General features: G+C 42.2%; 1 protein-coding gene across 1 annotated transcript; it reads left to right on the top strand.

Annotated features, from left to right (window-relative positions):
- The first annotated feature begins 14,566 nt into the window (after window positions 1-14,566).
- On the top strand, window positions 14,567-17,718 carry RPL22L1 (ribosomal protein L22 like 1). Its single transcript, XM_081087938.1, has 4 exons — window positions 14,567-14,592; window positions 16,177-16,266; window positions 16,432-16,553; window positions 17,467-17,718. Exons 1-4 carry the CDS (start codon window positions 14,584-14,586, stop codon window positions 17,609-17,611), a joined length of 366 nt encoding a protein of 121 aa, XP_080944064.1. The 5' UTR covers window positions 14,567-14,583; the 3' UTR covers window positions 17,612-17,718.
- Window positions 17,719-64,669: the final 46,951 nt, after the last annotated feature.

The following is a 64,669-nucleotide window of genomic DNA, read 5'->3' as shown; positions in this document are numbered from 1 at the left end:
GTATTATAATTGTGCATTTTCCATTTCAAAAAGGGTAGAATTTAAATGTTAAGTCTTTGGCTATACTAAAATAATTGTTGAAATTCTTTAAAATGTAGATGAAACTTACCAATTATAATTCTGTTACATTAAAATATATTTGTTAACTTCATTGGTTATATTAAATAAAAATAAAGTTAACAGCTTGCACTATTCTTGTATATATACATTTCTAAAAGAAATTTCATACTAGAAAATTGTGTGAATTAATTGTGTGTATATCACTGTTAAAAGAAAGTCTAACTTTTGTATTTATTGTGTTTTTATATTCTAGGTTCTTACTAGAGAATGGTCCAGATTTATGGCCTGAATGTTAATTTCTAAATTTTAGTTCCAGATTTAGGTACAATGTTTTTATTTTTAAATTTTTAGTAGCTTTTAAAATATGTAGATAGCCACATGGTTCAAAATTCTACAGGTATGAAAGTCTACAAGTATATCATCTTCATCTTCCTGTGCATTCTTCCAGACATGAATGCAAGACAGGTTAATGGTCCCTCCCCTACCCCTGACCTCCCAAGGTCTGAGCTGTTCCTGCCCTGCCAGGGTTGCTATTCTTTTTCTACGGTAATATGAATGGTGTGATGAGACCCTGAAGCAGACCCTTCACTGTTTTTCCAATCCTCACCATGTCTAATCAACACCATGGAGACAGAGTCATCCCTAGATGGCTCAGCGGTTTATTCCTTTTCTACACAGTATCATTCTAAATCTAGACCATCTCTCTCACTCCCTGACATGTGAGCCATGCCGAGAGGACTATGGCAATTGTCACCTTATATCCATGATATCACTGACATCACAACCCTCCAGGTCCAGCAAGCATAAGGCAGAAAAAGGAGCACCAGAGTCTTTGACCCTCCAACCCTACTCTGTATTGCCACTTGCAAATACCAGTAGCTCTGTTTCCCAGAGGTAGGCATGGGATGGGGATGGGGGATGGGAGGAGCAAAAAGGGGCTAATTGTGTTATATATCAGCCCATCTGAGTATTCTCCCCCAGCCCCAACCTATCCAAATAGAGGGTGTCCTGTGGAATTGCCACATTTACTAGTATAACCATACTGTCTGCCTAACACGTGTTCCACTGCTGACTTAAAATATCTATTCCCACAATACATTCAGCAGTTTACAACTACAGGGTATATATTGGTTCAGAAGGATCCACCCATAAGGTTATTATCAATCCACTAGAGGCCGGATGCACGAAATTCGTGCAAGGGCCACCCACCACAGCCGGGAAGCGTCTGCCGCCTCTGCCTTGGCCCCCACCCACTGCAGCTTTGTCCAAAAGGAAGGATGTCCAGAAGGACGTCTGATCTAATTAGCATATTATGCTTTTATTATAGACTAGTGGCCTGGTGCATGAAATTTGTGCACAGGGGCCGGGGGTGTCCCTCAGCCCAGCCTGCACCCTCTCCAATCTGGGATCCCTCTCACAATCCAGGATCACTGGCTCCTAACTGCTCACCTGCCTGCCTGCCTAATTTCCCCCTCCTCACCCCCAACTACCCCCCCTGCCAGCCTGCTCACCCCAACTGCTCTCCCCTCCTGGCCTGTTTGCCCCCAACTGCCCCCCCCCCACCTTCCTGATCACCCCCAACTGTCTCCCTGCCTGCCTGATTGCCCCCAACTGCCCTCCCCTCCTGGCCTGATCGCCCCTAACCACCTCTGCCTTAGCCCCACCGCCATGGCTTTACCTGGAAGGACATCCAGATGGTCTCCCGGTCTAATTAGCATATTACCCTTTTATTAGTATAGATTGTCCAATTTGAGAGTTATTTCTAAGTATAGTCAAATAATTGTTGGCCACCAAGTGGGCACTTCCTAGCATTACATTGATTGTGTCCCAGTGTTTAGAGGGCCAAAAAGGCTTGACAACCTCAGTTGCCATCAGATCCCCCACACAGATTCTAATTGAAAGAATGGAGGTCCATCTACCTAACATTGATAGTGTGTCTGCCCTTTTTTGTTCACAATTATGTGTGTGAGTTTCACTTAAATTATCACTAATTCATTTTAATTGCTGTGGAATCAATGAGATATTTTAGAATACATATCCTATCTAATAATAGACAAACATGGTAATTAACCATACCTCCACTACGCTCCCCATTGGCTAATCAGGGTGATATGCAAATTAACTGCCAACAAAGATGGCGGCCAGCAGCCACGCAGCTGAAGTGAACAGGAGGCTTGCTTGCTCCAGTGATGGAGGAAGCCAAGGTTCCCCACCTGCCATGGCCCAGCTCTAAGCTCCGGATGCAACAATGTTGCAATTATAGAAGCTAAACAAACCCCAGATACCTGCTTTCAGCCAGCCATGGCCTCAGAGCTGGAGCCGGCTCTCAGCTCCAGTGACAGCCATAGAAGGTAAATAAATCCCAGAATTAAAAAAAAAAAAAGAAAAGAAAAGAAAAAAGAGACTGGGAGCTTCAGTCACCCGCCAGCCTGAAAACGGCCCTCAGCCCCTCACCCAAACTGGCCAGGCACCCCAGTGGGGACCCCCACCCTGAAGGGGGTGTGACCAGCTGCAAACAGCCATCAGCCCCTCACCCAGGCTGGCCAGGAACCCAAGTGGGACCCCCACCCTGATCTGGGACACCCTTCAGGGTAAACCAGCCAGCCCCCACCCGTGCACCAGGACTCTATCCTATATAGTAAAAGGGTAATATGCAAACTAACCCTAACAGCAGAAAGACTGGGAATGACTGGTCACTATGACACACACTGACCACCAGGGGGCAGACGCTCAATGCAGGAGCTGCCCTCTGATGGCAGGGCGCTCTCACAGGGGGGAGCTCTGCTCAGCCACAAGCCAGGCTGATGGCTGCCAGTACAGCGGTGGTGGTGGGAGCCTCTTCTGCCTCCTCAGCAGCACTAAGGATGTCGGACTGCAGCTTAGGTCTGCTCCCCGCTGGCAAGTGGACATATCCCGAGGGCTGCCGGGCTGCCAGACGGATGTATGCAGACGGATGTATGATTGCTATCTTAGGCCCAATCGCCTGGGGAGCAGACCTAAGCCAGCAAGTGGTCATCCTTGAGGGGTTCCAGAATGTGAAAGGGCACAGGCTGGGCTGAGGGACCCCCTACCCCCAAGTGCACAAATTTTTGTGCACTGGGCCTCTAATATATATATATATATATATATCAAATGGAAATATCAGAAAAAAATATATTTAGGGCCCTGACCGGTTTGGCTCAGTGGATAGAGTATTGGCCTGCAGACTGAATGGTCCCAGGATCAATTCCGGTCAAGGGACTGTACCTTGGTTGCGGGCACATCCCCGGTGGGGGGTATGCGGGAGGCAGCGGATCCATGTTTCACATCGATGTTTCTAACTCTATCCCTCTCTCTTCCTCTCTAAAAAATCAATAAAATATATTTTTTAAAAAATATATATTTAGGGCATACGCAAAAAAAAACCACAACACAGTTGTTTCTATAAAGAAGAAATATTAGCACTATAATACCAATCCTAAGTGAAATTGAAAACCCAAAAGACTTTTCTACCTGAAAATGTAAAAACCTATTACATAATTCTAGAATGAAAAGAGAACTACAATCAGAAATGAAAGAATTCATGAAAAATAATAATGAAAGTATATAAAAATCTATGTTAAGCAATAGAGAGGGAAATTCATAGTCTTAAATCTATATCGATAAAAATGAAAGAACATAAGTGAATTAAATTACTAGACCAGACAACTAAAAAAATAATAGCAAAATAAACCAAAGAAGAATATAAGGAAAGATACAAAGATAAAAAGCAGGAAGTGAGGTAAATAGAAAAATAGCAAATTTTAAAAATCTGGTTCTTTGAAAAATTAACCACTAGCTAATTTATTTAAGGTAAATAAAAGAAGAAAACAAACGAGAAAATGACAAGAAAGAATGACTAATAATGCAGAGGAAAAAAATATAAAATAAGAAGTTCTGTGCAAACCTAGGTGATAAAATTTCTTAGGAAGATATATGATTATTAGAATCAACCTCTGTGGAAATAGAAATATAAAGCTTAAACAAAACAACATGAATAAAAAAAGTTATCAAAAACTATCCAACAAAAAAGTCCAAAACAAAACCAGGCCCAGATATTTTCATGAGAATTTTACCAAACCTTTGAGACCAGATGGTCTCCCAAAGTTACATAGGGTGGTTTAGAACATAGAAAATGAGAACTAAATTCTTTTTATGTTGTAAGTATAACTTTTTTACCCTAAAACTTGATTTTTAAAAAACAACAAAAAGAAAAATATACATGCAAATATCCTAATATACTATTAGTAATTAGACTCAAATACCACATGAAGAAATAATGCCCATGCCTACATGGAGCTATCAGAGATGCAAGAATAGTTCAATATTAGGAAGTCTATTTAGTGCACTCACATGGAAGATAGATTAATATCTTAAGAAATCTCTCAATAGTATTCTCAACCTGAATGTATATGTGTACAATATTCCAAAAGCTAGCCTTTCACTTAGTGGAAAACACTAAAAATAAGGTCTCACTAAGGTCAACAACTTGGGCAAGAATGTCCACTATCTTGTCCACTATTACATTGTTCTAGAAGTATTAACCAATGCTATTGGACAATAGAAAACAGACATATTGGAATTGTAAAAGTAAAAGAAAAAACAGAACTGTTCTATTTTCAGGTGATCTGATAGTACCTGGAAAGTCCCAGGTAATGTATAATAATAAAAGCATAATATGCTAATTAGACTGGACAGCCGAACGGTAGAATGACTGTCCTGATGACCTTCTGGATGAAGCAGGGGCTGCGAGGGCCGAGGCAGCAGCCAAGGCGCAAGGGCCAAGCCCCTTGCACGAATTTCATGCATCAGGCCTCTAGTCAATGATAAAGCTAACTCAAAAGTATCCATCAAGGTAGCAGGATATAAAATCAACATGCAAAAATAAACAGCTTTTATACAAAAATAATTACCCATTAGAAAATATAATGGAAGGAAAACCTTACTTGCAGTAGCAACAAAAAGATAAGAATATTGGCCAACTGGCCAACTGGCTCAGTTGATTGGAGCATTGTTCAATATTCCAGAAGGCTGCAGGATCGATCCCAGTCAGGATACATACCTAGGTTCCCAGTTTGATCCCAGTTTGACGAGTAGAGGAGGCAACCAATCAATGTTTCTCTTTCTTCCTCTCTCTCTAAAATCAAGAAAAACATATCCTCTGGTGAGGATTAAATAAATGAATGGCCTATATAACAAAGAGGTAATATGCAAATTAACTCTCACGCCCTCACAAGATGGCTGCCTACGACCAGGCCAGCAGGGGGGTTAGTGAGGGACAACCAAATGACTGAACAAGCAGGCTGCGTGGGGTGGCCAGGCTGGCTGGGGGGGGGGGGGGGGGTGCGGGAGGGGGAATTAGTGAGGGATGACCGCATGACTGAACAGCAGACTGAATGGGGTGACGAGGCCAATGGGGGAGCCATGAAGGGCAACCAGGCTGGCGGGGGGGGGGGGGCGGGGGGTGGCAGTTGGGCCAACCAGGCCAGCAGGGGGGGGGGGCAGTTGGGGGCGACTAGGCCGGCAGAGGGGGACAGTTGGGGGTGACCAGGCCGGCAGGGAGGGCAGACAGAGGCAACCAGGCCGGTGGGGGGGGGGGGCGCTATTAGGGGTGACCGGGCCAGTGGAAGGGTACAGTTGGGGGCAATCAGGTCAGCATGGGGGACAGTTGGGGGTGATTAGGCTGGCGGGGGAGGGGGGGACAGTGAGGGGTGACTAGGACAGCAGGGGGGCAGTTGGGGACAACCAGGCCAGCGGGGGGTTGGGGGGGCAGCTAGGGGCAACTAGGCTGGCAGGGGGGCAGTTGGGGGTGACCAGGCCTACAGGGGGGCAGTAAGGGGTGACCAGGCTGGTGAGGGGGGGCAGTTAGAAGTGACCAGGTCGACAGGGAGGGGGGCAGTTAGGGGCAATCAGGCTAGCACGCAGAGGCAGTGAGGGGTGATCAGGCTGGCAGGCAGGTGAGTGATTAGGAGCCAATAGTCCAGGATTGTGAGAGGGATGTCCGACTGCTGGTTTAGGCCCGATCGGGCCCCTAAACCAGCAGTCGGACATCCCCCAAGGGGTCCTGGATTGGAGAGGGTGCAGGCTGGGCTGAGGGGAGCCCCCCCCCCCCCGCCCATGCACAAATTTCATTACCAGGCCTCTAGTATATATAACACAAAGAAGTATCCAAAACCTATATGAAAAAATATAAAACACTACTGAAAGACACACAATTGACCTTATTTTTTTAATCCTCACCTAAGGATATTTTTCTATTGATTCTTAGAGAGGGAAAGACAGGGAGAGATATCAATGTGAGGGAAACACATCAGTTGGTTACCATCAGGGCCCAGGAGGAGCCTGTAACTGAGGTACATGACCTTGACCAGAATCAAACCCAGGACCCCTTCAGTTCGTAGGCTGATGTGCCAAACCAGCTAGGGCACAATTGACTTAAACAAGTGGAAAGACATTATTCTTGGCTGATAGCTTAACATTATTAAGATGATAGTTCTACCTAATTTATTTTATAAATTTAAGGCAGTCCCCATAAAAATACCAGTAAGCTTTTTCTATGGAACTAAGTTGCTAAAAAGTGTATATGGAAATATAAACATTCAAGAATAACTAGGAAAACACTGACAGGAAAGAGCTATGAGTGGGGATTAGCACTGCTCAAAATTAAAACATAGTACAAAGCCTCTATAATGAAAAGAGGTACCATCAAATCAATAGAAGGATCAATGGAATGGAATACAAAGCTCAGAAATAGGCCCAGATACATATATAAATTTAGTGTATGATAAAGGTGGTATTGCAAATCACTGGGCAAAAGTTAAATTATCCTGAGACAATTGGAAAAAGAAATTTGGAAGAATAAAATAAGGTGAATTACATACAACATACACAAGAATAAACCCCAAATAAAACAGAGGTCCAAATAAAAACAAACTAAGTTCTAGAAGAAAACAGTGAATTTCTCTATAACTTAGCTTTAAATATGACTGAAAACCCAGATATATATTGCCCCCCAAAAATGTATACACACACTGTGAATAATTACAAAGGCAGTGTTTATTAAAATATATTTCATTTTCAAAATTGAACTATCAGTTGTTAAAGTGTGCATACATTTGGGGGAAAGGGGGGACAAATGTAAATAAATGGAACAAAATAATAATAGTAAAAAATCTGCGTAGAGGATTTACAGAGGTATATGTAGAAATATGTATATTCACGCAGATTTTTGGATATTCATATGTATGTTTTTGTTCTTTGAAATATTTTTATAATTTTCAGTGTTTGAAATAATTTCTAATATAAAAAAGTTTTTAAAAATTCAAATAAATATGTATAATACTATTTAATTTAATAAATTTGTAATGTGTAATCTAAAGGAGATATATGCACACAGAAATTCACAAGCATGCATGCCCCCAACGTGTTAAATAACAATTTCTAAGCAAGTGGGATTTTAGAAATCTTGATGCAATTGCTTTCTTGCTTCTCTGCATTTCCTTTCATGAGCATTGCTTTTGCATAAGATGACAATTTTCTAAAAGTTCCTTAAAGCGTTGTTCATAATAGTGAAAAAAAAATCCAAATGGAACCAATAGGTGAACCACTAAGCTATAAATAACAAGTAATAAAATTAAGCAATGGAAAAGATACCTGTTCACATTTTAAAGGTTGATCAATTATTCAGAATTCCTGTGGCATTGTATAACAAGAAAATCTTCTGAAACTGCATTTGTTTAAAATAATAAAAAGCTAATAAGTCAGGTTTTTCTAAACACACAGAAAAGATGCATGAAGCAAACATAAATTTTTAAATCATAGTTTTTAATGCTCTCTAATCAAATTAGTAAAGACAGGGCAAGCAGCAGTGACTTCAGGTCCTATTTTTCCCCTCCTGGTGCCCTTGGCTTGCACTTACAAGTAACAAAGAACATCCATAGGTTGGAGGAGTTAAAAGCAATATTCTCCAGCAGTAATAAGTTTCTCCTCAGCACCTGAATGTTTTTTGCACAGACGGCTGTAGCACATCCTTTGTCAAAACTGTGCAGTTTGCTTTCGCAGGATAGTTTGTGCTGCATTGTCATTCAAGTATATTTTCCAAAAGATGAGTGGTGTTATGCCTTGTGACACTTAACATGCTCCACTTTGTAGCACATGCCAAAGACAAAATACCATAAAAAATACTGTGAGATGGTATTTTTACTACATTTACGAAATCTTTCTCTTTTTTTTTAATGATAATTATATAGTGATAACATTGATGAATGGAAAGTTTGGGTACAGGGGTATTTACAAATCCCTGTTTTATAAATCAGCTACTAGTAAATAAGATGGGTTTTAATAAAAAGTAAATATCAGAGATGCAGACATTATCTACTTTCTATGTTACAGTGTGATCCTTTGTGATGTTAACTGAGCCGAGGTCTTCCAAAAGAGAACACTGGAATAAGTAAGGTATGCCTGTAAGAAACCTTGTGATACACATATCCAACACAGCCGCAGGAAGAGCAGATGTAGAAAATACAAATGCAATGTGACAAAGACCACTGTTCACAGCCTTGTTTGCCTAAATGCCAAAGCATTTTTTTCATGGTTCAAAATGCATATTGCTACTTTCATGGAAAAATGTTTTTTAGAATACTAGAGGCCCGGTGCATGAAATGTGTGCAAGGGGCAGGGGTGGGGGTTTCCCTCAGACCGGCCTGCACCCTCTCACAATCCAGGACCCCTTGGGGGATGTCCGACTGCCTGTTTAAACCCGATCCCTCTCACAATCCAGGATTGCTGGCTCCTAACCACTCACCTGCCTGCCTGCCTGATCACCCCTAACCACTCTGCCTGCCTGCCTGATAGTCCCTAACCACTCACCTGCCTGCCTGATTGCCCCTAAACTCTTGCCTGCCTGCCTGATCACCCCTAACTGCCTCTGCCTCAGCCCCCACTGCCATGGCTTCATCCAGAAGGACATCCAGAATGACATCTGGAAGGTCGTTCAGCTGTCTGGTCTAATTAGCATATTATGCTTTTATTATTATCTATATAATAAAAGCCTAAGCGACCGTTATGGTAGAACAACCAGAACGTCCGCATGCTATGATGCTCCCAGACCACCGGGGGCAGATGCTCAATGCAGGAGCTGCCCCCTGGTGGTCAGTATGCTCCCACAGGGGTGCACTGCTCACCCAGAAGCAGGGCTCATGGCTGGTGAGCACAGTGGTGGTGGCGGGAGCCTCTCCAGCCTCTGCGGCAGCGCTAATGAGCCGCGAGCTGAGCAGTAAGGAGCAGCGAGCAGGTGGGCGGTAAGGAGCAAAGGTTCCCAGACTGCGAGAGGGATGTCCACCTGCCCGCTTAGACCCACTCCCACAGGCAGACATCCCCCAAAGGCTCCTGGACTGTGAGAGGGCACAGCCTGAGCTGAGGGACCCCCCCCCACCACCACTACCAGTGCACTATTTCATGCACCGGGCCTCTAGTAGATTATAAACATCCATTGAGAAATCTATAATCTTTCCAGTACTAACTAAATACTAGTGTAGATGGATTTTAAAGTTTCATGCCAACCACAAGATTTATGTTTTTTTCAATTGTACATTGATTTACATATTTTTAATTAGAAAAATAATGAGGACTGTTCTGAAGAGCCAATTTGCCCTACACAGCAAAAATCCATTTGTTTGTGTCTGTTTCTGTCTCTAGTCTATTCTATTGGTCTATATGTTTAACCTGGAAACATATCCAACTGTCTTAATTATGGCATCCTATATAATAAAGAGATAATATGCAAATTGACTGTCACGCCCTTGCACAAGATGGCCGCTCCCATGTGGTCAAAAGATGGCCACCCTCATTTGGTCACAAGATGGCCACCACAAGATGGCTGGCAGGCAGGCAAGTGGTTGGGAGTCAGCAGTCCCAGATTGTGAGAGGGATGTTCGACTGCCAGTGTAGGCTCGTTATCACAGGGATCAGGCATAAACCAGCAGCCAGACATCCCCTGAGGGGTCCCAGATTGGAGAGGGTGCAGGCTGGGCTGAGGGACAACACCCCCCCCCCAGTGCACAAATTTCGTGCACTGCGCCTCTAGTCATTAAAATAAATCTTAATCTCCTCAACTGTAAATAAAATAAATAAATAAATTTTAATCAGTAGAACAAGTTCTCCCACTTTATTATTTTCCTCAAGTATATTCTGGCTATTCTGGTATCTTAATTATAAAAAGTTTCAAATTGGTTTAAAAAAAGAAAAGAAAGGGAAAAAAAGGAAATTAATTAAACTACAATTTATGATCACATTGAATCTATAGTCCAATTTGGAGAAAACTGGCATCTTTATTATGTTGGGTCTTCAAATCCAATGTCAAATCCAATGTCTTTCCATTTATCTGCTCTTTAATTTTTCTCAATTAAATTTTTAGTTCTGCATAAAGGTCTTGTACATCTTTTGTTATTTTTTTCTTAGACATTTGATATAATTATGTTATTGAAAATGATACTGTATCTTCTTTAAATTTTATCTTCTAATGTATTGCTAATATAAATATGCATTTGATTTCTTTACATGAATTTTGCATCTGATAATCTTAATAAGTTCACATATTATTTAGAATAATTTATTTGTAGATTCTTTCACATTTTATACATATACAATTACATATACAACTACAAATAATACATTATCACCCAACAGCATATTGCTAGTAATATATCTATAAATATAAAGAATATATATATATATATATATATATATATATATATATATAAAGTATTCTATACATATAATATATAGTGTATATTTCTTTCATGAAAGAGCTTGCAAGAGATAATATTCTTTTCTCAAAATGTCCTTTTCCGGTTTTAGTATCAAAGTTTGCTGGCCTAATAAAATAAGTTGGTGACTGAAGGATTGTAAAACTGGTTTCTTATTGGCCACATGCATTTGGTTTAAGAAAATGATCCCAGGTAACAGAAGTAAGGAACTGGGAAGTGTGAAACTGGGAAGGAGCAAAAGCAAAAGAGAATGTTCTGGGGACAAATGAGGCTTAATCCTGCTTGGATTTTCCATAAAGTGATGTAGAATGTACTTCTGAAGTGTCCACTCAAGAGAAAGAAGGTAACAGCAACCAATTTGGGGCAGGTATAACTTTTACCTTATGGCTTCTCTGACACGAGGCATGGGATGTTTGTGGAAAGCTCTCCACAAATACATACATGTACAATCTGGAACTAAAGGGAGTCAACACCTCATGGACTGACCAATGGGGGACAGGAAACTGTGGGCAAATGCTCCCTTCTTCTGGATTAAAAGGTAAATTGACAGATTGTGAGTTTGAGCATTAAAAATATTTGCTACAATTGGCATTCTTGCTTTCTCAAATGTTTGGTAGAATTCACTGGTGAAGCTATCTGGGCTTCTTTCTTATAGGAAGGTTTTAATTTAAAACTCAATATATTTAAAAGATATAAGACTATTCAGATTTTCTACTTCTTGTGTCAATTCTAAGTTGTATTTTTCTAGGAATTCATTTCATTTAACTTGTATTTTGGCATACAATTATTATTTTTTGTACAATTGGTGGTTTGTTTAGATTTACTCACAAAAAACAATTTTCCTTGCTATTTCTTTTGCCATATAACCTTTCTTTCTAGGATCATTTTTCTTCCTCCTGAAATACATCTTTCAGAATTCCTTTACTGGGTGTCTGTTGTTAGCAAACTTCCAGTTTTGTTATCTAAAAACTAGAGGCCCGAAGCACGACATTTGTGCAAGAGTAGACCTTCCTTCCCCCGGCTGGGCTGCCGGCACCGGCTTCCCTCTGGCACCCGGGACCCGGGCTTCCCTCACAGCCCTGGTTTCGTCTGGAAGGTTGTCCAGAAGGACGTCCGGAAGAATGTCCAGTCTAATTAGCATATTATGTTTTTATTATTATAGATATCTTAAATGTATCTAATCTCTTGAAAGATAGTTTCAGACTTTATAGCTCTAGGTAGATAGCTATTTTCTTTCAGCACTTTGAAGATAATCCCTCTGCTTCTGGCTTCCACTGTGCTAATGTGAAGTTAGCAGTTAACATAATTCCTATTAGTAAATATTTTGTCTCTTCTCTATGAATGCTTTTGAAATAATTCTGTGTTTGTGTTTTGGAGTTTCACTACAACATGTTTAGGTGTACTTTCTTTTAAATTTTTATGCCTGGGGTTTATTTGGCTTCCTAAATCTAAGAATCCAGCCATTGTTTCTCTAAATTTTGCTTCTCACCCTTTATATCTATCCAATATATAGCCTCTTATTTCAGTTTCATTTTATAGGGTTTTTTATTAGGTTATTTTCATTCATGGATGACTTTTTTTGTCCCTGTGTCATGATTATTTTGTCCCTGTGTCATTTAGTGATTTTAAAAATTGTCAGCTCTATTTCTCCAAGTGTATCTCAGAGAATCCTTTGTGCTTGTCTTCAAAGTTCATTTCTGCAAAGAGCATTTGCATTTGCTTCCTCTGCCTGGCACTACCAATCCAAGCACACTTTAAGCTACATTTCTAGGTTATAGCTTTTTCATGCTATTTGAGCATTGCTCATTCTAGCCCCAAAATCCTATGAGCATGGGAGCTTATTATTTCTGCATCAAAAAAATATTTTATTTTTCTACCAGCTTAACCATACATTAGCAATTATCTTTAAAACCATATTTTAACCAGTTTTTAAAGGTGGCTACACAGGGAGGGGGGTTTCTCTGTGAATTTAATAATCCATATTGTTTTATATTTTATTTTACGGATTTATTTAGGCTCCAGTATCATGTAGATCCAATGACTGAAGTTTATAATATAATAGAAATATACCTATCGTACATTACAATGTCTTATATTTGAATAGCTGGAAAAACAACTTCCTCTCATTCTAAATTGGCTTGACTCTTATCAGACACTGTATTTCATATGTTTTAGAACCCATTGTCAAATATCAGTAGGGCAATGATGGGCATTGAATTAATATTTATTATTGTCTCTGTGTGTAAAGTTTGGGAAAAATTGAGTTATTCACAATATTTAATCTTATCTGCACATTTCTGGTTAATATTTTTAAGCATTTTTCCTAAGTAAGAGAAAATTTTTTTTCTATTATATTCAGATTGCTAGTTATTTTGAAATAAATGTTGTTTTGAGGATTCCTTTTGTACAAATGTGTTAATAGTTCTCTATTCTGTTTTTGTTTTGTTGTGTGTGTGTTTTTTGTCAGAACATGAAAGGCTGCCAAAAACAAGCAAAATAAAATAATAAATGCCTCAATTAATGCTCCCCCCCCCCCCACAAAAAATATTCAATACTATAAGGGTCATTTTCTCTCTGCAGCCTGGGCAGCCTTTGAGAAGGAAATGCTAATTACTCTCCCCCCTCCTCCCTTAATGTTTGAAAAGGAAATGAAATTATTGTGGTTCTTGAGGCAAAGAACCAAAAAATCTTCTTGAAATGGATTATTGAGAATTCAATACCCCTATTTATACACTACACGTCGTATGCTTCATTAAAGCGTAGTTTCCACTATACTAATTGCTGCCAGAAAGGATATTCACCTTTTAGGGTCATTCTCCAAATTAAAAACGAAGGTCTCCCTCCCATCCCTGCCCTGCCCTGTGTGATAGTTTCACTTCCACACATACACAAAAAATGCTACAGAATTCTGAGAAGCATGCCACTTTCACAATCTGACGTCAGCTCACAATTCTTCTAAGTTCAAAAACTATTTTTTTTCCTTTTGTCATCAACACTTTCACCACCCCACCCATCTACACTCGTGTGCATTGTACATGTTAGTAGTTAGGTCTTGGAAAATATTCGTTGAATTTTAACTGGGGGGCATTTTGGATGGAAGTGAGGAATACTACGGCTATTCTAAAATCCATAATAACGTAGAATAAATCACACCCACGTGCTAACAAGTGATATTCACTTACAGGTGTTTTTGTGTGTGTTTTTCTATTGGAAAACCTAGTTTATTTTGTCTTCCGAAATACTGATTTCCCTCAACCGTCATTTAGAAAATAAAACATAGATATAGAAATAATTTTTTTTGCTGGAGGATTATAATTACAGAAGACAGGAGATCTCAAAGGTACGTGAGACAATGCCTTGCTCTGAATGGAAAGAAGATCCAGGCGATTAGTGAAAGATGAGTCCTACATCCCTGGGGTGTGCGTGTGTGTAACTCGGTGCAGAGCCGGTGTCTTACCGAACACCGTGAGTCCTTCCAAACACCGCCGCTGGAGGGCGCTCCCAGGAGACCTGACAGCCTGCGCTCCCTGACACGCCCTCGGTTTCCTGGGTTACTGGTTTCCTGGGTTACTGGTTTCCTGTGTTACTGGTTTCCTGGGTTACTGGCCTCCGCGTTCTCCCCCACCTTCTCTTCCGGCCGGCGCAGAGGTTACGTCCCGGCGCATGACGCAGCACGTTCGGCTATAAATACGTGCCGACGCCCCCCGCTTTCTCTCTGATCGCACGGACTGCCGGCAAGATGGCGCCGGTGAGTGAGCGCGGTCCGGCCGCGGCTGTCTTCCCCCAAGTAGACCAGTTAGGCATCTGGAGAGTTGGGGTTGGCTCCTTGGAGATAAAGGGAAGTGGAGGAGTGGGCCGCGCCAGGAGAACAACCTAAAGGTTAAGGCTAAGGCCTTCCGAGATGGCCGACACGTGGTCTGGAGTAGAGCTGGGCCCGGCCTTGGCCTGGGCGGACCCGGCGAGCGCAGGGGAGGAGGCGGCGCAGGCCGCGTGTGGGCCCTTTCTTTCCTCCCCGCGCCGGGTAACGCCGGTGCCACCCAGTCTGTCAGCGCCTCGGAGGAAGGGGGGTGTCGGGCAGGTCTGACGGCCGGAGCGCGGCGGGAGCCCCGAGGCAGCCCCCGGTCCAGGAGAGAACGTTAGGACTGAGGTGCCGAAGAAGCATGTTCTCACGAAGGAGTTGCGTTAAAGGCACAGATCACGACTGTTGGGCAAATAGAAGAGGCATGTGCTTCAGACGTTAGGGAGCCGGGGAGATGTGAAAGTCGGCCCAGAGAGCGCTTGGAAAGCTAGGCGTGTGTCGCAGATCTGCTAAACAAATACCGGGGGGCGCTGCTGGGCCGGCCGTACACAGACTGGTGCGGTCTGCGGGGCCATGGCCCCCTGGTGGGCCCGCTCCGCCGGACAGAAATGGTTGGCGTCTCCGGAACTAAAGGCAGGTTGGGGGGCTCAAGTTCCTCGACTGCAGCAAGCTCGGTATCCCTTTGGGCGGGTGTGATGTGCAAGTGTGTGTCATCCTCTGATAAATGCTGACTTTTCTCTTTCACTGCATTGTCTGAGTAGTTAGTAGCCATAGCATCACTTCACTGGTGTAACCTTGTTACGTGGTATGGGTCTCAAAGTGTTGGGTCTGAAAAAATTAAGTTATACATGTTTTTAAAATTAAATATATATATATTTGCCCTCCTTGCTTCTCACCTGTAACAGCGTGGGGTTGAATTATGTGGGCATCTGGCGCGGTGGTGCACTGGTCCCCACCGCAGTGGGAATGGCCATAGGTCCCCACAGGAAAGCGGCGCCTGCCCTGGGGAGGAAAGCGCCTGGTGATTTAAAATGGGGCATCCGAGGTCTGGAAAATAATAAGGGCTGGAAGACTCTCCTTGATAATTTGAACAAAGTGTGCTTGGCTAGAGGTTCAGACGCCAGGATGGGTGTTGCTAGCCTTCCATTGTAGTAGGACGTGGATGGGTCCTCTAATCCTTTCCAGTTGTAAAAGTAGGAATCTTACAATGAAGGGAACGAATAGTGCGTAGCTCACCATATACTTTCCACCCTCGAGTTTTGCATTTGGGAGACAACTTGTATGACGGATTTCCATCAGATTTCACCAAAAGTTGGTTTAAATCAAGTTAAGGGGTGTGCCCTCCTTCCGGCAGCACAGGAATAACCCGATTGATGTTCGGCATTTTTTTTTTTTTTTTTTTACATTTTACGCAATTTCATATAATCTTCTGGTACACGGTGTACATCATTGCACTGGTAGATTTTTAAAGTTTGTAAATAAAGTGACTAAGTTGTTTTCGAGAGTCATGCTTATGCTGACATCCTATCACAGAAAGTCAAGAAGCCCAAGAGGACAACCTGGAAGTTTGGTTTGGACCTCACCCATCCAGTAGAAGATGGCATTTTTGATTCTGCAAATTTCGTAAGTATCACTCTGCTCAGTTTGTTTTTTATCAATGTAGAGTTCTTAATAATTACTGAGTGTATAATATTTGATTTTAACCTAAGCTCTATTCCTAGGGTACCTTCCCTAGTGAATATCTAGGGTTTTCTTCCCTAGTTTTGCATTTTTTCTATTTTAAAATAGGAACAGTTTCTACGGGAGAAGGTTAAAGTCAATGGGAAAACTGGAAATCTTGGGAATGTTGTTCACATTGAACGCTTCAAGAATAAAATCACAGTTGTTTCTGAGAAACAATTCTCTAAAAGGTTAGTATTTATTTTCCATAATATTTTAGTGAAGTTATGGTAATTGTGGGATGTTTTATGGAATATGTAATTCCAGTGTGCTCTCTTCATGTGTAAGAATAGATACGTTGTTGGTGCCAGTGAGATATAGCAAAGTGCTTTGAACTTTAATAAGGCCTATATGAATGGATATATATTTAGTGATAGTGGCAGTTACTTAGGCTGGTTGACAGTAAGTGTAATTTACTGTGAAGTTATGTCCAGGGCCCTGTCCAGTGAAACATAGGCCCTGTGGTCCAGTTTGTATATAAACTAATCCCTAGGGTTTTGGAAATGAAAGGATATATCTGTCCTCGGGAATCTTATAGACATGCAGATAAATAGTATAAAATATGATCCTATAATGACAGTATTAAAAGAGAGAGGGAGGGCACAAGAATTAGCAGAAAACCTGAGAACATAGTGTTGCCAGTGGAGTTTGGTATTTCTGGCAGAAGGAGCAGTATTAACAAAGGGCAGAACGGCTGGTGATGAAATTCAGCCAGGCTGGAAGCTTTTAATACCAGCCAGGTGTTAGTTTCAAGGCTGTGGGTAATCTCCACTTGTAAATGGAACCTGTTGACAGGTTGCCTCTAGTTGATGCAACATGGCATTGAGGTTAGAGATGGTGGTGAAGGGAATGTTGATATTTTAGTACATGGTGCATTTGAAGAATGAAATTGTAAATTTAGAAATAATCTGATTGTGACAGTAAAATCGAAGAGGAAGCTGCTCTCCTGCATATTGGCTTCTAACAATGCTCATTTTAAGGAGTTGGGAGAAGGGTTTTATAGAGTATAAACTGATTGTAATTGGGGTCGAGAGGCTACATGTAATAAGCCTTTACATAGTAGGTGTTGTATTTCTTAATGAAATTCACGTTTCTGTTTTAAAGATATTTGAAATACCTTACCAAGAAATACCTCAAGAAGAATAGTCTTCGTGATTGGCTTCGTGTGGTTGCATCTGACAAGGAGACATATGAACTTCGTTACTTCCAGATTAGTCAAGATGAAGATGGGTCTGAATCTGAGGACTAGGTGAAGGCACCTTATATAGGCCTTTGCTTATTAATAAAACATGTGAAGTGTACCAAGAGAAACATCTAGAAATGGATTTTTATCAGTGAATAAAAAATGTAACACACTGTTAAGTTTTTGTCTTGTATTTAAATATGTCCTATTTACATGACAGTTTCGGTAAGCGGTATTTAAATAGCTTATAGCTAGTGGAATTTTTCCCAGGATTTCCGAAATTAATTGATTTTAAAAATGTCCACCGGCCATGGTGTAAATCCATTTATATCCTTTTTTTTTATTAGCTATTCTTACTGTATCCACTTCATGTTGCTTTTTCATTCCTGTGTGGCTGTACCATAGTTTATTCAACCAGTTCCCTACTGATGGTCATTTGAGTTTCCAAATTGCTGCCCCTATAAATAGTGCTTAAGTAACAGCCTCATGCAGATACTTTAATTATATTTGCCATTAAATTTTTGGAGTGGAATGCTAAAAGTGAAACTCCTATCAAAAGAAAGGAGTGTGTCATTTAAATAGATATTGCCATTTCCCTTCATGGGAACTTGATCATTTTACTTTCCCACAGACTCACCAACAGGTTATATTGTCCAGTTTGAGTTTTGGTTTAATTTGAGTTTTTTGGTCTGATCGGTGAGACATGGCTTTCGGGGATAGTCTTTTGCATTTCTCTTGTGAGGTGGGAGTGTAACCTGAAAGTGGTAGTGTCAATACCTCAGGTACCTGGATGGGTTAGCCATCTGTATTTCTTTTTCTGTGGGCTGCTTATATCTATAGGATATTTTTTATGGGATTCTTTTTATTTTTTAAGGCTGTTAAACACTCGCCTATGATTAAGTTGCAGATGCTCTTTCAATTGGTCATTTGTATTTCCCCCAAGTTCATGGTGATTTTGGTTTGGTTTTGCTGCTATATATAGCAGAATTCTTTTATGCAGTTACATTTATTACTCTTACTACTTAAGGATTTTGAGCTGTTAGAAACAGTTTTCCTCCTTGTTACTGAGGAAACATTCATGTTTTCTTCTAGTGTTTGTGTGATTTCCCTTTTTAGATTTAGATCTCTGTTCTATTTGGAGTTTACCATGGTTTGCAATTTAAGAAGTAGATCTAATTTTACCTTTCTTTTCCCCATGTTATACTACTTATACCATTAACCCTGATTCTAACGTACTCAGTGTTTTGATTAACACTGGTTGTCCTACTTACTTGGAAATCCTTGTTTGGGTTTATGCTGAAGAGCTTTAGTGTGCTGCTGTTTTTATAAGCTGGGTGACTTAAAAGCCAGAAGGGCACCTTTAATATGTTGCAGTTTATAAAGCACTTTTTCCTCTCTTGATGCTTCCCCACTTTGCATATGAGGAAACCAGGTCTCAGACAAACTGGCTTGCCCAAGATCACACCATGCCACCACCTCCGTCTTCACCCAGTGCCCCGCCACCTAGGTCTACCACTACTTCACACAAGGCCGTGGCCAAGCCATGATGCAGTCAGTGGAGGAGCATAGTTGAGTGTGTGTCTTGCCTCTGCTGCCTCATAGCTATGTGACCTTGGACCTCTTCACACCTCTGGCCTCACTTGTGTATGTAAAGAAGATTTTGGAAATAGATCAGTATTTGTCAAACTTTAGTAACTTGCCTCCTTTTGATAAACAGGTACCTCATGTTTCCCTGCCCCAGTTCTGATTTTCATCCCCAGGATGTAGCTGATGCCTATATATCCCCTAGCAGCCAAGGTTTTGTCAGGCTTTCTATTCTAAAACAACAAAGTAATACTCAATTTTCCAAATATAAATTTATAATGTTGAATGTTTTTTAAGACATAAGCTCCCCTCTCCCCATGAGAGGAATTCTCTAAAGCTATTTCCTGTTCTGAAGTTCTGACTCAAAGAACCAGGCTAGGAATCAGGGAATCTCAATTATGATTGATTGAATATACTCCCAAGGGAGGGGACCATTAACACCACTGCTCTTTCTGGAGTCCAGATGGTGTGAATTACAGAGTCCACATGCTACAAATGCGTGTCAATGATTTCTGTTGTGTCTGGGCCTGTCCTAAAAGCTTATGAATGAGTTAGATGTGCTCTCCGCACTCAAGGACCGCACAGTTCTAGTGGGGGAGGCAAACTCGGGGACAATTTGAGGTAAGTGTTGTTAGTGCCACGATAGATACTTTGGAGGCACCTCCACCATAAGGAGAGGGAATGAGCATCCAAGAAAGACTGGAAGAGATGGCTGACCACAAGCTGTCTCGATGGAAGAGTGGAATTAATGGGTGAAAGCAGGGACTCGGCTGAGGAGGAAGGGTGATGGTTACAACTCATTGAGGGCCTCTGATTTAGAATCTTCACACACCTCATTTAATCTCTGCAGCCATCCTTCAAGATAGCTATTATTTTCCTTTTACAGACTAGAAAACCAAGGGCTTAGAGTGCTAAACAGAGTACACAGCTAATGAATTCCTAATAAGAATTTAAACCAAGGTCTGACTTCAGTGCTCATTGCCTTTGTGTAAATGTTTGCAAATTTCTGCTAGGCAATCCTTTCTTACAGTGATGCCCATTCAATTGGCTCCAAGCCTTTCTCTTTTCCTGCCAGAGACCCACGAGCTGGTTTAATAGAGGCTGTCTGGCACACATCTTTGCTGTAATTAAGTCCATCATGGGAGCTGGCCCCCTGCTTTTTAGACACAGCATGGAGCAGTCCTTATTTCATCACTCCTATACATTTATGCATGAAACAAGCTTTTACAATAGGACTTTTTCACTCCCTTTTTAGCTAGGTTCCCAAAACAAAACTAAAGGTGCCAAATAGTCCTGCTTTCCAAGGTGAGATGTTTACAATCTGCAGAGCTTGTACAAGAGGTGCCCAGGTTCCAGTTTGTAAGCCTTTGTTAACTATTTCTAGGACAGAGAAGTCGAAGATTCCTGCATGCTTGGCTCATCCTTGAGAAACTAAGGCTACAGGCACTGGCTTGAGGCAGTTGACCTCCAGCAAAACGAGGTGTTTCCACAGATGCAGGAATGCACCAGTGTCTCCTCTGGACCAGATGTAGTCTATGGGAAAGGACCAGGCCTAGGTCAAGTGTTCACAGAAGAGGACTATTTGGAAGAGAGAATGGGACCCTAAACAAAAAGACTGAAGAATAGACTATCAAATACTCAGGGCTGTAGCTAATAAGTACAGTCTAAGAAGTACCATTGCCCATGTCACAAGTGTTAGCGCTAAGGTTCTCAGTGATACATTTCTTTGAGAGAAAGAAAAAGGCTTGTACTTTCTTCTTGTCCAGAGAGCCACGCCACCAAACTACTTTTTTTTATATTAAGTATAGTTGATATACAATATTCTATTGTTTCAGGTGTACAACTTAGTGAATCAACATTTAATATACCTTGTAAAGTACCACAATAAGTTCAGTAACTATCTGCCACTGTACAATTGTTACAGTATTGACTATACCAGGGGTGGGCAACCTTTTTGTGAGTGCGTGCCAAAACGAGCAAAATCTCTGACTCAAAATTCTTCTGTATGCCAACCCTAATTTTTTGAGAACATGTTACGCCTACTTGATATCTCTTAAGGTGTACGTATGTGAAGAACCTTGAAGAAATAATAAAATTCACTCAAGTGACAAAAACAGTATGTGGTGATGAAAAATACATTTATTTTTAATGTATACATGTACACTGATAGTCCGACAGAAAACTTTATGACTCCGTTTGATATTATCAGTGGGACTTTTGCTGCCGAGAGAAACAGAAATTTATTCCCCTTTTGTTAGTACTGGTGGGCAAAGCGAGAGAGGTTTCATTTTTATAGAGTGAAATTATGAATATATATTTTTACAAATAATAAAAAAAAATTATGAATAAGTAGGTGAGGCAGTTGTCTTGTCAACGAAAACCCATTGCGTCTGAGGTTGAAACCAAAACACTGGTCGGATCTAGGAGGGCAGGGAGAGTTAAGGCAGAGGCATAGAAATTGCTCTTCCCCTCTCTCGTCAATCCATGTCTATGGTCTTTGAGATAACTTGTTATGTAAAATTATTTAAGATGCACCTACACTGAATTTATCTGAAAAATAAAGAAGTTGATATTAAGAAAAAAAACTAAATGGAAGATTATAAGAGAGGGTTTCGCCTGCCAGCAAAAGTTACTAGCGTGCCATGTTTGGCACGCGTGCCAGGGGTTGCCCACCCCTGGACTACACTATATTCTCCATGTGGTACATTACATCCTCATGACTTATAACTGCAAATTTGTACCTCTTAATCCCCTTCACCTTTTCTGCCCCTCCCATTCCTTTGCCTCTGGCAAGTTTGTTCTCAGTGTCTATGAATCTGTTTTTTTTATTTGCTTGTTTTTTAGATTTCACATATAAGTGAAAGCATACTGTATTTGTCTGTCTGACTTACTTCACTCAGCACAATACCCTCTAGGTCCATTCATGTTGTCACAAATGGCAAGACCTCATTTTTCAGGAACAGTAATATTCTATTATATACTACATATATGCACATTATATATATACTAGAGGCCCGGTGCACAAAAATTTGTGCACTCGGGGGGGAGGGGGGTCCCTCAGCCCGGCCTGTGCCCTGTCGCAGTCTGGGACCCCTTGGGAGATAATGACCTGCTGGCTTGCAGAGGGCAGGCCCAACCCCTAGGTGCAGCCCCTGGTTGGGCTCAGAGCAGGGCCAATTGGGGAGTTGGGGCGCCGCCCCCTGTCATGCACAGAGCAGGGCGGATTGGGAGGTTGCAATGCCACCCTCAGTCACGCTCAGGGTAGGGCCGATTGGGGGGTTGGGGCACCGCCCCCGTCACACTCAAGGGAGAGTCGATGGGGAGGTTGTGGTGCCACCCCCTGTCACACACAGAGCAGGGCCAATCAGGGGGTTGGGGTGCTGTCCCCTGTCACGCACAGAGCAGGGCCCATCAGGGGGTTGAGGAGCTCCCCTCTGTCACAGAGTAGGGCCGATAGGGGAGTTGGCACACCACCCCCTGTCACACACAGAGCAGGGCCGATCAGGGGGTTGGGGCACCACCCTCTATCACCCACAGAGCAGGGCCGATCAGGGGGTTGGGGCGCCTTCCTCTGTCAGGAACAGAGCAGGCCGATAGGGAGGTTGTGGCCCTGCTCCCTGTCACACACAGAGCCGCAGGGCGATCAGGGGGTTTGGGCGCTGCCCCCTGTCATGCTGATCCCGGTGCCGGGAGGCCTCGCGGCTCCACTGATCCCAGTGCTGGGAGGCATATTACCCTTTTACTATATAGAATAGAGGCCTGGTGCATGGGTGGGGGCCGGCTGGTTTGCCCTGAAGGGTGTCCTGGATCACGGTGGGGGTCCCCACTGGGGTGCCTGGCCAGCCTGGATGAGGGGATGATGGCTGTTTGCTGCTGGTCACACCCCCTTCAGGGTTGGGGTCCCCACTGGGGTGCCTGGCCAGTCTGGGTGAGGAGCTGAGGGCTGTTTTCAGGCTGGGACTGAAGCTCCCAACTGCTCCTTTTTTTCTTTTTTATTCTGGGCCAGCTTTAGCTCTGAGGCTCCAGCTCTTAGGCCTCCGCTCCTGAAAGCAGGTATCTGGTTTGTTTCGGTTCTCGAAACTCTGTATCAACTCCAGCTCTGAGATCCCAGCCGGCTGAAAGCTGGTTTCTGGGGTTTTGTTTAGCGTCTGTATTTGTTACAATGTTTGAAACTGCAGGCTCAGAGTCCGGCAGCGGCAGGCGGGGAACGTTGGAGTCCTCCGTCACTGAAGCAAGCAAGCCTCATGTTAGTTTCAAGCTGCCTGGCTGCCGGCCGCCATCTTGGCTGACAGTTAATTTGCATATTGCCCTGATTAGCCAATGGGAAGGGTAGTGGTCGTACGCCAATTACCATGTTTCTCTTTTATTAGTGTAGGTATGTATATATATATATATGTATATATGTGTGTATATATATATATATGTATATATACACATATATACATATATATATATTTCATATATAATACATTATATCTTTATTCATTTATCTATTGGTGAATACCTAGGTTGCTTCCATATCCTAGCTATTGTAAATAAAGCTGCAATGAACATAAGGGTGCCTATATCTATTCAAATCAGTGTTTTTGTTTTCTTTGGAGAAGTACCCAGAAATGGAATTGCTGGGTCCTATGGTAGTTCTATTTTTAATTTTTTTAGAAATCTCAGTACTGTTTTCCATAGTAGCTACACCAATTTACAATCCCAACAATTCACTAGTGTTCTTTTTTCTCTGCATCCTCTCCTGCACTTGTTTTTGTTGTTATTTTTTATCAGAGCCATTCTGACAGGTGTGACGGACGGCAGCTCTTAAGAAGGAACTTTTCTGCCTCTTCCTTTCTCAGCCCAACCCTAGAGGAGCCAAGGCAGCTAGTGATGTGTGTGTGTATGTATTGGGGGGCGGGGGGGGGGCACACTTGGAATTCCCTGGCACTCTAGCTGATACCACCACCTTTTCTTTTTGCTTAAGCTGCACCATAGGCATTTTGACACAGTGACCGAATTTTCAGTCCACTTGCTTTCTTCCTTCATTAGACTGTGAATAATACCTCAAGGTATTGGTATTATTCAGTACAAAAGAATCCCAAACCTGGTGAATCTCAATGCAGTGGTTTACAAAAACTATGAAGCACTTCCCTACATACTGCAACATAAAGCTCTTTTTGCCAATTCAAGAAAGCATATTGCGTCCAGGTCTATACTGGCTTACAAAAAATGCAGCAGGTAAAATATATGTTAAATGGCCACTTCAATCAATTGGCTGTATTCAGAATATGAGAAATTCTACAAGATAAATGATCAGTTTCTCCCCCCCCAAAAAATATAGCATTAACCTAAACAAAAGATTTAAAAGAAACATCAACTAAATATAATGGACCATTTGGGATCATGATTCAAACAAGTCAAATGTAAATAAACATTTTTACTGAATTCATTGGGGTGACATTGGTTAATAAAATTATTTAGGTTTCAGGTGTACGATTTTATAATAGGTCATCTGTATATTGTATTGTGTGTTCACTGCCCATGTCAAGTCTCCTTTCATTAAATAGACACTTTTAAGATAAAGAAAATTGAACATGAACTAGGTATTAAAAATGTAAGCATTAAATACTTTAAAATGCAATTATTGTTAATTTTATTGGGTATGATAATGGTATTTTGGTTATGTTTCTATCTGTTAAGAGTGTCAACCTAAATAAAGAGGTAAACGAAGGTAAGCTCAAATTACGAGAAAAAGGTTTATTTCAGAAATAGCAGAGGAATTGCAATATAGAAAACCCATGCTGTAGCAAGCTCCAGACAAGTGCCCTGAGGGCTTGTGGTGGGCTGGCTGTATTTATGGGGAGGCAGAAATCCAGGCAGAGTCGAAGCAGTAAGTTCATTGGCTTGAAGATGGGGAGAGATTCTCGGTGGATGCTCATTGGTCAGGAGATAAATTTCTATCTTCTGTAAATAAGGCATTTATGGGAAATCAGCCTCTCAGTTCTTAAGTTTCATTTTCCTGAGGGTTCATGTGTAAGATTTTCCATTTTATATGATCCAGTTCCATTTTATTTATTTATTTTAAAAATATATTTCTTTTATTGATTTCAGAGAGGATGGGAGAGGAAGAGAGAGATAGAAACATCAATGATGAGAGAGAATCATTGATCGGCTGTCTCCTGCTTGCCCCCTACTGGGGATTGAGCCTGCAACCCGGGCATGTGCCCTTGGCTGGAATTGAATCCTTCAGTCCACAGGCCGACGCTCTATCCACTGAGCCAAACCATCCAAGGCCAGTTCGATTTTAGATTAAATTTCACAAGAGATACATACTGAAATACAGCAGTCCCCCTCCCCGTTTATCTGTAGTTTCATTCTCCATGGTTTCAGTTATCCATGTTCAACCATAATCTGAAAATATTAAATGGAAAATTCCAGAAATAAACATTGATAACTTTTAAATTGCAACTGTTCTGAGTAGCATGATGAAATCTCTCACCATCCTGTTCCATCAGGCCTGGGACGTGAATCATTCCTTTTTTTATTGTATCCATACCATATATGTTTCCCACCCAGTAGTCACTTAGTCACGTAGTAGCCATCTAGGTTATGGATCGCCTGTGGAGGTATTGTAGTACTTGTACTCAAGTAACCCTTATTTTACTTAACAATGGCACCAAAGCTCAGGAGTAGTGATGCTGGCAATTTGGATATGCCAAAGAGAAGTCATAAAGTGCTTGTCATGTATCTTCAGAACATCAATAGTAATCTAAGATTTTGTCACAAAATGTAGTACCTCATTCACCTCACATAGGCATTTTTTTTTAAAACATTTTTATTGAAATCAGAGAGGAAGGGAAAGGGAGAGAGAGATAGAAACATCAATGATGAGAGACAATCATTGATTGGCTGCCTCCTGCACATCCCCTACTGGGGATCGAGCCTACAACCTGGGTATGTGCCCTTGACTGGAATCGAACCCACGACCCTTGAGTCCACTGAGCCAAACCGGCTAGGGCTCACATAGGCATTTTATCATCTCACATTATCAGAGGAAGAAGAAAGGTGAGTACAAGAAGATATTTTGAGAGACCACATTCACATAACTTTTATTCCAGTATAATTGCTCTATTTTATTATTAGTTATTATTAATCTCTTACTTTTCTAATTTATAAATTAAACTTTATCACAGGTATGTATGTATGTATGTATGTATTAAAAAACATAGTATATATAGGGTTTGGTACTGTCCGTGGTTTCAAAAATCCACTGGGGGTCTTAGAATGTATATCTCACAGATAAGGGGGTAAACTACTATATTTATAGGTAAAACAATAAAATGGGATTTTTTTTTTACATATATATACTAGTAGTGCTTTTTCCCTTGATATGAGTTTTTGTTACATGGGTATGTTAACTTTGTAAAAATTTGTCTTTTACACTTATGATTTGTGCACTTTTGTAAATATAAGTTCTGCAGGAATTTTATAAAACATTTAATTGGATTTTTGATTTACAGATAATATGTATAGATAGTTTTAAAAAGTCACTATATATATAAGGCTCTACAGTGAAAAGTATGTCTTCCTCTCCCTGACCCCTCTTGACCCATTTTTTTCTCAAAGGCAATAACTATTACCAGCAATTATCTGTAGCTATTTTTATACATGTACAAATAAGTATGTACAAGCATGTATTAGAGATAAGTCCATGTTAATAAATATAGATTTTCTAACTTTTAATGGTTACATGTTATTTAACTGTTTTCATTATCATACTTTATTTCACTGGTCACCCAGTGCAATAAAGTATGACATTTAGGGGGCTTACCGTTTTTGTGACTATTTTTGCCTGTAGGTCTTAGTACTCAGGGGTTTTGAAATGTTAATAGATGTTGCCAAATTGCCCTCCAAGATGTTTGTACTAATTTATGTCCATTTCCACCCACCAGTATATATCAGAGTTTACAATACATCCTATCTAATAATAGACAAAGATTGAAATTGACCGTACCTTCGCTATGCCTCCCATTTGCTAATCAGCGAGATAACCAACAAAGATGGTGGTTAATTTGCATACATAGGCCCGAAGCGATGGAGCGAAGACCGAAGGTGGCTCCAGCCAGAGCAGCAAGGCCTTTGAAGGTGGCTCTGGCCGGAGCAGTGAGGGCTGTGAAGGCGGCTCCGGCCGGAGCGGCACCGGTTTTCTTCCGGCACCCGGGACCCAGGCCTATTGCACGAATCTTTTCGTGCAACAGGCCTCTAGTTGATGTATAAATAGTAATGCCCTCAAGAGGGAGATATTTTCAAAATAAATTGTCTTTTGATCATGAAAGTTTTTACTCAAGTACCTTAAACAAGGAAGCTGTGGCTTGTTTGTATATAACATTAGTACTGAGAAATGTCAACTTGAAGTACTTCAGGATGAAAGGATTTTCCTTCTAAATGGTATAATAACATAAACCAGTAAGAAAACTTCTAATTATCCTTATTTAACCAGAAGGCTAATGAGATACATTCAAAATTATAAAGGAATGGATTTTTAATTTTGATGCCCTTTTCTCTGTGATGCTATCTTCAGTCCCTGGTTTCTCCTCTGTTGGATCTTGCTGTTAGTTTTGTGTTGTTTTTTTTAAAGCATGTAAACCACATGGGCAGGCTTTTTCTTATTGACAGTGAAACCTATGTGTGGTTCAGGCTCAGTCTTTAAGTGCTGAGCAGAGCCAGCAGCTGAGAGGGCACTTCCAGTACAGGGTTAGTTTGGGATCATTCCAGGGAAAACATTAGAGCAAAGGTGACTGGCCCTTGTGAGGGAAGTAAGTGGCCGAACAGGGAAAGCGTCATAACCTTTAGTTGGTCATGGAGTCCTTCAATGAGTACTCTAGATCCCTCCCCAGAAAAGTGCGCACATCCTAAAGTTTATGCAATATTTTGCATACAATTTATAGGGGAGGAAAAATTTTCCCTTCTCTCATAGGTTCACTGACTGGTCTAATAATTAAATTGACATGAGACTGATTAACAGGAATAAAAACAAGCTTAATTTTGTATGTATGGGGGCCCCATAAAAATATGAGACTGACAGGGTTGGCATGGCTCAGTGGTTGAGCATATAACCCATGAACCAAGAGGTCACAGTTCAATTCCCGGTCAGAGCACATGCCTGGGTTGCCGGCTCGGTCCCAGTCGGGGGTGTGCAGGAGGCAGCTGATCAATGATTATCTCTCATCATTGATGTTTCTATCTCTCTCTCCTTCTCCCTTCCTCTTTGAAATCAATAAAAATATATTTTAAAAAATATAGACTCAAAGAAGTGACCAAGGCAGGAAGCTTTTATATTTTTTAGAAAAGGAAACAATAAATTTGTGGAGAATTGATAAGGCAAAGGGGCTTGGGCTTGGGACAGAAAATTAGTGAAGATTTAACAAAATTTGTTTACGTAGCTTTCCCGGCCCTAATTTCCCTGTCTCTGGGGATGAGGATGTCTCCCACCCTCCTGGTACAGGGAGGGCACCTTCACATGGAGAATTATTTCCTACTCTCAGGGAACAGAGGAGGTTAAAGTGTCCTTCTTGAACAGGATGTTTCTCAACTAACATTAATTCAAAATAATTAATATGCCAAAGTGGCATATTTTGGGGTGGCATATTCTGCTCCCCTTCAAATTTATAAGGCGTTATAGCCCCTAAAGCCCTTGGTCTGGAGGACTAACACAAGAAAGGACCTGGGATATACAAGAGTCTTTGGTCAGGATTATATAAAGAGCAGTTAATATTTATTGAGGCTTTATCTGTAATAACTTATTTTTTTAATATATTTTTTATTGATTAAGATATTACATATGTGTCCTTATCCCCACGTTACCCCCTACCCCCCCCCCCGCTCATGCCCTCACCCCCCCCCCTCCCCCCGTTGTCTGTGTCCATTGGTTAGGCCTATATGCTTGATCTTTCCCCCTTACCCCCACCCTCCCCTACCTTCCCTCCAAGGCCCGACAGTCCAATCAATGCCTCTCCGTCTCTAGATCAGTCCTTGTTCATCAGTTTATGTTGTTCATTATATTCCACAAATGAGTGAGATCATGTGGTATTTATCTGCTCTCCAGTTCCATCCATGCTGTGGCAAATGGTAAGAGTTCCTTTTTCTTCTTCCTCTTCTTAAAGAATACCTTTCAGCATTTCATATAATGCTGGTTTGGTGGTGATGAACTCCTTTAGCTTTTTCTTATCTGTGAAGCTCTTTATCTGACCTTCTATTCTGAATGATAGCTTTGCTGGATAAAGTAATCTTGGTTGTAGGTTCTTGGCATTCATCACTTTGAATATTTCTTGCCACTCTCTTCTGGCCTGCATGGTTTCTGTTGAGAAATCAGCTGACAGTCATATGGGTACTCCCTTGTAGGTAACTGACTGTCTTTCTCTTGCTGCTTTTAAGATTCTCTCTTTGTCTTTTGCTCTTGGCATTTTAATTATGATGTGTCTTGGTGTGGTCCTCTTTGGGTTCCTTTTGTTTGGGGTTCTCTGCGCTTCCTGGACTTGTAAGTCTATTTCTTTCACCAGGTAGGGGAAGTTTTCTGTCATTATTTCTTCAAATAGGTTTTCAATATCTTGCCCTCTCTCTTCTTCTGGTACCCCTATAATTCTGATGTTGGTACGCTTGAAGTTGTCCCAGAGGCTCCTTACACTATCTTCATACTTTTGGAATCTTTTTTCTTTTTTGGTTGGGTATTTTTTGTTTCTTTGTATTTCAAATCTTTGACTTGATTCTTGGGATCCTCTTGTCTGCTGTTGGATCTCTGTAAATTATTCTTTATTTCAGTCAGTGTATGCTTAATTTCTAGTTGATCTTTTTTTCATATCCTCCAGGGTCTCACTAAATTTATCGGCGGTTTCCAGAAAATTCTTGAAAAACCTTATAAACGTGGTTTTGAACTCTATATCCAGTTGTTTGCTTTCCTCCATTTCTGTCATTTGTGACCTGTTTCTTTGTCTCCGCATTTTTTTATGCTTCCTTGTGTTGGTAGAGTGGTTTTGTGTGCTAGGTGTCCTGTAGGGCCCAGTGGATCAGCCTCCCCAGTTACCTGAGATGGACACTCTTGATGCACCCCCTTGTGGGCTTTGTGCACAGTCTTGTTATAGTTATGCTTTGATTATTGTAGGATCACTGGGAGGAATTGACCTCCAGGCCAGTTGGCAGTGAGAACCAGCTGTGTCTGCAGTGGGAGAACTTCTGTGCTGAAGACACCCTTCTGGGGCAAGACTTGCTTCAGTGGGTCTTTGGTGCTCACTGAGTCTGCCCCCTGAGTGTGTCCCTTATGGATCTGAGGAGTTGTAATCCGGATGGTCCCCCTCTGACAACTGGGTACACTGGCTCTTGGATCTAAGGAGGTGCTAATTTAGCCTCTGCCTGAGGTTACCCAGCAGGAGCTATGAAGAGAACTGCAGATTCCCCTTCCTTTTTTGGAGTTTGGAGGTGCCCTGATGAGGCCCAGTTGTGAAGCAATGCAAGCTGCTGTGGGGCCTTGGGCCTTCTCTTGGAAGTTCTGGGTCTGTCTGGCCCAGCTGCAATTTGTTAGGTAATTTCCAGGTTGCCAAGGGCCAGGGCATTCATATGCAAACACCTCTGCTGCAGCCTGGGTGGGGCAGGGTCTCAGGGAATCAAAGGGCAGAGCAAGCAGCTATGGCTGGTCCTCAGCCTTGCCCTAAGGGGCCGTGCGTCTCAGTGCCCCGGTAATTGCTGCAAGCACCTCTGAGGGAAAGCCGCCCTCGAGTTCCGAGTTCTGCCTGCTGCCAGACAGTCCAGTTTCTCCCCGTATGAGTCCTGGGTCCCCAGAGACTTCCCGGAACTGGAGTTCAGAGCAGTGAGCAGCTTGTGACTCCCTCCTGATTCAAAAAGACAGCTGCATCCTCAGGGACCAGCCCCTTTCCACGCGCACGCTCGAGCCTCTGTACCTTTGCACTTTACTTCCGCAGCTCCTGACCCTCAGTGTGCTTTTCTCTTTCCTTCTAGTTGTAGAATTTCCACTCAGCCAGCCTTCCTGTAGTTCTGGATGATGTCCGTTTTGTCTTTTTGTTGTATTTTTGAAGTTGTTGTAGGAGGCAGCAATTTCGGTGTTTACCTATGCCGCCATCTTAGTTTCTCTGTAATAACTTATTTAGTTGATACTTTTATTATCCCATTTAATGAGTAAAGAAATGGGGGCAGAGAGACTTAACGTCACTTATCAGGAAGTGGAGAAGCTAAAATACAAAATCAGGCAGTTTGGCTCTGGAGCCTGAATTAATAATCACTTCAATGAACACTTTATAGGATGTTGATGCTCATCAGTCCAAAGACTCTAGAAACACATTTATCGTCCAGCCAATTTGGATTTGGTGGCATGTGGCGATGAGAGAGGCAGCACACCATAAGAGACTGTGGGGACATCTCACTACATAAAGGTGTTGAAAGGCACTTCTAGCTTCTGTTGGTGATTTGGGGAGGGTTTAATTCAGCAAGAATTTGCACAAGGTTGGTGCTGTCAGGAAATAGGAGCAATTCTGTGATTGGATGTCCTTATGAATCTTACACAGGAAGTGGGAAGAATTAATTAGGGCTAAAGTTGTAATAATAAAGCAACAGCGGTCGGTCCTTTCTATTGCCCAGAAGAGGGATATTTGATCGGTTTTGTGCTTTGGACAGTCTTCTTGTTTTAGTCTGTGCTCAGACATCATCACTAAGTTGCCTTGTTTTTGTCCTGCTCTCTCATGGTCACTGAGTAACTTGGACTGATGTTAGTGCTTTGTGAACATTTTTTGTTTGTTTGTTTAACAGAATACCTTGGTCGGCCTGTGAGTGCTAGGCCAACACCTGGCTGCTTTTCTTTTTTTTCGAGAATTAAGACTCGCAAGGTTGAAAATTACAAAAAGACAAAACTAAACCGATTTAAGCAAAAAGGTAAACCCAAGGCTCCATTCTTTTGATATTGCATGTATTATGTTCTTATAGATGAGATGATTGAGGCTCTGAGTGATTAAATGGCCGGGGTGGAATCTGAACCACTGCTGTCAGTCTGATTCCATGGCCTCCGTTTGTTCGACTGCTTCAGGGCACTGAGTATGAATGAGCAGACGGAAATGGAGCTGTGAACTAGTATAGAAGGGAATGGGAACAGTGAGGAAAGGGGCTGGATAGTTAGGGTTGGGTGAGCATAGGGAAGAAACAGAAATGGAGCTGTGTGTTTTGGGAGAGGGGAATGAAATGATGAAGGCCATGGATTAGGAAATTTAGTCTGAAACGGAATGTAATAGTTGGGAGAGAATGAAAGCTTAGTATGCTGGGGAAATACAGATATATATTTATATTTCAAGTCCAAATCTAAGGAAAAGAGTAGATCTTATAAAAACTATGGCTACATACCTTTGGGTCCTATCTGACTTCAGAAAAGGAAAGACACAAAAAAGTATGCAGCACGTGCACGCATGTGTGTGTGTGTGTGTGTGTGTGTGTGTGGAGTGTGTGGGCTTGTATATGTGTGTGTGGTGCACGTGTGTGTGGGGGTCTACCCATACTTTACAGTTTTACACTCATAGACATATTTCCAGCTTCATGAAAGACTGCAATTGGATATTCTTTCCATTAGATGGAGCTATATCTTTGTTACAGGAGAGTTTTATGAATTTCATGAAAAGAATGCTCTGTTTTTTCATAGATAATGAATTTTAAGGTGGAACAGGGAGGAGTTGCACATTAAAATTGTTTTTAGAGTAGCCATGTTATTTCTAACTTTTGAAATATCTTGAATTGTGGTGCCTTTTCACAGACCTTATACACTGTTCATACAAAGCATATTTAATAAAATTTCGTGGTGTCTTTGTTATTGTTTTAAAAAGGCCCAAACCAAACTATACTCCTAGAAGAGTAGCTATTAATAGTATTTCAATTAGGATATTTCTAGATACATGTACCCAGTTTCTTTTTTGCAATTCTGAAATCCAAGAAGCCAGATTTTGCAAGTGAAAAGCCAGGAAACTCAGTTAAATTTGAACACTGAATACCTTTTCTAGAGTAAATGTGTTGCGTGCAACATTTGGGATATATACTAAAAATTATCTGTTGCTTATTCGAGTTTAATTGGGTATTCTGAATCTTGCAACCCATTCTGAAAACCAAATATTTTTGTAACTTATTTGATGGGAAAATGTAACCTAGATTGATGTGAGGCTGTGTATAGTCTTTACCCCACCAAGTGTGAATATTTGTATGTATCACTGCAGGAATATTATGGATACTGTCCTGATTCCACAGGGGATATTACATAGTATATCATATTTGTACCATATTATCTTTTTTAAAATAAAAAAGTACTAAATTCCAAAAAATACAGTTGTTTCCAAGACTTTTAAAGAAGATATTATGAACCTGTGATAAGTTCTTTTAGTAAGCAAGAAAAATAAATACGCAAATATTAATCTGAAGGTAGCATACATTTTTTAAAATCCAAAATTACTGCATTTTAGATAATAGGACTGAAAATAAACCTTCTAATTTATTTTTTAAAAGAGTGTCTTGGCTTTATGTTTTTTGTTTTTTTAAAAAAAAGTCAGAAAAATAATATGGAGGGCAGAGCACCTACAGTTCAATGGGCAACTCATTTGTTCACCCCCAGCCCAAACCAAATCACCCCAGACTGAAAGATGCCGCATCTTCCCTGTCCTTCATAGGAAACAAACCCTGTGGAAGGAAACTGCCTCACTTCCTTGGCATTATATTCCAGAATGTTGTTACTTTGCTACTTAGGAAATGCTTTCTAATTTGTCTTAAATCTGTCTGCTTTCAGTAGATACTTAAGAGAGTCATTGTTAATGACCATGAATAGACTGCTCATCAACATTTTCACAAACTTGCCTTTACCTTATTAAATATCTATTGATTTTTCTTCTCAGAGTTCTCTTTCCACTTTAAACAACCTCAATTCCTTTCAAAAGTTCTCCATTGTATTCACAACATACACTAGTACATACAACTCATTAGTTTGTACTCAAACTAATACGATGTTCATGTCAATTATATCTCAATAAAACTGTAAGAAAAAAACAAAACAAAAAATTTGTTTCTCTCAATATTAAAAAAAGTTTTCCATCGTAACCATTTAGCAAATCGTCTATACATATAAAAGGCTAATATGCAAAGTGTCCTTATGGGAGTTTGACCAGGAGACCGGGAGTTCTATCACTTGCTATGACAAGTGCTGAACACCAGGGGGTGGCACGAAACAAAGGAAGGCCCCAGCCAGCAGCTGAGAAAGGGAGGTCCCGACCGGCAGCCAGAAGACCCCGATTAGCCCTGTTCGCCGGCCAGGCCTTGGGACCCTAACTGTGCATGAATTTTGTGCACCGGGGCTCTAGTATTATTATAAAACAACTAGCCTTAATCTTGGATGCATTGGTGACTTAAATGAGAGGGGAAAAGGTGAGCTCTGATTTGGATGTTTGTGGCAGTTTGGTGAATATGTGTAATGCAAGACCTCTTCTCTGCATCTTTGAAATCTGTAGTGAAGTCAATTTTAGACAAATCTCAAAACGCTGGGAATGACTGTGCTCCTTGTGTAGAACAGAGCAGAGGCCTAATTAGTTACTTACTGGTGCTGAGCAAAGACAGAGTCTGCTTGTAAAGATGAGCGACAGCCTCTGTCTCCATTGTAAAGGAAAGCAGTGCACTGCCTGGCAGGTCCAGGAGTCTAAACCCTTCTGCACTCGCTGTCTGAGAGAGAAGAAGGTGTTTTGTCACAGAGAACAATGGCGGACATTTATGGCATTCGACGCAGTTGTATCAGCAGAGGTCTGTGACCCGGCAATTAGAGAGTGAAGGAGCTGGCAATTAGCAATATAATTAAAGACGACATTGTTTCTTCAGGTCTGAGACTTGGGCAGTTGGAGACAGAAAGACTGAGAATTCAAACACAACATAAGGAAATGAAATGTGTGAGTGAGGATTCAGACTCACATGTGCTCCGGTTCAGCGAGGGGCACAGAGGTAGAGTGGTAGAGAGGTAGAGCCAACGAAGTTGGCTGAGAACACAGGAATCGAGATGGAACCAAGGCTTCCGTAGGGATTTCTCTGATCATTTCTGAGTCACAGTTTCTTCTATATTCTGTTCGGGGATAAAACAGTTTTGTTTGAATACTGTTTACATAGTATTGTTTTTGTTTTGCTTTTGGGCTTTGTTTACGTGTTTATTAAGTAATCATAAATTATTCCTCGGTGTGGAATTGGTTCTTCTTAATTAAACTTTTAATGAAATTCTTAGAAAAGATACTTGGGTGCCTAACCTAGATGGATACAAGATTACACTATGGCTATGTTTCCGAATCTCAGAAAGTATAGTAGGTAAGCAGCCATCCTGATGAAAACCTGCCTCAACATGTGCCCTGACCGGGAATGGAACCCAGCACCTTTTGGTGCCTGGGATGACGCCCAACCAACTGAGCCACACTGGCCAGGGCTGATACAACATTTTAAAAAAAATTTTTTTAAATTGATTTCAGAGAGGAAGGGAGAGGGAGAGAGAGATAGAAACATCAGTGATGAGAGAGAATCATTGATTGGCTGCCTCCTGCACACCCCCTACTGAGGATCAAGCCCACAACCCAGGCATGTGCCCTTGACCGGAATCGAACCTGGGACCCTTCAGTCCACAGGCCGATACTCTATCCACTGAGCCACACTGGCCAGGGCTGATACAACATTTTGATGATGCAGAGGCCTTGCCTAGAAAGAGAAGGTTCAGCGACAGCAGCGTTCTCTGGGGCCGTGTTTAACCCCCTCCAGTGGGGAGGAAGATGTGTGCAGAAAATTCCCCAAACATTTTGATTCGACTATAAAACTTACCTAATTAGAGAATTCTCTCTGAGCACATTAGACTTGTTAACCGGTTTTCACTTAGATGAGAGAAAGCTGGTCACCACTGAAAAAATGCTCTCACTCCTACACACGTATAAACTAGAGCGTCTGTACGGAGACGTTTAGATCGAACTGAAATGCCATTAGTGTATTTCATTTCTTAGTCAAGCCAAGCAACGAATCCCTAATATGGAAGAAAAATAAATGCCATTTTATCTTGAGCTAAACTAAAAAAAAATCTACCTTTCACCAAATTTATCCTCAAGTCACTATTTTAGGACCAAGCCTTTTATCATTTCTAACGACAGTCATCCACCAAAGAGAGGGAAAAGTCTGTGATTTTGGAAACATCCCCGTTGCTGCTGTGTTTAAGAAGAAGAATGCGTCTTATTAAAGCATCTTCAGCTGCATGTTTCACGAATGGATGGACATCAGCTCCGCCTGGGCACTGTGCAGCTCAGACGCATTTATCCCCTCAGCATTCCTGAGGGGCTCTGTGCGCCTGCTGGATGCCAAAGACAACATCTAGATCAGCAATTTCTCATAAATCATTGGAACATGGAACATGAAACAAGAAGGAGAAATCAGGAATTCAATAATAAATGTGGCAAGGTGCACAAACAAGAGAATTGAAACCAGATGAAAAGGAGTCTTTCGGGACAGAAGGTCAAGAAATGCGTCTCCCCCACTCCCTCAAAGCCTTAGCGTAATCCCTCTGTGCTTCCCACCCAGCCCTCAGCTTGCTGCTCTGAGTTGGTTTTGGAATATTTATGTGGTAGATTTAAGGCTTTAACATACAACGAAATTAGTGTAGTTTATTTTAGTTTGCTCAAGGCCCCAGGCCATGATGCAATGAAGAGGAGATAGAGTTTATTGTACTTTAAGGAGCACTGTGCTAGCATGCCTTGAAATAAATTCTAGATATGAGTTTATAAATACAACTCAATTTACGCAATAGGTTTTTAAACTCAAAGTTACATATATTGCAATACAATAATGTGACTAATTTTGTTTTCAAACAAAATGTCAGAATTTCTCAGGAGCCTTCTTACGTAGAGACTTATCCCAGCACTGCTGACATTCCTACACATGTCATGGGAATGCCTCTTTAGGTCTAAAGCTGCAGTTTAGTTTTAAAAATAGCCTCTGTGGTGGCAGTTGACCATTTGTCAGTGGCCTTGAACTTCCAGAAAAACATGGCGACTAATATGGTAAATAACATAGGTGAAATGATTTTTTTGGGGGGTAAAAACAATGTAGAATAATAAATTAAAAATAGAAGTGCTCTTGAAACCATTTCTAAGGAAAAGTTACAAAATATAACCAATCTCTCCCCATATAATTTTTCTTTTTCTTTTTTTTAATTAAATCTTTATTGTTCAGATTATTACAGTTGTTCTCTTCCCGACCCCCCCATAGCTCCCCTCCACCCGGTTCCCAATCCATCCACTGCCCTTAAACCCCCCCCCCCCCCGCCCATGCCCTCATCCTTAGGTGTACGATTTTTGTCCAGTCTCTTCCCGCACCCCCCCACACCCCTTTCCCCCCCGAGAATAGTCAGCCCACTCCCTTTCTATGCCCCTGATTCTATTATAATCACCAGTTTATTCTGTTCATCAGATTATTTATTCACTTGATTTTTAGATTCATTTGTTGATAGATGTGTTTTTGTTGTTCATAATTTGTATCTTTACCTTTTTCTTCTTCTTCCTCTTCTTAAAGGATACCTTTCAGCATTTCATATAATACTGGCTTGGTGGTGATGAACTCCTTTAGCTTTTCCTTATCTGAGAAGCTCTTTATCTGACCTTCAATTCTGAATGATAGCTTTGCTGGATAAAGTAATCTTGGTTGTAGGTTCATGCTATTCATCACTTTGAATATTTCTTGCCATTCCCTTCTGGCCTGCAAAGTTTCTGTTGAGAAATCAGCTGACAGTTGTATGGGTACTCCCTTGTAGGTAACTGACTTTTTTACTCTTGCTGCTTTTAAGATTCTCTCTTTGTCTTTTGCTCTTGGCATTTTAATTATGATGTGTCTTGGTGTGGTCCTCTTTGGGTTCCTTTTGTTTGGGGTTCTCTGCGCTTCCTGGAATTGTAAGTCTATTTTTTCACCAGGTAGGGGAAGTTTTCTGTCATTATTTCTTCAAATATGTTTTCAATATCTTTCTCTCTCTCTTCTTCTGGCACCCCCATAATTCAGATGTTGGTATGCTTCAAGTTGTCCCAGAGGCTCCTTGCACTATCTTCATATTTTTGGATTCTTTTTTCATTTTGTTTTTCTGGTTGAGTGTTTTTTGCTTCGTTGTATTTCAAATCTTTGACTTGATTCTTGTGATCCTCTAGTCTGCTTTTGGAACTCTGTATAATATTCTTTATTTCAGTCAGTGTATGCTTAATTTCTAGTTGGTCCTTTTTCATATCCTCGAGGGTCTCACTAGATTTCTTGAGGGTCTCACTAAATTTATCGGTGGTCTCACCAGACTTTTTGAGGGTCTTACTAAATTCATCGGCGGTTTCTAGAAAATTCTTGAAAACCTTATAAGTGTGGTTTTGACCTCTATATCCAGTAGTTTGCTTTCCTCCATTTCTGTCATTTGTGACCTGTTTCTTTGTCTCCACATTTTTTATGCTTCCCTGTATTGATAGAGTGGCTTTCTGTGCTAGGTGTCCTATAGGGCCCAGTGGCTCAGCCTCCCCAATTACCTGAGGTGGACACTCTTGGTGTTCCCCTTTGTGGGCTTTGTAGTGCACAGTCTTATTGTAGTTAAGCCTTGATTGTTGTAGGTTTCACTGGGAGGAATTGACCTCCAGGCCAATTGGCTGTGAGAATCAGCTGTGTCTGCAGTGGGAGAACTTCTGTGCTGGAGACACCCTTCTGGGGCAAGACCTGCTTCAGTGGGGCTTTGGTGCTCACTGAGTCTGCCCCTTGAGTGTGTCCCTTATGGATCTGAGGAGTTGTAATCTGGATGGTCCCACTCTGATCACTGGGTACACTGGCTCTTGGATCTCTAAGGAGGTGCTAATTTAGCCTCTGCCTGAGGCTACCCAGCAGGAGCTATGGAGAGATTCCTCTTCTTTGTTTGGGGTTTGGAGGTGCCCAGGTGAGGCCCAGTTGTGAAGCAATGCAAGCTGCTGTGGGGCCTTACGCTTTCTTTTGGAAGTTCTGGTTTTCTCTGACCCAGCTGCAGTTTATTAGGTAATTTTCAGATTGCAAAGGGTCAGGCCTTTCATATGCAAAAGCCTGTTTGCTCTGCTTGGGTGGGGCAGGGTCTCAAGGAATCAACAGGGTGAAGCAAACAGCTATGGCTGATCCTCAGTCCTACCCTAAGAGGCCCCGCATCTCAGTGTCCCGGTAATCGCCGCAAGCACCTCTGAGAGAAAGCTGCCCTCGTGTTCCACCCGATGCCAGACAGTCCAGTTTCTCCCCATATGAGTCTGGGTCCCCAGAGACTCGCCCGGAACTAGAGTTCAGAACAGTTGGGAGCTTGAGACTCCCTCACGATTGAATAAGACAACTGTGTTCTCAGTTGCCAGCCCTTGCCATGTGCGCCTCCGTACCTCTGCACTTCACTTCCACACCTCCTCTGAGTCTCAGTGTGCTTTTCTCTTTCCTCTAGTTGTAGAATTTCCACTCAGCCAGTCTTCCTGTGGTTCTGGATGATGTCCGTTTTGTCTTTTAGTTGTATTTTTAAGTAGTTGTGCGAGACAGCAATTTCTGGTGTTTACCTATGCCGCCATCTTGGTTTCTCTCGACCCATATAATTTTTCAATATGTAAGCTAAATATTGGGATTTTTTGGACTTTGGTCTTATAACGAAGAGCTTTGTTGTACATTTATTTTTAATAGTTTAATATAATTTAAGTGCACAATGAGAGCTCACTTTTAAAAGGCATCATAAGCAGCCACTGTAGACTAAATAAATTATTTATTTTGTGAATACTAGTAAATAAATAGGCAGCTGATCACTTTGCAAATTTAGATTTATGAACAATTGCATGTTGTTTATTTGTCTTTCTAATCCAGATGCTCTTGTGGCACATTATGTAGTTAAATAAAATGCTCTCTAAGATCCTGTGTTGATACATTTTGGTCCCTTCCGAGTCTCCTTAGATTTGTTTGTTTACCTTTGATTTCAGTTTCTCAGATCAGCCTTATCTGAGCCCTTGCCACTCAGGTAGGCCAGCCTTGGACCCGCTTTACACAGTGCCCCTGAGAGCTGCTTTCAGAGGAGATGCATTTCCCCGCTGGGGTCACCATTCTAAACAGCCTAATTCTGTTTCATCTCCTAGGCTTCTTGAGTCTAAATAGGCGTTATCACATACAGTTGAGCGTGTGGGTACAGTCACAATACCCGGTTCCAAGTCCCAACCTTCTGCTTGCCAACAACAACCTCATCCAAGTTGCTTAACTGTTCTGTGCCTCAGTTTCCTTGTGGGCAAATTGGAAATAATCATAGCTCCTAATTTATAGTGTTGCTGTAGGCTCAAATGAGTTAAGATATTTAAAATGCTGCAAAGAGCATCTGGTACATGTGAGTCACAATAAACATTTGCTGTTGCTACATTAAAATAAATACACATAGTGAGCCCTTTTGCTGTTATAATTTTTTTTATAATTTAGAAATTTATGGGGAACATTTTCTCATACCCATTTCATAGCTGATAGTATTTCAGCTTATGGATGTACCATAGTTTACTACATTGATCCTTTATGTTTGATATTTAGATGGTTTCTATTTTTTCTTGTTTTAAATACTGTGATAATTTTGTTCATTCTTGTGTTCTTAATGTAAACGAGTTTCTGAACAGTTCCACAGGGTCTGTGAATTTTTAGTTCTTCTGATATATTTTTTTCTAAACTGGCCACTAGAATATATCAATTTACATTCACTTTTATGGAAAGAAGCTGTATTGATCTCCACAGCTGACTGTGTACATTTCAGTCTGCCCATACAGCATGATCCCCTTTCTACCCCTTTAACATATTAGCCACCTCTTCACACTAACCAGGCTCCTCACACACAACACCAACTTTTCTAGTTTGGTCATCTAAGTCATTATCAATGATCAATATATTTGGGATCCATTATCTCAAATGTTTGGTGCTTTCACACTGCCTTTGCCTTTATTTTAATTTAATTTAGGTATAGTTGGCATACAATATTATATTAGTTTCAATGTACAATATAGTGATTTGACATCTATATACCTCATGCTGTGATCACCACACTGAGTGGAGTAATCATCTGTTACTGTGTCGAGTTATCACAATATTACTGACTATATTCTCCTTCGCCTTTTTCACCCATTTTCAAAGCCCCCTCCCCTCTGGCAACCATCACTTTGATCTATATTCCAATGGATTGGTTTTCATTTTGTTTTGTTTTATTTCTTTTAGATTTCACATATAAGTGAGATCATAGTCTTTCTCCGTTTGACTTATTTCACTCAGCACAATACCCTCCAGGTTCAGCCATGTTGACAAAAATGGCAAGATTTTATTATTTCTTGTTGCTGAGTGATAATGCAATTGTATACATGTACCACATCTTCTCTATCCATTCATCTATTGATGGACACAGGTTGCTTCCCTATCTTGGCTATTGTAAATAATGTTACAATGAACATACTGGTGCACATATCTTTTTGATTTTTTTTTTCAGATAAATGCTAAGGAGTGCAATTATTGGATCATATGGAAGTTCTATTTTTACTTTTTTTGAGGAATCTCCATACTGTTTTCCATAGTGGCTGCACCAATTTACAATCCCACCAGCAGTGCACAGGGGTTCCCTTTTCTCCACATCCTCACCATCACTTGTTGTTTGTTGATGTTTTGATAATAGTCATTCTGACAGGTGTAAGGTGATATCTCATTATGGATTTAATTTGCACTTCCCTAATGATAAGTAAGCGTGGTTTCATTTCCCATTGCCCCTACCCTTGGCTCCTTATATTGGTGCATATCTGTCTCTCCACGAAGGTATAAGCTCCCAACCTCAGGGATTTTTTCAAACTTGCACTCACCAGAGTTCTTAGACGCTTAGGGTCACTGCAGCACAGAGATCTGACCTTTCTTTCAGCCAGATGAAATGTAGGAGGAATAGGAAAGAAGGCATAAGAAAAGCACCGACAGAAAAACCATAGAATAAATGGAAAGTATAGGCACAAACAAGGCCAATTAGAAGGAACCTCTATTATGGAGCATAATGTTAAGGGAGGGATCATATTCTTTATAATACTGCAACGAAAACATATTTAGGAGGCATGTTAAGTGCAAAAACAAGGTATAGAACTGCGTGTGTTGGACAGCATGTTCCTGTTTGCATTAGGAAACAGAGTCTAAGAATACATGTGTGTGGTTTGTTTATGCATAGCAGACATCTGACAGAACGGAGAAGATTGGCAGCTCTAATTACCCCTGGGGAGGAAAATGGGGCAGTGAAGAGCAGGGATGTGAAAAGATTCTTTTTATTCTCTACCCTTTTGTACTGTCTGGATTTTGAACTATATGAATGCACTATCTGTTCAAAAGCAGATAAGTAAAACATGTTAAAACGCTGCTCTCATAAGTGAATATCTTTATGACTCCTTAACTTACATAATGGTGCTTTTCTTTTTAGAATCCATTTCCTGCCTTTATCCTCAATCGTCCTATTAGCATACATAATGAAGGACCCCTGAGACTAACAGGCATTCTTCTGACAAAATTGTTAATTATACATTTCAATTATCCACAGGCTAAATATGACAAATCTCTGTCATACAACATCTTTGCAGGTTATCTTTATTTTGATTTTGTGTTAGGTGAAAAGTAAGGGTTTGAGGGTGGTCGGGGGGCAGCACGTGATTCCAGGTTTCGTGGAATCAGTGGCAAGTTTGGGGGAAAAGGCTAAGCATTCCTTTCTTTTTTTCTTTCTTTTTTCAAAAGAGGAAGCTCATTATGTTTGGACTCCAATAGCTATATATTCTAATACCATTTTGGTTCTTTTATTTTTATTTTATTTTTTGAGGTAGTTTAACAAAATGCAAATTACAATGATTCACTTGGACAAATGGTCTTAACAGCAAGGAAAACAAATGCTTTATGAAAACAACATCTATAGGCCAAAGCCTCCTGTCTTTTATCTTTACTATTTTCTCTGAGCCTGGCATGAAACAGACACACACCAGCCTCCACAGGGGGTTAAATAGGGAACCATCCAAACATCACAAACACCGTCCAGAAAGTTGATGATTTCCATCCCCTGACTGGTGCACGGTGCCTGGCTCCTGGTGCAGAGACCGCGATGTCCTGCCCGGGACAGATACTGGCAGTGTGTGCCGGAAACAGTGGTCCCTTCAGCGTGCCCTCCCTCCTCCCCTTCTTCTAGGGAACTGAGCATCAATAGCGATGTTGACATCTGGCTCAAAGTCCATTTCAGCTCCGAGTAGGCTCTTAGCTCCCACTTCATTTTACGGCAGCTTTTGGCATTTGCTTTAGCTCACTTGTTTAATCCTCTGAGCTCTCACCTCTGTGTAATATCACACGTAGGGATGGAGGAGGAACCAAAGGATCCAGGCATCTGCTTTGGGAGGGAGATCAGGACAAAACTGGAGGCTCAGGCATCAGTTCCTGGGTCTTCAGATCCCAGAGAAAGGAACATTCTCTAAACCTAAACTCTGTTAGAGTGTGCAAGGTAGACTTTAAAATCCAGAGGAGGTTTACGCAGGGGGGAAATAATATAGTGTATTAAATGTTAGTAGTGATTGTTTGTCACTACTCGCCCGAGAATATTTTCCCATTGATTTTTAGAGAGAGTGGAAAGGAGGGGGAGAGACAGAGAAACCTCGTGCATGCACAGTAAGTGCCCTTAACCAGAATTGACCCCAAGACCCTTCAGTATGAGGGCCGATGCTCTATCCACTAAGCCAGTGATGGCGAACCTTTTGAGCTCGGCGTGTCAGCATTTTGAAAAACCCTAACTTAACTCTGGTGCCGTGTCACATATAGAAATTTTTTGATATTTGCAACCATAGTAAAACAAAGATTTATATTTTTGATATTTATTTTACATATTTAAATGCCATTTAACAAAGAAAAATCAACCAAAAAAAATGAGTTTGCGTGTCACCTCTGACACGCATGTCATAGGTTCGCCATCTCTGCACTAAGCAAACCGGCTAGAGCTGTAGTGGTTGTTTTGAGCGGGGTTGTGATGAAGTCCTATATTCTTCTTTATAACTTTTTCTACTTTTCCCATTTCCTACTGTGTGCCCACTACTTAGTAGGTCTGCAAGCTCAAATAGCTACGTTACTCTTGTAATCTCTCTCTTTAAACACACACACACCCCTTGGAAATGGAGATAGGAGGAAGCATTCTTAGCTTATGGAAGGTGGAAGTGAGGTCATAAACATTCGGTGGCTGACTTACAGTTGTAGCTTAGACAACCCTCACTTCCTCACCTCTGTGCTCTTCCTCGGGCTCCCCTTTCACCAGGGCCAGTGGTTTGATTTAGGACCAGCCAGGAGGTTGCTCGGTCTGAGATCTGTCCTGAACAGTGCTTCTCAGATGTTAGTCTGCATCACAGTCCCCATGGGCTTGCTGAGCACAGATTGCTGCGCTCAGCTCTCAAGCTTCTGACTCCGTAGGCCTGAGGTGGGGGCTGAGAATTTGCATCTTCAACATGTTCCCAGTGATGCTGCTGGCCCAGGAGCACACTTTGAGAACTATGGATCTTACCCTGACCCATAGCTCAGTTGGTTAGAGTGTCATCTCAATACGGTAAGGTTGAGGGTTTGATCCCCTGTCAGGGCACATGCAAGAATCAATCAATGAATGCATAAATAAGTGGAACAAGTGGAACAACAAATCCATCTCTTTCTCTCTCTCTCTCTCTCCCTCCCCCACCCCTCATCTTCTTCCTCTCTCTCTCTCAAATCAATAAAAATATATTTTAAAAGAAAAATAAAACTGTGGATCTTCAAGGAACACAAAGATTAATTTTAAATTATTCTAAGTATGAATATTTGACTTCCCTCCTTCCCTCTTTCCCTCCCTCCCCAAATACACACACATACACACACACACACATCTCCTTACGTTTATATTTAGAGGTTATAGAAACCTCCAAACTTTGTATTTCTCACCTCTGTATTTTTTGTCAACAGCTCAAGTCTCTTCTATGTCAAAAAACCAGGAGGGAGCAATAATGTTGTTTTGCTTTAAGTATCTTGTTTCATTCAGATACCAAGAGAAAGAGAAACAAGGGTTCTTCAGATGTTCACTAATCTGAACTGATACTATCTACTAATAATAAAAAAAGAGTCTTTTTGATGACTGATGTCTAAAAAAAACTTGGGAACTCTATAGGCACCCTGGTGCCAGGAATATTTTTGACATTTAGGGTTTGTTTAATCTTGTATCAATATAAATATTTGAAAAATAAAATGGTCAGGGAAATGGCTAAGGAAAACATTTCAGAACAGTGCTTGGAATAGTGGGCCCTGTTCAGACTAAAGCTGTACAAAGGCCTCTTTGTCTTCCTAAACTCTGTAGGACAGGAGTTCCTTGCTTGGAACCCCCGAACCCCCAAAGGTGAATGCAAGGTGGTATGTTTGCTTATGTGTATTTTGCTGGGAAGCAGGTCCATGGCCTTCGTTGGATAAACAAAGGGATTGTGACTGAGAAAAGATTCATATTGCCATGGAGACTTGCTTGGTCAAAAGCCACATGTTAATTTCTTGAAGAGGAAAGCAAATTCCTAGCATGGGAGAAGGAGCTGGGAGCCTGCGGTGGTCAGTGGCCCTTGAAAAGATGAGTGAGGAGTGAACTCTACCAATGAACTCATTCAGGGAACCATTGGTTTAACCTGTCTCATCTTCAGTTCCTTCATCTGTAACAGAGAACATAACAATACTTACCTCGCTCAGCCGTTGTCAAGTTTGAAATGGTTGCAAGGTGCTCAGCGTAGTATCTGGTACAGAGTAAATGCTAAATAAATGGCAGCCAGTAGCAGCGGAAGTCATGGTTGCCACATCTTTGATCCCAACCAAAGAATCAGAGGTTATTGCTCTCATTTTACCAATGAGTTCATTTCCAAAAGGACGTAGGGCAGGTGGTTAGTTTATATTGCATTCATTTATTAGAATAATAATATTTTCTGCCAGTAAAATTGTATACTAGAGGCATATTTTACCCATTGTACTTTGAAGGGAGCACCGTGATTTCCAAGCGCTCAACATTTCAAGCCAGTCTGAGAAGCTCTGGCCAAGGGGATGTTTTGGAAAATAGCCCAGCAGAAGCTGGGAAGCCCAACCCTCTGGCTCTAAACTGTGGGGCTCCACTTACTAGCCATTGCCCTGGCCAGGAGTAACACTGGTCCCCCTATCATGCTCCCTGATTTTGGTTTTAAGCAAAAACTTAGCTAAGAAAATGGAACTATAATACACACCGACACACACAAAACAACAGCACATACATACTACTTAAAATCTTTTCTTACCCTGGCTGGTTTGGCTCAGTGGATAGAGCATTGGCCTGCGGACTGAAGGGTCCCGGGTTTGATTCCAGTCAGAGGCACATTCCCAGGTTGCAGGCTCAGTAGGGGGCGTGCAGGAGGCAGCCAATTAATGATTCTTTCTCACTGATGTTTCTATCTCTTTCTCCCTCTTCCTTTCTCTCTGAAATCAATAAAAATATATTTAAAAAATCTTTTCTGGAAAAATAAAATTAAAAACAGACTCCAAATCAGATAATATTTTAACTGAAATAACACTGTTGGGGTTGATGGTAATGTTCAGCAGAAATGCTTACAGTGACTGCCAGCTAGTGAATCTCTTGTGTTTTTACAGTTCCCTCTCTTCCCTGAGGACCTCACAAATGGAGGAGTTAGGTTCTCGATCCTCACAATGCGGTCCGTGCATCCCCCAGGGAGCTTGTTAGGAATGCAGAATCTCAGGCCCACCCCAGAGCTGCTGAATCACAACGTACATTTTAATAAAAGCCTCCGATGATTCATATGCACACTAACATTTGAGAAGCATTTGTGTAAGTAGCCAAAGAATTTCTTCTGTAGAGCGTGAGTACATTTCCAGGGCGTGGAGATGACTTTTCTATTTCCTGCCTTTCCTCCTTCCAGCACAGGCGCAAGTCAGTACCGGGGGTATCTCTCGGCACTCTGGACCTGCACCCTGGTCCTCCTCCCTTGGTGGCTGCTGCCTCCTTGTGCATCCGAGGATGGGTCCCTATTCGACCAGGATTAATCGCCACTTTCTCCCTCTAAAGCTCGGAGCCCAGAGAATCCGAAATGAGAAGCAATCCTCCATTTCATTGAAATCCTCCTGGTTGGTCCCCAGTGACAGAACTCCTAGAGCAAGTTTTAAATGACTTAAAATGAAAGGAGTTGCAACTGAAGACTCTAACCCAGTGGTTCTCAACCTTCCTAATGCCACAACCCTTTAATACAGTTCCTCATGTTGTGGTGACCCCCAATTTCATTGTTACAAATTGAACATAATTAAAGCATAGTGATTAATCACAAAAACAATATGTAATTATATATGTGTTTTCCGATGGTTTTAGGCGACCCCTGTGAAAGGGTTGTTTGACCCCCAAAGGGGTCTTGACCCACAGGTTGAGAACCGCTGTTCTAACCCATAGTAATAATTAGGAGTTTGGGGAGAAAAGAGAAGTTAGGCAGTGATGAGTAGAGAGAAATGTTTGTCAAATTGAAACAGTATTTCAACTCCTGTTTTAACCCCTTGCCAGGGTCCTGTTCTAGTTATAGTTGAGCCATTTACCTAACAGAGCACCTGTGTTTGGTCAAAGTGCTTTATTTTACCCAAGTTCTAAGGGTGCTGATTTTCAGGGAGCATACTTGCATTGGGGAAGCAAATTTGAACCCATTGTTGGCCAAGAACAAGCTGACCATGTGGATTCTGGGACTATCAATTCAATGTCACTACCACAAAGGGAATTGTTGTTGTTGTTATTATTATTAAGTGGTCTTCAAACTTGGGGGATACGCACACTAAGGGACAGAGCAGATGATTGGCAGTTCTCCACAGAAGGGGGAGAAAGAAGGCACATTGAGGCCCTGTGGGTGGGAAGCAAAAAAGATAATCCATTTGGGGCCAGACTTTGACATGAGAAAGTCTGTGTTGAAGGAAGTTCCATGTGGTCTCCTCCCAGCTTGGGGAAGTTGAGTGACTTGGTGAAGGTCATAGAGCTAGAAAGAGGCAGAGCCAGAATCAGAAGCAAGTTCAATGGGTGCCTTTGCCTGGAGAAGTCCAGGCTAGAAAAGAGTTTGTGTCTCAAACTTTAGTTGCTTCAGAATCACCAGTAAGGCTTGTTGAAGCACAGAGCTCTGGACTCCACCCCAGAATGTCTGCTTCTGTAGGTTTGGAGGGGAGCCTGAGGGATTGCATTTCTAGAAACTTCTCAGGCAATGTTGCTGCTGCCCAGGGACCGTATTTTGAGGACTACTGCTCTATGGACTCCCCCACTGCAAGATAGAGATTGATATCCTAATAGGTCATTGCCACGTTCCTAACTTCCTAAGGTGGGCTTGTCCACTGAACTGTAGCAAAGGAAACTATTAATGCATATTAGGGGCAGGAGTGCGATCGTGTACACATTTTCAGATTTCTCCTCCCTCTACTTCCATGCACACCCCCCCCCGCCCCCCCCCGCTTTCCCAGCTTCTCGGTGAAAGATTTTTGCTTAATGGTCAACTCCTAGGTTCTGGAACCAAGCAAACAGAGAAACTAAAGGAAGCCGGGGAGGCTAAATTAATGTACATGATTAAGTGTTAAAAGGAAAGGAGACAGAGCAAAAATCCTCTTTGGCTGGGCATTGGGAAGAGTCTAGAGGAGAATTGGGAGTAAGGGTTTTAGAGAATGAGGGGCTCCGGAATGACTATAGGAGGTGACAGAGTACGAGGGGAGAGGAGAGGGGAGGGGAGGAAAGGGGAGGAGAGGAGAGGGAAAGGGTGGGGAGGAGAGGGGAGGACCAAATGTCTTTCTTTTCTTCAACAGATGCATTAGAGTTTGAAGAATCTCTTTTGCTCCTGAGCTGTTTCTTTGAACTTAATATGTGAATCTGGGCTCTGTGGGTCCTGGGATTTATTTAGGACACAAAATAATGTCTTTATTCTGACTCTTCCACACCTTATGCTCCATTCTTGTTATTAACAGATGGCAAGAGAGCAAGCTGGGAAAGCAATATCAGGATGCCCAAGGAGATTCAAGAACACGGATGTAGCTTATTTAATTTTGAGCTATTCTCTATCTGCACTATGACTCTTTTTTTGTTACCCCCAAGTATTTAGTCAAGTCTAGTACATGAAGCAGCGTTGCCTTGGAGAATAGGGAAAAGGGCAGTGGGACAAAGTGATCATGAAAAGGACAGCAGGGATAAGACCAGTGACGAGGAAATCAGAGGAGACAAAAATGAGACCAGGAGTGGAGTTTGGAGTGGGAGGTGACAAGTGAGCCCCAGGATAAATGGGCGTTCTCCTAGGAAATCGTGGACCACTGCATTTCCTAAAGTTAGAGTTATTCCATTTGGCCATTAAAAGCAAAGATAATCCCAGAGGCTGGAGAGAGTGCTGCCTCTTTGCATTGGAGAGGAAAGTTGAATCCTTTGTGCAGTTTCATAAACTCATAGCTAATTGAAATGCACATAGGATCTGCCTCGGAACAAGAGGGCCATTGTGCTAAGAGACAAGTCACTGAGGTGGCTCTCATCTCATAGGCCCAGGATGTGATGCAGAAAGAGCACAACCTCCTAGGAAAGCAGCATTTTGATATATTCCCAGGGGGGTTCACCCTGACCAAGGAGGTTTGGGCAAGGAGTTCCACATCTGGATGACAAGGAATCCTTAAAGAACATTGGTATTCTCAAAGCCTCGTTTAATTCAACCAGTTCGTTTTTAGACTAAAAAAAATCATCTGCCTGGCCCTGTAATACTTGGAGAGCAATTTCACATTCAAATGCATAGCAACCCTACACAAGATCAAATTGCTGTAGTCTTTTTTTGAGGCTCAGCTTTCTATAATTCTAGTTTTGCTACCCTCATTGAACCCAGACTGCAGAACTGAAAGAGCTGTTTTTATGATATATCATAATTACAGTCTTTATTATACAAGTCTCATCTATGTTATTATTATGACATATCATATACACCATAAAAATAGCCTGGGTCAGCAGTCCAGGGTGCCTCCAGTGACCAGACCCGAAGACAGACGATCACATCTTTATGTGATTTGCAAAATAGTTCTGCTAAGGTGCCTGCATTCCCCTTCCGTGTACAGGCCATTTTACCCAGGAAGGTGATACATTGGACAATTCAGGTAGGTTGCAGGGTGGACAGGCTCTGGAGTCATGACATCTCAGATCCGCAGTGTACTAGCTTGACCTCTCCACCCTCAGTTTTCCCATCTGTGAAATGGAGATAATAAGAGTAACTACGTACGTCACACAGTGCTTGGAACTCGGCACAGGCTCAGTACATGATGGTGTCCTTCTCCCTTGGGTGAAAGGGCAGTTACCGGGGAGGGTTCCCGATCGGCTCCCTGGGAGGGGCAGGATAGGAGCGCAGTGTTCATCTCCTCCTCAGGCCTTGAGTGAACAGGACAGATAGAGGCAGAGGTACTAAGCAGGTAGAGAGTCCTCCCCTGTCTTTAAAGCCCTTTCAATGTCCAGCATTGTCTGCAGACTGCATAAACCAAGTGCCCCACACATTCCATTTTTTTTTTTAAAAACTGTCGATGCTGGTATGGTTCTTAAAAAATGCAACATCATTTTTGAAAAACCAGTTTTGAATTGATAGTAGCTTTGGCTGTTGTATATGTCCTCAATCCATGTACGATAAAAGCACAACTACACGAGAGAGGGTGGGCCTTCCTCTCCACTAACCACCCTCCTTTTTTAAAAAATTTATTTTATTGATTTTTACAGAGAGGAAGAGACAGGGATAGAGAGTTAGAAACATCAATCAGCCGCCTCCTGCACACCCCCTACTGGGGATGTGCTCGCAACCAAGGTACATGCCCTTGACCGGAATCGAACCTGGGACCTTTCAGCCCGCAGGCTGACACTCTATTCACTGAGCCAAACCGGTCAGGGCTAACCACCCTCCTTTTTAAAAAATGAAAATTAAAAAGCAGTCTCCCATTGGCCCAGGCTGGGACGGTCCCAGATGGGACCGGAGGCTTGTCCCGAGCTGGGGAGGCAGGAGGGTGTGGGCAGCCCAGGGGCTGCAGGCAGCTGGGTTAGGGGGTTGGGGGGGGGGCGAGAAGGAAGCTCTCAGAAGCTTGTGGCTCTGAAAAATGTGGTGGGGTCCCTTTTGCTCAGGCTGTCCCCAGAACAGCTGCAAAATGTCAGGAAATGGCAACATCCTCAAAGCAAACATGGCTGGAGGAGGAAACGCTAGATTCTGCAATAGTTGGAGAGATTCTAATTTCCTGCTGCAAACTCCAGCTCCCCCTCCCCACTCTCCACTTCCTTTGTTTTCTCCTCTGAAGCCTTCCCTTCTCTCTCAGTTCCTCTCTTTTTTTCACACCCACAGAGAACCTGATTCTAGTCGTGCAGAAAAACCCGTGAAACAAATATTTTGGTTGTATTACAACTCAGTTGTCACCTGTTCCCATTTCCTGACAATTTACATCTGCCTCCCTGCCTGGCTTTCTTTGCAGAGGGGACACAGTTGCAAGCCTAGAGCAGGGGCCATGATAGGCTGGCTCCAGGGCACACGCCACACTCACTGAGGTGCTTGCTGTGAAAAGGTTGTCCTTTTAGCTGCATACTTTTTAACCATCTGAAACTCACTCTCTGAAGGAGATATGGGTACAAGTGTAGTCCCACCAACAGTAACCAGCTTCATCATCTAGCAAGTTCTGTAGTTATTTGCCATTTTTGGAACCTTCGAGTCAGACCATAGCTACCATTTTAAATCTTACTGTGTTTTAATTAAAATGTTACAGTAGAAAACATACCTTGTCATACAATTATTCAGAGAGGAAAGCATCTTTAGTGGTTGCATTCTATTCCAGTGTACAATGTGGCAACGTTTACGTAGTCACCATTCATTGGTTGGGTTATTGAGGTTATTCCCAGTTTCTTACTAAAATAAACCACTTTGCAATGAACGTCGTTGGGAACAAAAGCACCATTTGCATTTGCTACCCTTTCCATGGGATAGTCAGTTTCCAGTGTAGTTCTTTGGCCAAAGAATGTGAACGTTTGGAGGGCTCTTGGCACATATTGGCAAATTATTTTCTGGAACAGCTGCACTATCTTCTACTCCATATCTTCTGCCCCTACCCTGTCTCCAGCCTCCACACCAGTACTGTAAGAATTCAAAGGTGAAATGCTTGACCTGCGGTGCTTGGCACCAAGTGTGACCCAGTAAGAGGTCATTGATGATGTTGAGGATGAACGAATTCATCCCTCCTCTCCTCCCCTGTCTCTGTGTATAGGTGCAGTCCTTCTATGGTGCTCTACCTGTTTATGTCCCTTCCTGCGCTGCACTGCCAATGGACTGACTAACTAACGTGATAAATTACTTCAAACTGGGATTATTGGGAGAAATATGACTTACAGTGTTACCTGCCCTGGATTTTCAGTGGGTGTTTAAGATTGTAACTCAGTGGCTCTGAGCTCACTGTATGACAGTATCACTTTGGAGCTTTGTAAACAATACCAGAGCATGGCTTTAGTTGGTCAAGGGTGGGGCCTGGACATTGACATTTGAACAATTCTTGTCAAGGTATTCTAACAAAAGCCAGGGATGAGAATCCGAACCTAAAAGATGAGTTGTTTGGAAATTCCACGCACCACATGGCACCGACCAAGGGACTTATTTCTGGCGTTTCTCAAAGATCAGACTAAGAACACAAGACGAAACCCTGAGGGGCCTCAGCCTTGAACATGTTGGCAGATATTTCTACCATTCAGCTGGCTTGAAAGGCCAGATACGGCAACTAACCCCTTCTAGAAAGGTTGCATATTTCTCTGTGTTTATGGTCACTTCCACAGTACTTTGTGAGGAAGAAACTAGGAATCAAAGTTGTTAGTTAGCATGGGGGGAGCCTCTGCTAAAAGAATCTGGGAACCAAATCCAGGACCTCAAATTCCATGGTTTTTCTATCCCATCATAATGCCCTTTTAAAAAGCATTCATCTTTTTGTGTGCAGGTAACTAATTTCTTTTATTTTTAATTTTTTTTTTTTTGCTATGTGGGGCTGACTTCGTTCCTTAAAGAAGCTTGCCTACAAACAACAAACAACTGTGTTTTGATCAGGCATCATGGGTGTGTTCTAGACAAAGCCCAAGAGGAATGTAGCTGTATCTAGTCATCACTTTATAAATATTGATGAAGAACGGTACAAATGTTTTAAAGGAAATTTTATCTGAAGGAGTGTCTTGGAATTCAGCTATTTCTTTTCATGTTTTTCAGACCTCCTACCCCTGGCACTGAAATCCAAATAGCCGAGGGTGGGCCAAATCCCAGGGTTTGTTCAGTACTGTGGCACCAGCCTGGTAGGCTTTGGGGCAGAGGGACCCCAGGGATTGCAATTGGCATACCCGGCCATTGTTCCTGAGCTGTGACAAATATTTCATAACACAGTGGCTCCACAGAAGGAAGTACTGAGTTGCAATTCACTTTATGAACTTTTATACTAAGGATGTGAGAAAAGAAAAAGGCGATTTTATAAAAGAGAAAATGTAGGCAAAGAAAACATTGCTCAACTTGCCTGAAGACACATAGAAACACTGGACACACTGGAATGCTTGTGCTACACTGGGCTTGCTTCCTCAAGCCTGCCATTTTCCTCTATTAGTTGCTCATTTAAAAGTTGGGGACAAAGAAGTAGGCCCAAAGAATTTTAACACTGCATTGGGTATAACAAAATTGAAAACTATTTAAACGGCAAACAATAGGGGAATGGTTCAAATTGTGGCCTATTCATGCTAAGAATTAGATACATCTATATATATAAAAGCCTAAGTGACTGAACAAGCGAACAACTGAGAGACCAGTTGACCAGTTGCTATGATGCGCACTGACCACCAGGAGGCAGACACTCAATGCAGGAGCTGCCCCCTGGTGGTCAGTGTGCTCCCACAGTGGGAAGTGCAGCTCAGCTGACTGCCCATCCTGGTGGTCCACCAGCCTGGTGGTGCCACTTCACTCCCTCAAAGTCCTATAGGTCCAATCTCTGGAGAACGGGCCAGGCATTGACAGACTGGCACCACCGGCGTGGTCCCGACCGGTGCCACATGCCTCCTAGAAGTTGGCCTCGGGCACTGTGGCCACTTCCCCTCCCTAGACACTCCGCAGGGAAGAAATGATATAAAAGGGACTGTCAGGTGGCCCGACAACTGGTGCGAATGTCAGTGGGATGGATACGGATCCTGGGCTGGCAAGGGCATTCCACTGCCCACCTGGAGGAGCGATTGTGTCCTGCCCTCCCTCACCCCTGCTCAGGACGGGCACCAGGCGCAGGGCTCATGGCTGGTGAGTGCCGCTGCAGCAGCACGAGCCTTTCCCGATCAGGACTGACTGGGCGTGAGCCCATGGCAGGCACAGCAGGGCCAGGATGAGCAGGAGCGGCAGGCAGGAGCAGCAGGCAGCATTGGACTGCCGGTTTCAGCCCAATCCCCTCAGGCCACGCCAAGGGACCCCACCCATGCACAAATTTGTGCACCGGGCCTCTAGTATTAAAATAACAGTGAAAAAGTTTTTAATAATTTTGGAAAATGCTTAAAATAGAAATCATTTTTCTGTCTCTTCTTCATCTGAACCATCTGGTCCATTTACCAGGAGGCCACCTATGACCTTGTGAGAACTGTAGACTCTCAGACCCCACCCCAACCCCAGGGAGTCAGACTGTATTTTCACAGCATCTCCAGGTGACTCACACCACAGTCACATTTGAGAAGGACTGATCTAAGTAAGGAGTTCTTGGAGATTCAGCCCTCAGCCAGCTTCTCTACTCTAAATACAGTTGTGCTTTCATGAGTAATTCTGACCCTGGCAGCCTATTAAGTTATGGATTTGTTGGTCTGGGCTCTGGCCTTGGGGAACAGCATCTGTGTGAGCATCTTAGGTTTCAGAATGCAGACAAGGTTGAGATCACTGTCTGTGTGATTTCCCCTGCGATACAATTTCAGGTAGAACATGCATGATACCAAAGAGCATATTAATTATGGAAATTAATTATGGAAAATCACCTAGAGAGAAGATTGGAAGAAAATATTCCAAAATATTAACCATGATCCTAATGGAGGTGCATTTTTTGGCAGGGTGTGGGTTTCTCTATGTGTTTCTCTATATAGTGGTCACCAACACCAGGCCACAGTTTCAGATGTGTAAGAAATGTACGTTTATTTTTATATTCTATAAATTAATTCTTATGGTGAGCCCCACTCTGTGGTGAAAACTCTTCAGCCAATTCAGAGGGATATGGCTTGCTCAGTCAATCTGCCAGTAGCCCATGGCATCATTGTGTCATCTAGAAAAAGTACCCCTCCAGGCCAATGGGCCAGCATGCGTGGTGTGATGGTGAAACACAAATAAGACTTTAGTCTCTACCTGCTTCCTGGGCTGAGTGCAAAGACCAACCTGCAGCCCTACCTATGGTGGTCCCGGATGGACGGAGCTAATTTAGGATCCCACTTCTTTATGCAAAGTTTATGTAAATTCGGGGAAGCTTTCCTGGTGACACTGGATTAAGAGTGGGGCCAGGAAGTCATGGAGTCCCCACAGCCGTCATCACTGAGACTGTCCTTGCTAAGATGCCTGATTCCTGTCTGGCCTCCAAGGGAGTTTTGGCCAGATTGATGCCGGAGCCTCCTCACTGGTCCAGAGCTTCTCCAAGCTGGCTTCTCTCTGAGGACTTCTAAGCCCTTCTGGGAAATATCCGGTTGCTCCACGAGCCTCATGGGAAACAGGGAACTCCATGAGGCCACATCAGCACCAGCTGCCTAGAGATTCCTGCAGCCATTCCTCCCTTGCACTTGGAATTGATGCATAACACTCGCTGCTGTCCTGAGCTCCACCCAAAGTCTCGCGGGAGTTCTGTCAGCTCTGCTCCCTGGGACTGGCTTGGGGCTGGGGTGGGAGTGGGCAGGACACAGAGCCCCTTCGCAGTGCTGTTCTTTGAGTTTCCACCCCAGGACTTACTTTTGTTCCTCTGGGACAGGCACACTGCCTCTATATCACCTTGCATTCTCCCACATCTAATGTTTATGCATGGACTTCCTGTCCTGGTCTAGGATTTACAAATCAAAACTCTGACTTGACTTGCCGGAGGCATTTCTTCCCCTTTGCCCCCTCTCACCCCCACCTGGCTCAGGGACAGCCTCCCACTGAATGGGGTGAGGGAGGAGTTCTTTAAGAAAACATGGGGAAAAAATGCTGATTAGCATCTTTAAGTGCTATCTTGCCTCATGTACTTTCCATATTTTTTACAATACACAAACAAAAATGCTGTAGAGAAAGATCCTGCAAGAATTGTTTTATTGTGAAGGCTATGCTTTTTGAATATCCACTTTCCCTCTTAACTCTTTCTGATGGAAAGGCAGCTACTGACTTATTGAACGCTTCCTGTTTGATACTTACTATTGAAAGTGCTTTTGCATCTATTACGTCTTTTAATCCTTACGGTGATATTATCATCACCAATTTGAGACAAGAAAACTGAGACAGGAAGAGGTTAAGTAACTTGCTCAAGGCCACACAGCCAGCGACTGGGGAAGCACTCAGGGTTCAAGGCCGGCTGCTCCGGAAGAGCCCTGCTCTCCACTCTTACCCACCTGCCTCGCTGCCAGGAGCAAAGCTGAAAAGATTCTCATTGGCCCACTCGAAGTCCAGAAGCAACAGCCTGTCTTTCGTTACAAATCTGCAGTGAATATTTATTTTTTAAAAAGTCCTTGGTAACTGTGGCTATGTTTTTGCAGGTGGTCTAATTCTGTTATTGAAGGGAAAGACTAGGTTCACGCTGAAAACCTGACACTGGTTTTGGCTCATGCCTCACAGGAAGCCCGGTTTGCTCACTAAATTTTGTTGATCAAAATGAAACAAAGGCCAGAAACTCCAACACAGTGTGAGACACAGTGGTCACTCCTGGGTGCTTGCAGACGTTCATGGGGACGTTTAGGAGCAACCCCTGAGGGGCGGGGGGACAGGAGAGCTGTGTGCTGCTGAATTTTATCTCATCTATCTCCTGAAAAGTTGATTTCAAGCTCTCATACCCATGACTTCACTGGCAGCCAGCAGCTGGGGCAATTGTAGTGGGAAACACAACCTGGGGGAGATGTGTCACCCTCGAGCATTTGCAAGGATGCACACGAATCTCCCTGGGAGTGCTTACTAGACAAGAAGGCATTTGGTGAATGTCTTCAAGAAGCAGCTGGCACAGTGCTGCCCTGGTCACCAGCTCTCAGTACCTGCTAGTTCTTGTCCCCTTCCTTCTTTGGAATTTAGAACTAGGTGATGGTCTGGTGTAGAAATTTCATTAATCAACTTTCTTTCTGTATCAGTCGGCTCAGGCTGCCATAACAAAATACCACAGACCGAGTGACTTGAAGAACAGAAATTTATTTTCTCACAGTCCTGAAGATTGAAAGTCCAAGATGAAGGTGTAAGTAGGGTTGGTTTCTAGTGAGGCCTCTCTCCCTGCCTTGTGGAAGGCCACCTTCCTCTGTATCCTCACTAGCCTCTTCTCCATGCCCATGAGGAGAGAGAGAGAGAGAGAGAGAGAGAGAGAGAGAGAGAGAGAGAGAGAGAGAGAGATTTGTGTCTCTTCCTCTTCCTGTAAGAAACCAGTTTTTTGGGATTATGGTCCCACTCTTATGATCTCATTTAACCTTAATTACATCCTTAAAGGACCTATCTGCAAATGCAGTCACTTTGCGGGTTAGGGCTTCAACATATGGATTTGGGGAGGGACACAATTCAGTACATAACATGCATTGGGCCCTGTGCTACATACTGGGAATAATAATTTATGAAGAAATTTCAGTCCCTGCCCTAAGGAGCTCCTTGTCTATGGTTTGACTCCATAGCCATTAGAGCAGGGAGTGTGGGGACCACTGAAAACAGACCTACCTTAAGTGGTAATTCCTCTGGTTGTCTCTTAAGCAAGCAAATGCCACAAATATTCTGGTGTGGCTGTATATTTGGTGTGGCAAAGTTGTACATTAAGGCTGTTAAAGATATTAATCAGACGAGTTTCTGGGAACTCCAAAGCAAGAACTGAGAATGAACTTTGGCAATGGAACCAAAACCTAAAGGCGAGATTTTTTGGGTTTCCAAGGATTTGACTGGGATAACCGCCACACTGCAGCCCACAAGTCCTTGAATTTGACACTTGAGATCAGCCACTGCCTTGCTGGTAAAATTGTTAGTAAACAGTGAAGAACAAAAGGCCTGGGAGTGCAATTACCGGCCTTGAACCACTAGGGGGCGCACGCGGTTTCCCTCTCAGAAGAGGAGGACCACAAGGCCCAGCACTCTGGACGTACAGCTTTAGAGTGGAGCATTCAGTGTGGTACTGGGAGTGGGGTTTAGAAGCTGTTACAGGTTTTTGTTTTTGTTTTTGTTTTGGGTGGGGACGAGGCTTGTGTCCAAGACCTAACTTTTTAAGTACTAACATTGTATGCATTGATCTTAACCTCTGTGAACCTAGTTGGTCCCATAGATTAGCTGGTGAATAGTTCTTGGTGTGATATCCCAAACAAATAACTGGCCACTTTAAGACATTTACATGTGTGAGTGTGTTGTGCATCATGCTGGAAAGTACTCTAAGTGTGCACACACACACACACACACACACACGCATGAACATGAAATACATTAACACGCTGTGAAAATATTGCTTCAGGTTGGAAAATATGTGGCATCCAAATCATGTCATCTTTTCAAAATACACCTGGAGAGATAATGTTGCCTATAATTCACAGAACTTTTGATTTCACTGAATAGCTGTATGTCAGCCTAGCCTGCCAAAAGCTAGGAGGATGTGAGCCACCAGGCTGGGGACACTGATCACAGGGAACACCAGGCCCCAGGCCCCTAGTCATGCCCTGTCCTCTCCTGGCGCCCCCTACACAAGTTTGTAGCTCATGGACAAATTGGCTGGTAGTCCTCATTCTCCTAGGGCCTGCCTTCCCCAAGGTTTTTCAGCCACTGTAACCTGGCTGCTTCTCTCATATTTTTAGCAGAGACCTCTGAGGGCCTGCTTCTTTATATTTGGGATTATGGGGTAAAAATGTGAGAATCATGAAGGCAGGTTCTCCCAGAGTATCCTGGTTTGGGGCTGGCCACTCTTACCTCATCTGTAGAAAGCAGGGGTAGGACCAAGGGCCAGGGCCCTAACACAGACAAGGGGAGGAGTGTTTGTGCCCTGGGGGCCAGGCACTAGGCTTGACCCTTTCAGTGTTATTATTTCACTTAAGCTGCACGCCAGTCTGCATGTTTACTGTTATTATCTCCATTTTACAGGTGAGGAAACTGTAAGACCAGAGAAGCCAAATATTGTCTTATGGGCATACGAGTCTGGGATTTGAATTTACACATTCCAAGTTAAAATCTAGCATAATTTTCAGTCCTGGCTACAATGCCACTGTCCGCTTTATCAGAACCACCTGAAAGCTTCCTCCCTATTCTTTAGCTTCTCCGTGTAATTGAAGATCTTATTATATTGATAATAACTATGTGGATGATGGTGGTGGCGATAATGATGATGATAACAGCTAACGTTTATTGAAATCACTTACTGCAGGCCAAGCAATGTGTTATATGCTAAGCCTTTATTATCTTCAATTCTCATAACAACTCTGCACTGAAATTAGTATTATTATCACCATTTCAAAATAGGCACCTGATGCTTCGGAATGTTAGGAAATTTTCATAAGGTTACACAACTAGCAAGTGGTAGAGCTGAGATTTGAACCCTAAGTCTGTCTCTAAGGCCAAGTGTTTAAACCACTAAGCTATCCTGTGCATCTTTAGAGTAGTAAGTCTGTGGAGAAATACTCAGGGCTCTAAGACTATTCAGAAGGAGAATCTTTACAAATTTAAATAATAGTTAGCAAAAAGGGGACAGTCATATCTTTATGTGGCATGGTATAATGATGCAGCTGAGAAAATGTTTCCCTGCTAAAATAGGACAATGGCTAACTGCTCTGCTTAGAAAAAAAATCAACTATGATTATTTTCATTTATTCTGTTTTGAATTGGAACTTCCTGGAGTCTGGTTTTAATTACATAGGAAGTCAACCTGGACTGTTACTGTTTATCAGAGCCCCTTTCATCGTTTCTGTAACCAGTTAGTGAAGCTGCTGGGATCTAGGGATCTAGTTCATGACGTTTTGAAGGCCTTCAAGAAGTCAAGGTTAAAGAAATGAATGGCTGTTTTGTTTTCACCTACTAGCATCAGGCTTAAAAACAATGAAACGGGGAGTGATCAAGTATGATTAACAGTGGACTTGAGTTAATAGGTCTTGACACATTGAACCTGAGTTAACTGGTCTGCTTTTCTACTACCTGCAACATCAGGAATGAAGTAGATGAGTTCCTAGTTACCAGCGCCTTGAAAAGAATTAGATATCAGCAACTAGTCAATACTACTCATGGAGTAATATTTTTAAACCCCAGGGTTTGAATATTTCCCTAACGTATTTCAATGACTAAGCAAAAGAGTGGGTTTAACAACAAGGGTCCGATTAGTATTACCCTAATATCTAGGATATGAATAATTCAGCTAATTGGTGAGCTGAGCATTAAGGATGGTTCATTAAGGAGCTAGATATTGGATAGGATGGAGCTGCATGGCCACTGCCCCAAGGCAACAGCCCAAGAACTCACTTTTTAATTCCCTAGGTGGCAGCAGCCAACAAGCATACAGAAACCCCAGGGTGTGGCATCTCAGGGCAGAGTACCTTCCAGAGATGCAACTGGATTTGCTATTGGGATTAAGATTCTAAGGTGGGTGGGGAAGAGTCTGGAAATGGGAGGTGACATAGCACAGGAGGAGTGAACCTGCATCTAAGTCCGGCCCTGCCACTAGGTCATGGTGCTACCTGGGACAACCCTTTGTCAGCAATATCATCCCCACCCTTATTCAACAAGTGGGGTTGGACAAGGTCATCTCTAAGTACCTTTAGATATTCTATGACTCACAATTTGATAATGCCCCTGGCATTTTTATCAAATTCTTTACAGTGAAAGAACTTGATTCCATTGTAGGGAGTGTATAGGGAAGGATTGCGTGTGTATGTTCAAGAGAGAAGCATTATGCTACTGTCTTTTGAGTATTCTGTGTTCAGACAATATGCTGTCCTTTACAAGCTAGGACACTATTGTCCTGCCAATAGTCAAGGTGACATTATGTGTCAATGACATAATGTGGCCCGCTATTACTCCCTCAAAATGGGACCTCCTTGTAGTCCAGCAGCTGTGCCCATAAGGGATGGAGCTTTTTGGTAGTTGTCCAGCCAACTGAGCTTGTTGTTCTCATGGCTGTGCCATGAGAATTATAATTTATTTCTTCTTTTACTGTGAGCTAGGCACTATGCTAAGCTTACCATTAGTGTATTTCATACATACAGCTCTTTTATTCTTCCTTCAAGTAGCTTTTAATTATCCTTGTTGAAGCAAATTAACCTCATAAGCCAAGTTCACCTTAATAATAGCTACTACGTACAGTGCTTATTATGTCCCAGGCACTAGGTGCTTTACCTATGTTATTTTATTTAACCTTTAAAATAACTCTATGGATAAACACTAGTACTTAACATTATTTATAGATGGAAATTGAGGCAAAGAGAGGTTAAATAAATTACTCAACATCACACACTGATACACGACAGAACCAGGGCTTGAACCAGGCAGTATGGCTCTAGGATTCCTGAAGACACCACATTTAAAAGAGGGCTAGTGATCTATGCATATTGCTTCTATTTTTTGCCATTAGATTAAAAGCAGGTTTTATTTTTTTTCTAACTTGTTGACCTCCTGCAGAGATGCTCTGATTTAACTTTGTTCTCTTCCTAGGATTTATAACTTGGGAATGTAGTCACAATAACAAATCCCATCACTACCTCACTGAGACAATACAATGTGACTCTCCCCTAGAGTTTATTTTCATGCCTTATGTATTGATGTGTGTGTGTGTGTGTGTGTGTGTGTGTGTGTGTGTGTGTGATTAGAAAGGAAATAATTGTTGGAAGATGGAGAAATACTATTAGGAAAAAAGAGGCAGATACCTTTGGTTGCAGACTTATCTGAATGGGGAAGTTATAAGGATACAAGAGAAAGTTTCCATGACTTGGATGAGTCCTTTACTATGGGGCACAGCAATGAGAAAAGTGAAGACACTGTGCCTGCAGTGACAGGAATGCCAAGTGTGGAGTCAATGGTTGCTCTTGAAAGAACATAGTTGGAGTCCAAGGTCACACTGGAGGAGCCGCAGGGAATGTTCCTTATCAAGTAGGATGAGGGCACTGACTATGCTTCTAACACCCTTAATCTTGACTGCAATAAAAATCGATCCACTTTATATGTGTCTCTTACTTAATATTCTTTGGAGAATTTCCCTGTGGAATTATGGTGGTATCATAAACTAGTGTTTCCATTTTGACATGGAGACATGAGCTTGGGGATGAGTAAGCTGCTGGTCTGAAGCTCACCTCTGCCCTATATAACCAGGAAAGAGCTCAGCACCCCAGTTAGATTGCTTCTCCTCCTCACCCCATCTCCTTTGTCTACGAGCGGACACAGGTGTTTATGTGACGTGCATCTGGAGCCACAGAGATCACGGAATATGGCTTCTGCATATTTTGTTCAGTATTTATGCATCTCAGAGGTGCTCCAAATCTAATCTCAGTGCCAACTTGGCCACTGGCCATTGACTTTGGTTTCCCCAGAGGGAGGACTTGCTGAGCAACCAAAGGCTTTTATTCCTGAGGAATTTAAATCACAATCTACCTCTGTTCCCCAGGAGAGAAACAAACATAAGCTAATCTCACAGACTGTGAGAGTTTATTACTTACACGATACCACCAGGAGCACAGTGTCCCAGTGATTCTTGGTAGGTAAGTTAACAAAGATATTTTTTCCCAGCTTCAAACTGTTTGCGTTTCAACTGTACTAAGACGTAAGGCTCATGTTATACGTTTCCTACGTAGAGTCTCTCCCAGAGTTGTTCCTAAGAGGGTGTTGGTAAAAAGACTCATTAATCACAGGAGCACCTGTAGAGCCAGACAGGTATCTGGGAGTAAGTGCCATTTGAGATTTATCATGAACTTTGCCTGTGTCTTGCCAATTCATTTTGCTTGGGAGGAAGATACTGAAAGCTTTCTGTTGATTTATTCTCTCCTTTGTTTCTCACTCAAGTGAAAACTCTGAGGACAACTGCCCCGACTTCTTCACTCTAGGAGATATTGCCTAACTAAGACATCCTGACTTATATGGGTACTTTGGAATACTTGGCAAGGAGATTTGATCATTTTACCATTCATTATTCTGAAGTTCTCGCACTAATCCCTTTCAGAAATGCACATTTCCCTGGCATTATTTTAATAGATAATAATAAAGAGCACTGTTGATGTTGCTCCAATATTTCAGAGTACCACAAGGCTCCTCTGAACACACATTTTCTTGGAGTTTCTCAAGAGGTAGATTATAGAATTTCTAATGTGTTATCTGCAAACTAAAGATTGGGAACATTCAATGACTTGCCCAAAGCCACACAGATGTTAAGCAACAGACCAGGACTTGAATGCCGGTGGTCTGACTCCAAGGCTAAATGTTCTACTTTGTATAGTGCTGGACTAAACACACAGGTTGTAGTTTTCTTTATGTCCCTTCCTTCTACCACATTCCTCTATTCAGGGAACCATCACAAGTTCCTGACTGTAATACTGAGGAAGCTGGACCAAGCCAAGTGTTGGATGTGTCTGTGTTTTGTCACTTAGACACTCTGGCTCCTGCTTCAGGCTGTTGAATGTGTCCCATTTCATTGCATTGGTCCTGCCCAAATCCTTCCAGTACTGCCCAAATCCTCCCAGTACTGCCCAAATCCTTCCAGTACTGCCCAAATCCTTCCAGTACTGACCAAATCCTTCCAGTACTGCCCAAATCCTTCCAGTACTGACCAAATCCTTCCAGTTCTGAGTGGCACTGAGAGGATTTAGAAGAAGTGACTCAGATGTCCTGTTGTCCTCTTATTTTGGTTCAGGCAACATAATGTTATTTTAGGTCCCTGGGACGATTCACGACCCCTAAAATGCCATAATTTCTCTCTGCCCTTGGCCCTTGGCCCTCATCTCTTCTGCCATGCCACCTGCAAAATATAATTTTAAGCCTGTATTTTTTTTATTATTATTAGTTAAGGTATTACAAATGTGTCCTCATCCCCCCCATGAACCCCCAACCTCCCCCCCCTGCCCCGCACACTCATGCTCCCATCCCCCTGTTGTCCATGCCCATTGGTTTGTTAAGCCTGTATTTTTAAAGTTAGAACTATATTTTTTAGTTTATGATTTTGAGATTGGTTAATGAAGTTGCCATTTTTAGCTATTACCTACTAAAGATAGATTTATTGTTATTGTTTGTTTAATGCTCTAAGGTTTACAAAATACTTGTTCATGCATTATCTAGTTAAAACCTTACTACTAGC

The sequence above is a fragment of the Myotis nattereri genome (assembly GCF_964212035.1).
Source record: "Myotis nattereri genome assembly, chromosome: 3".
NCBI classification, from domain to species: Eukaryota; Metazoa; Chordata; class Mammalia; order Chiroptera; family Vespertilionidae; genus Myotis; species Myotis nattereri.
Note: the sequence above shows the minus strand (reverse complement) of the source record. Positions and strands in the feature narration are given on the sequence as shown.

What these genes read in the sequence shown, in the direction of transcription:
- RPL22L1 (XM_081087938.1), top strand. An exon ending in TTTTTGATTCTGCAAATTTC is followed by an intron (nt 16,267 to 16,431) that starts GTAAGTATCACT and finishes ATTTTAAAATAG; the next exon opens with GAACAGTTTCTACGGGAGAA. An exon ending in GAGAAACAATTCTCTAAAAG is followed by an intron (nt 16,554 to 17,466) that starts GTTAGTATTTAT and finishes TCTGTTTTAAAG; the next exon opens with ATATTTGAAATACCTTACCA.